This window comes from Pongo pygmaeus, chromosome 1 (assembly GCF_028885625.2).
Source record: "Pongo pygmaeus isolate AG05252 chromosome 1, NHGRI_mPonPyg2-v2.0_pri, whole genome shotgun sequence".
NCBI classification, from domain to species: domain Eukaryota; kingdom Metazoa; phylum Chordata; class Mammalia; order Primates; family Hominidae; genus Pongo; species Pongo pygmaeus.
In genome coordinates, this window is record NC_072373.2 from 84,312,011 (window position 1) to 84,378,057 (window position 66,047).

The 66,047-nt window shown below is 41.0% G+C and overlaps 1 protein-coding gene across 1 annotated transcript; it reads left to right on the plus strand.

The window, feature by feature from the left end:
- Window positions 1–19,246: 19,246 nt before the first annotated feature.
- Window positions 19,247–60,002, plus strand: TMCO1 (transmembrane and coiled-coil domains 1). The gene is made up of 7 exons (XM_054482071.2): window positions 19,247–19,583; window positions 19,993–20,070; window positions 28,472–28,531; window positions 33,777–33,823; window positions 35,845–35,912; window positions 44,632–44,776; window positions 59,412–60,002. Exons 1-7 carry the CDS (start codon window positions 19,514–19,516, stop codon window positions 59,508–59,510), a joined length of 567 nt encoding a protein of 188 aa, XP_054338046.1. The 5' UTR covers window positions 19,247–19,513; the 3' UTR covers window positions 59,511–60,002.
- Window positions 60,003–66,047: the final 6,045 nt, after the last annotated feature.

Here is a 66,047-nt window from a genome sequence, read left to right on the forward strand (position 1 = left end):
CTCCAGCCTGGGCAACAGAGTGAGACACCATCTCAAAAAAATAAAATAAAATAAAATAAATCTGTATCTAAAAATAACTCTCAATTCTTCCCTCCTTCAGCCTAGGAAACCATCATTCTATTTTTTGTCCCGATGGACATGACTACTCTAGATACCTGTTTAAACCACAAATAAAATTATAAGACCAACCCCCCTTCCCCCCACCTCACCCCGCTATCAGAATGGAAGCCTTCTCTCGGCCAAGGGCATTCCAAAGTGAACTTGAAAAACTAGCTCAGGTCATTATGGAAGCAGGGGGCTGGATATGCCTAATTATACCCTCCTCTCTTGGAATTGTTGATAGAACAGACTCTTAAAGTCTGATAAGAAATATTTACAGTCTATTCTCTGTGAAGCCTGCCACTTGGAGGCTTCATACGCTTGATAAAACCTTGGTCCCTACAACGTCTTACTGTAACCCAGACACTCATTGATAACTCTTTCAACCAATTGCTGATCAGAAAATTTTAAAATGGGGAGGAGCCAAGATGGCCAAATAGGAACAGCTCCAGTCTACAGCTCCCAGCATGAGCGATGCAGAAGATGGGTGATTTCTGCATTTCCAACGGAGGTACTGGGTTCATCTCACTGGGGAGTGTCAGACAGTGGGTGCAGGACAGTGGGTGCAGCACACCGAGCGTGAGCCGAAGCAGGGCAAGGCATCACCTCACCCAGGAAGTGCAAGGGGTCAGGGAATTCCCTTTCCTAGTCAAAGAAAGGGGTGATAGACAGCACCTGGAAAATCAGGTCACTCCCACCCTAATACTGTGCTTTTCCAATGGTCTTAGCAAACGGCACACCAGGAGATTACATCCCGTGCCTGGCTCGGAGGGTCCTACGCCCACGGAGCCTTGCTCATTGCTAGCACAGCAGTCTAAGATCAAACTGCAAGGCAGCAGCAAGGCTGGGGGAGGGGCACCCGCCATTGCCCAGGCTTGAGTAGGTAAACAAAGCGGCCAGGAAGCTCGAACTGGGTGGAGCCCACCACAGCTCAAGGAGGCCTGCCTGCCTCTGTAGACTCCACCTCTGGGGTCAGGGCATAGCCAAACAAAAGGCAGCAGAATCCTCTGCAGACTTAAATGTCCCTGTCTGACAGCTTTAAAGAGAGTAGTAGTTCTCCCAGCATGCAGCTGGAGATCTCAGAACAGACAGACTGCCTCCTCAAGTGAGTCCCTGACCCCCGAGTAGCCTAACTGGGAGGCACCCCCCAGTAGGGGCAGACTGACACCTCACACGGCCGGGTACTCCTCTGAGACAAAACTTCCAGAGGAATGATCAGGCAGCAACATTTGCTGTTCACCAATATCCACTGTTCTGCAGCCTCTGCTACTGATACCCAGGCAAACAGGGTCTGGAGTGGACCTCCAGCAAACTCCAACAGACCTGCAGCTGAGGGTCCTGACTTTTAGAAGGCAAACTAACAAACAGAAAGGACATCGAAACCAAAACCCCATCTGTACATCACCATCATCAAAGACCAAAGGTAGATAAAACCACAAAGATGGGGAAAAACCGAGCAGGAAAACTGGAAACTCTAAAAATCAGAGCACTTCTCCTCCTCCAAAGGAACGCAGCTCCTCACCAGCAACGGAACAAAGCTGGACGGAGAATGACTTTGACGAGTTGAGAGAAGAAGGCTTCAGACAATCGAACTACTCCGAGCTAAAGGAGGAAGTTCGAAACCATGGCAAAGAAGTTAAAAACCTTGAAAAAAAATTAGACAAATGGCTAACTAGAATAACTAATGCAGAGAAGTCCTTAAAGGACCTGATGGAGCTGAAAACCATGACACGAGAACTACATGACGAATGCACAAGCCTCAGTAGCCAATTTGATCAACTGGAAGAAAGGGTATCAGTGATGGAAGATCAAATGAATGAAATGAAGCAAGAAGAGAAGTTTAGAGAAAAAAGAATAAAAAGAAACAAACAAAGCCTCCAAGAAATATGGGACTACGTGAAAAGACCAAATCTACGTCTGATGGGTGTACTTGAAAGTGACGGGGAGAATGGAACCAAGATGGAAAACACTCTGAAAGATATTATCCAGGAGAACTTCCCCAGTCTAGCAAGGGAGGCCAACATTCAAATTCAGGAAATACAGAGAATGCCACAAAGATACTCCTCGAGAAGAGCAACTCCCAGACACATAATTGTCAGATTCACCAAAGTTGAAATGAAGGAAAAAATGTTAAGGGCAGCCAGAGAGAAAGGTTGGGTTACCCACAAAGGGAAGCCCATCAGACTAACAGCGGATCTCCTGGCAGAAACTCTACAAGCCAGAAGGGAGTGGGGGCCAATATTCAACATTCTTAAAGAAAAGAATTTTCAACCCAGAATTTCATATCCAGCCAAACTAAGCTTCATAAGTGAAGGAGAAATAAAATCCTTTACAGACAAGCAAATGCTGAGAGATTTTGTCACCACAAGGCCTGCCCTAAAAGAGCTCCTGAAGGAAGCACTAAACATGGAAAGAAACAACCAGTACCAGCCACTGCAAAAACATGCCAAATTGTAAACACCATCGAGGCTAGGAAGAAACTGCATCAACTAACAAGCAAAATAACCAGCTAACATCATCATGACAGGATCAAATTCACACATAACAATATTAACATAAATGTAAATGGGCTAAATGCTCCAATTAAAAGACACAGACTGGCAAATTGGATAAAGAGTCAAGACCCATCAGTGTGCTGTATTCAGGAAACCCATCTCATGTGCAGAGACACACATAGGCTCAAAATAAAGGGATGGAGGAAGATCTACCAAGCAAATGGAAAACACAAAAAGGCAGGGGTTGCAATCCTAGTCTCTGATAAAACAGACTTTAAACCAACAAAGATCAAAAGAGACAAAGAAGGCCATCACATAATACTAAAGGGATCAGTTCAACAAGAAGAGCTAACTATCCTAAATATATATGCACCAAATACAGAAGCACCCAGATTCATAAAGCAAGTCCTTAGAGACCTACAAAGAGACTTAGACTCCCACACAATAATAATGGGAGACATTAACACCCCACTGTCAACATTACACAGATCAACGAGACAGAAAGTTAACAAGGATATCCAGGAATTGAACTCAGCTCTGCACCAAGCGGACCTTATAGACATCTACGGAACTCTCCACCCCAAATCAACAGAATATACATTCTTTTCAGCACGATACCACACCTATTCCAAAATTGACCACATAGTTGGAAGTAAAGCACTCCTCAGCAAATGTAAAAGAACAGAAATTATAACAGTCTCTCAGACCACAGTGCAATCAAACTAGAACTCAGGATCAAGAAACTCACTCAAAACTGCTCAGCTACATGGACACTGAACAACCTGCTCCTGAATGACTACTGGGTACATAACGAAACGAAGGCAGAAATAAAGATGTTCTTTGAAACCAATGAGAACAAAGATACAACATACCAGAATCTCTGGGACACATTTTAAGCAGTGTATAGAGGGAAATTTATAGCACTAAATGCCCACAAGAGAAAGCAGGAAAGATCCAAAATTGACACCCTAACATCACAATTAAAAGAACTAGAGAAGCAAGGGCAAACACATTCAAAAGCTAGCAGAAGGCAAGAAATAACTAAGATCAGAGCAGAACTGAAGGAAATAGAGACACAAAAAACCCTTCAAAAAATCAATGAATCCAGGAGCTGGCTTTTTGAAAAGATCAACAAAATTAATAGACCACTAGCAAGACTAATAAAGAAGAGAGAGAAGAATCAAATAGACACAATAAAAAATGATAAGGGGGATATCACCACCGATCCCACAGAAATACAAACTACCATCACAGAATACTATAAACACCTCTATGCAAATAAACTAGAAAATCTAGAAGAAATGGATAAATTCCTGGACACATACACCCTCTCAAGACTAAACCAGGAAGAAGTTGAATCTCTGAATAGACCAATCACAGGCTCTGAAATTGAGGCAATAATTAATAGCTCACAAACCAAAAAAAGTCCAGGTCCAGACAGATTCACAGCTGAATTCTACCAGAGGTACAAGGAGGAGCTGGTACCATTCCTTCTGAAACTATTCCAATCAACAGAAAAAGAGGGAATCCTCCCTAACTCATTTTATGAGGCCAGCATCATCCTGATACCAAAGCCTGGCAGAGACACAACAAGAAAAGAGAATTTTAGACCAATATCCCTGAGGAACATTGACGCAAAAATCCTCAATAAAATACTGGCAAACCAAATCCAGCAACACATCCAAAAGCTTATCCACCATGATCAAGTGGGCTTCATCCCTGGGATGCAAGGCTGGTTCAACATATGCAAATCAATAAACGTAATCCAGCATATAAACAGAACCAAAGACAAAAACCACATGATTATCTCAATAGATGCAGAAAAGGCCTTTGACAAAATTTAACAGCCCTTCATGCTAAAAACTCTCAATAAATTAGGTATTGATGGAACGTATCTCAAAACAATAAGAGCTATTTATGACAAACCCACAGCCAATATCATACTGAATGGGCAAAAACTGGAAGCATTCCCTTTGAAAACTGGCACAAGACAGGGATGCCCTCTCTCACCATGCCTATTCGACATAGTGTTGGAAGTTCTGGCCAGGGCAATCAGGCAGGAGAAGGAAATCAAGGGTATTCAATTAGGAAAAGAGGAAGTCAAATTGTCCCTGTTTGCAGATGACATGATTGTATATCTAGAAAACCCCATCATCTCAGCCCAAAATCTCCTTAAGCTGATAGGCAACTTCAGCAAAGTCTCAGGATACAAAATCAATGTGCAAAAATCACAAGCATTCTTATACACTAATAACAGACAAACAGAGAGCCAAATCATAAGTGAACTCCCATTCACAATTGCTTCAAGGAGAATAAAATACCTAGGAATCCAACTTACAAGGGATGTGAAGGACCTCTTCAAGGAGAACTACAAACCACTGCTCAACGAAATAAAAGAGGATACAAACAAATGAAGAACATTCCATGCTCATGGGTAGGAAGAATCAATATTGTGAAAATGGCCATACTGCCCAAGGTAATTTATAGATTCAATGCCATCCCCATCAAGCTACCAATGACTTTCTTCACAGAATTGGAAAAAACTACTTTAAAGTTCATATGCAACCAAAAAAGAGCCTGCATTGCCAAGTCAATCCTAAGCCAAAAGAACAAAGCTGGAGGCATCACGCTACCTGACTTCAAACTATACTACAAGGCTACAGTAACCAAAACAGCATGGTACTGGTACCAAAACAGAGATGTAGACCAATGGAACAGAACAGAGCCCTCAGAAATAATGCTGCGTATCTACAACTATCTAATCTTTGACAAACCTGAGAAAAACAAGAAATGGGGAAAGGATTCCCTATTTAATAAATGGTGCTGGGAAAACTGGCTAGCCTTATGTAGAAAGCTGAAACTGGATCCCTTCCTTACACCTTATACAAAAATTAATTCAAGATGGGTTAAAGACTTAAATGTTAGACCTAAAACCATAAAAACCCTAGAAGAAAACCTAGGCAATACCATTCAGGACACAGGCATGGGCAAGGACTTCATGTGTAAAACACCAAAAGCAATGGCAACAAAAGCCAAAGTAGACAAATGGGATCTATTTAAACTAAAGAGCTTCTGCACAGCAAAAGAAACTACCACTGGGGTGAACAGGCAACCTACAGAATGGGAGAAAATTTTTGCAATCTACTCATCTGACAAAGGGCTAATATCCAGAATCTACAATGAACTCCAACAAATGTACAAGAAAAAAACACCCCTATCAACAAGAGGGCAAAGGATATGAACAGACACTTCTCAAAAGAAGACATTTATGCAGCCAAAAGACACATGAAAAAATGCTCATCATCACTGGCCACCAGAGAAATGCAAATCAAAACCACAATGAGATACCATCTCACACCAGTTAGAATGGCGATCATTAAAATACATTTGTTTCCCGTTGTCAGGAAACAACAGGTGCTGGAGAGGATGTGGAGAAATAGGAACACTTTTACACGTTGGTGGGACTGTTAACTAGTTCAACCATTGTGGAAGTCAGTGTGGCGATTCCTCAGGGATCTAGAACTAGAAATACCATTTGACCCAGCCATCCCATTACTGGGTATATACCCAAAGGATTATAAAACATGCTGCTATAAAGACACATGCACACGTATGTTTATTGCAGCACTATTCACAATAGCAAAGACTTGGAACCAACCCAAATGTCCAACAATGATAGACTGGATTAAGAAAATGTGGCACATATACACCATGGAATACTATGCAGCCATAAAAAATGATGAGTTCACGTCCTTTGTAGGGACATGGATGAAACTGGAAGTCATCATTCTCAGTAAACTATCGCAAGAACAAAAAACCAAACACCGCATATTCTCACTCATAGGTGGGAATTGAACAATGAGAACACATGGACACAGGAAGGGGAACATCACACTTCGGGGACTGTTGTGGGGTGGCGGGAGGGGGGAGGGATAGCATTGGGAGATATACCTAATGCTAGATGACAAGTTGGTGGGTGCAGCGCACCAGCATGGCACATGTATACATATGTAACTTACCTGCACATTGCGCACATGTACCATAAAACCTAAAGTATAATAATGATAATAATAATAATAATAATAAAAGAAAAAAAAAAGAAAAAAGAAAAAAAAAAGAAAAAAATAAAAAATAAAAAATAAACTGGAGAAAAAAAAAAAAAAAGAAAATGTGGCACATATACACCATGGAATACTATGCAGCCATAAAAAATGATGAGTTCATGTCCTTTGTAGGGATATGGATGAAGCTGGAAACCATCATTCTCAGTAAACTATGGCAAGGATAAAAAACCAAACACCGCATGTTCTCACTCATAGGTGGGAATTGAACAATGAGAACACATGGACACAGGAAGGGGAACATCACACACTGGGGCCTGTTGTGGGGTGGGGGGAGGGGGAGGGATAGCATTGGGAGATATACCTAATGTTAAATGACGAGTTAGTGGGTGCAGCACACCAACATGGCACATGTATACATATGTAACAAACCTGCACATTGTGCACATGTACCCTAAAACTTAAAGTATAATAAAAAAAACCAGAAAATTTTAAAATATACCTATGACCTGGAAGCCCCAGTTTCAAGTGTTCCTGCCTTTCCAGATTAAACCAATGTACATCTTACATGTATTGATTGATGTCTCATGACTCTCTAAAATGTACAAAAGCAAGCTGTACCCCGACCACCTTGGGACCACTTGAGGCTGCATTACAGGCACATCCTTAACCCTGGCAAAATAAACTTCCTACATGGATTGAGACCTGTCTTGGATACTTTTGGTTTACACTTGGTATTAGAAAAATCATACACTATTTGTTCTTTTGTGGCTAGCTTATCTCACTTAGTGTATCTTCAAAGTTCATCCATGTTATAACACATGTCAGAATTTCTCAAGGCAGAATGATATCCCATTGTATGTATATACCATATTATTTTATCCATTCATCCATTGATGGACACTTGGGATACTTCTACCTTTTGGCTACTGTGAATAATGCTGCCATGAACATGGATATATAAATATCTGTTGAAGTCCCTGCTTTCAATTCTTTTGGTAGATACTAGAAGTGGAATTGCTGGATCCTATGGTAATTCTTTATTTAGTGCAGTGGCATGCTCATGGCTCACTGCAGCCTCAACCTCCTGGACACAGGTGATCCTCCCACCTCAGTCTCCTGAGTAGCTGGAACTACAGGCATGTACTATTACACCTGGCTAATTTTTGTACTTTTTGTAGAGACAGGGTTTTGCCATGTTGCCCAGGATGATCTCAAACTTTTGGGCTCACAAGATCCACCTGCCTCAGCCTCCCAAAGTGCGGGGATTACAAGCGTGAGCCACCGTGCCTGACCTTAAGTTTAATTTTTTGAGGAACAACCATACTGATTTCCCATCCTGACTATCATTTTACATTCATCCCAGCAATGCACAAGGGGTTGACTTTCTTCACTTCCTCACTAATACTTGTTTTGTTGTTGTTTTTTTTTTTGAGATGGAGTCTCGGTCTGTCGCCCAGGCTAAAGTGCAGTGGCGTGATCTCGGCTCACTGCAACCTCCACCTCCTGGGTTCAAGTGATTCTCCTGCCTCAGCTTCCTGAGAAGCTCAGATTACAGGCATACGCCACCACACCTGTCTAATTTTTGTATTTTTAGTACAGACGGGGTTTCACCATGTTGGTCAGGCTAGTCTTGAACTCCCAACCTCGTGATACGCCTGCCTCGGCCTCCCAAAGTGCTGGGATTACAGGCATGAGCCACTGTGCCTGGCCCTGTTTTGTTTTTTTTAAATAACTGTCATCCTAATGAGTGTGAAGTGGTTTGATTTGCAATTCCCTAATTAGTTATGTTGATCATCTTTTCATGGGCTTAACAGCAATTTGTTTATTTTCTTTGGAGAAACCTTTGTTTAAGTCCTTTGCCCATTTTGAATTGGGATTTTATTTGGTGAGTTGAAGGATTTTAAAATTTATTTATAATGGATTTTAATCCCTTACCAGATATATGCTTTGTAAATATTTCTCCAATTCCATGAGTTTCCTTTTCACTCTGTTGTGTCCTTTGATGAATAAACATTTTTAATTTTGATAAAGTCCAATTTATTTTTTGTTGCCTTTGCTTTTGGTGTTATATTCAATAAATAATTGCCAAATCCAATGTCATGAAGGTTTTCCTGTTTTCATCTAAGAGTTTTAGCACTTTCATTTAAGTCTTTGATCCATTTTGAGTTAATTTTGCATGTGGCTATCTTAAAGATAAATCGTGTTGGGAAAACTGGATTATCCACATGCAAAATACACCATTTATTGAAAAGATAAATGCTGTTGGGAAAACTGGATTTTTTTTTTTTTTTTTTTTGAGTCAGAGTCTCACTCTGTCACCCCAACTGGAGTGCAGTGGCACGATCTTGGCTCACTGCAACCTCAGCCTCTCGGGTTCAAGAGATTCTCGAGCCTCTGGCTCTTGAGTAGCTGGCATTACAGGTGCCCGCTACCACACACAGATAATTTTTGCATTTATAGTAGAGATGGGGTTTCACCATGTTGGCCAGGCTAGTCTCAAACTCCTGACCTCGAGTGATCCGCCCACCTCGGCCTCCCAAAGTGTTGGGATTACAGGCGTAAGCCACTGCACCTGACCAAAAAAAACCTGGATATTTTTAGATTATTTATTTTTTAGATATTTAGATTTATCATTTAGGTTATTTATCTTTTCAATACATGGTGTTGGGAAAACTGGATATCCACATGTAAAAATGGAGAAAACTGGATATCCTTTCTCCATTGATTGACTGGTCTCGGCAACTTTGTCAAAAATCAATTGACCATATATGTGAGGGTTTATTTCTGGGTTCTTTATTCTATATGTCTGTCTTTATGCTAGGACTACAGTGTTTTGATTACTGTAGCTTTATAGTTAAATTTTGAAATCGGGAAGCATGAGACCTTCAACTTTGTTCTCTTGCAAAATTGTTTGGCTATTTGGGGTACTCTGAGTTTTCAGATACATTTTAGGATGAATTTTTCTATTTCTGAAAAAAAGTCACTGGGATTTTGACAGGGATTACATAATGAATCTGTAGATCACTTTGAGTAGTATCAACATCTTAACTGTTTCAATCTATGAACACAGTGCGTCATTCCACTTATTTGTGTATTCTTTAATTTCTTTCAGCAATGTTTGTAGTTTTCAGTGTACAAGTCTTTTGCCTCTTTGGTTAAATTTATTCACAAGTATTTTAGTTTTGATGCTATTGTAAATGGAATTTTTAAGATTTCCTTTTTAAATTTTACATCGAAATGCAGCTAAATTTTGTGTGATTTTGCATCCTGCAACTTTGTTTTTTAGTTCTAACAGGGTTTTTTGGGTGGAATCTTTAGGGTTTTGTACATAAAAGATCATGTTTTCTGTAAACAAATCATTTTACCTTTTCCTTTCCGATATGACGGCCTTTTTAATTTGTGCCAACTGAACAGACTGGTCCCAAATATGGTTCCCTGATCACTGATGAGGCTAAATATATTTTTATAAGGAAGCATTAATACCGGTCCCATAATAGTAAAATTTACATATGATGTTCAGATAAATATAAAGTCCTAAGTTTCAGACTTCATCTCTAAATCTTAGGGTCTCATTCCCTCTCTTCTGTTCCTAATGAATGCTATAGTAGAAAACTTTTGAAGACTAATTTGCTACAGCATTAAGCTTAAGCCTTTCTATTAGTCTTTCAAATGCACAACATGATTTTTAACCTTTATTGGTTTATAAACACCTTTGAGAATTGGATGAAAACTATGAAACTTCAACTCAGAAAAAAATGGACGCATGAAGTTTTGCATGTATCATCAGGAGATGTGTGGCTCTCCAACCATGAGGCTGGGTGTGGTGGCTCAACCCTGTAATCCCAGCACTGTAGGAGGCCTAGACGGGTGGATCACTTGAGGCCAGGAGTTTGAGACCAGATTGGGCAAGATGGCGAAACACCATCTCTACAAAAAATACAAACATTAGCCAGGTATGGTGGTGCACACCTGTAGTCCCTGTACTCAGGAGACTGAGGTGAGATGATTCATTGAGCCTGGGAAGTCAAGGCTGCAGTGAGCCATGATTGCACCACTGCACTCCAGCCAAGGAGACAGAACAAGACCCCGTCTCAAAAATAAATACAGGTGGCTGGGTGCAGTGGCTCAGGCCTGTAATCCCAGCACTCTGGAAGGCCGAGGCAGGTGGATCACTTGAAGTCAGGAGTTCGAGACAAGCCTGGCCAACATGGTGAAATCCCATCTGTACTAAAAACACAAAAATTATCCAAGTGTGGTGGTGCAGGCCTGTAATCCCTACATGGGAGGCTGAGGCAGGAGAATCACTTGAACCTGGCAGGCTGAGACTGCAGTGAGCTGAGATTGTGCCACTGCACTCCAGCCTAGATAAGAGTGAGACCCTGTCTCAAAAACAAAACAAAAACAATAAAGTTCAACGATGGACCTCTTACAGATACAATGTGGATTCACTTTAGTCAATCCTATTTCTATTAAACACATAATCTCTTTCTATATTTTAGTTTTTTTCACTGCATACTAACTCCCACATCCTACCACTTTGTTCCCAACTCAATGCTTTTGATCACTGCTTGTGTCCTAATTGAATTTTACCTTTTCTTCAAGGTCCACCTAAAATTTCCAATTCTTCCAAGATATTTCTCCAACCCACTGTCTTCTCTCCCAAAAGTATCATTCATTCATTCGATAAATACATATTGTGCAGCTTCTCTGTCCTAGACAATGTTCCAAAAGCTGAAGATTGCAACAATGAATACAGTCTCTGTCCTAAAAAAACAGTGCTCAGCCAGGAGCAGTGGCTCACACCTACAGTCCCACTGGTTTGAGAGGTCAAGGCAAGAAGACTGCTTGAGGCCAGGAGTTCAAGACTAGCCTGAGCAACATAGCAAGACCCCTAGCTCTACATGCGTGCACACACATGCACACACACACAAGTTAGCTGGGCGTGGTGGCACATATTAGTTAATCAGCTACTCCCAGCTACTCAGGAGGCTGAGGTGGAAGGATTGCTTGAGGACTGTTTTAGCCTGGGAGTTCGAGGTCATAGTGAGTTATGATCGAGTCACTGCATTCCAGCCTGGGTGACACAGCGAGATTCCGTCTCTAAAAGAAAACACAACAGTACAGGATTATCCAACTAGCCGATGAAACATGTATTTAGGGCACACATACACAGACTCAAGAGGGAAAACATTTGGAAAAAATAAGTTTTCAAAAATAATAATTAAAATATATTTCACCTTAGTATTTTATTTTTAATTATATTTGGGAAGAGACCTTATGATCTTCTCAGTGCCCAGGGTTTCTGAAGGTCTTCATCTAGTCCTGCTAGCCCAGTAGGAAAAAAAAAATCTTCTCTTAAAAACCTGATTCCTCTCCTGTTTTCTCTGATATGAATTTATTCAGGTATCTAAGAAAAAAATCTGGGAGCTGCCCCCCAATTCCTTCTTCTTCCCAGTCTTCCACACCCAGTCATCTTTGTATTTGACAAAGATCACTATTGCCTAAATGAGAAGAATGGCCTGAAGGGGACAGAATTGGGTATACAACTGGAGACCAGTTAGAAAGCTGTAATACAACTGGAGATAATGACAAACTGAATTGAAGTGTAGTAGAGGGGACTGAAAGATGTGTAAAAAGATATGAAAAGGGGGAAATCCATGGAACTTGCAAAGTAAACACGAGATAAAGAGGGAGTTACTGAAGATAGTTCCCTTATTTTTGGCTTGAAAACCAGTTAGATGGTGGTGCTACTCATTAAGAGAACAAGGGAATATTGGAGTTTGGGGAAAAGAACACAATGGATTGATTTTGGTATATCCACAGACAGACCATGTACCTTCTAAACACTTTCCTTACATATTTTTTTAAAAATAAAATCCTTTAAATTTACATACTATTATAACATTTTACATTCCAGAAAAACCAAGGCATGGTATGGTGAAGTAATTTGTCTAAAACTGCACGTCTAGTTAAATGGAGAAGCCAGGATTTGAACACAAGTAGTCTGATTCCAGAACTTTGTTCCCAACCCTATACAAACCTCACGGTAATTCCTGAAGGTAGATATTTTTACTTATACTTTACAGATTTAAAACAATGAGGCTCAGATAAATTAAGTAACTTGCTAAAATAAGGTAGCTTACATGTAGTGGGGCTAAAATTGAAACGTAAAGTTCATATTGTTTTAAACCTCAGAGTGTAAGCAGGGATTTATAATTCTCTTATAATCTTTTACAATGCCTAGCTTAGTACTAAATGTGTATTTAAAGAACAGTATTGGGCTGGGCGCGGTGGCTCACGCCTGTAATCCCAGCACTTCGGGAGACCGAGGTGGGTGGATCACTTGAGGTCAGGAGATCAAGACCAGCCTGGCCAAAAAGGTGAAATCCTGTCTCTACTAAAAATACAAAAATTAGCTGGGCATGGTGGTGCATGCCTGTAAACCCAGGTACTCAGGAGGCCAAGGCAGGAGAATCGCTTGAACCCTGGAGGCAGAGGTTGCAGTGAACTAAAATTGCGCCACTGCACTCCAGCGTGGGCGACAGAGTGAGATTCCATCTCAAAAATAAATTAAATAAATAAATAAATAAAAATAAAGCACAATATTGGCTGGGCATGGTGGCTCATGCCTGTAATCCCAACATTTGGGAGGCTGAAGCAGGAGGACTGCTTTGAGCCCCGGAGTTCAAGACCCAGCCTGGGCAACAAAGTGAGACCCTGTCTCTACAAAACAAAACACAACCCCAAAGCAACAACAGTATTATTATTACTAATTCTACTAATAATGTAAGAACAGGCTTAGCTCCCATTCACCTTCCACAGAAAGTTACTTGAAGATGTACCACACCATCAAGTATAAACTAGAAACAAAAATGTGGGTTCAAGAGAATAGTAAAATTAAGTCCCAGGACAAAAGTTTTGCTATTGTATTAGAGATTGGAGGAGGTCAGTGAGCTTTGGGAGAGCAGTCCTCATGGGGAAAGCTTTGAAATCTAAAAATTAGTACAACTAAGAGCTTAGAGAATTTGGGAATATGACAAAGAAAACTAGTAGAATCTAGAAAAGATGTTATCTGAACTTGTCTCTAGCACTGTTCCTTTTTTTTTTTTTGAGACGGAGTCTTGCTCTGTCGCCCAGGCTGGAGTGCAGTGGCGCGATCTCGGCTCACTGCAAGCTCCGCCTCCCAGTTTCCCGCCATTCTCCTGCCTCAGCTTCCTGAGTAGCTGGGACTACAGGTGCCCGCCACCATGACCAGCTAATTTTTTTGTATTTTTAGTAGAGACGGGGTTTCACCGTGTTAACCAGGATGGTCTCGATCTCCTGACCTCGTGATCCGCCCGCCTCGGCCTCCCAAAGTGCTGGGATTACAGGCGTGAGCCACCGCGCCTGACCTCTAGCACTGTTCTTAAACAAGGGGCATAGTGTCATGACATCATTACCCTAGAAAAGGAAGTGTATCCTAGCAGTCCATGGTTGTAAACATTTACACAGGAATAACCTGCTTATTAATATATTTCATATTTTCTTATTTTTTCATATTTTAACATCTCTGAATGGGATTCATCTTTTTTTTTTTTTTCTGAAGTATTTATTGATCATTCTTGGGTGTTTCTCGGAGAGGGGGATATGGCAGGGTCATAGGATAATAGTGGAGAGAAGGTCAGGAGATAAACACATGAACAAAGGTCTCTGGTTTTCCTAGGCAGAGGACCCTGCGGCCTTCTGCAGTGTTTGTGCCCCTGAGTACTTGAGATTAGGGAGTGGTGATGACTCTTAAAGAGCATGCTGCCTTCAAGCATCTGTTTAACAAAGCACATCTTGCACCACCCTTAATCCATTTAACCCTGAGTTGACACAGCACATGTTTCAGAGAGCACGGGGCTGGGGGAAAGGCCATAGATCAACAGCATCCCAAGGCAGAAGAATTTCTCCTAGTCAGAACAAAATGGAGTCTCCTATGCCCACCCCTTTCTACACAGACACAGCAACAATCTGATCTCTCCTTCCTTTCCCCACACTTCCTCCCCTTCTCTTCAACAAAACCGCCATCGTCCTCATGGCCCGCTCCCGATGGTCGCTGTCTCTTCGGAGCTGTTGGGTACACCTCCCAGACAGGGCAGCCGGGCAGAGGCGCTCCTCACCTCCCAGACAGGGCGGCTGGGCAGAGGCGCCCCTCGCTTCCCAGACGGGGCCGCCCGGGCAGAGGCGCTCCTCTCCTCCCAGACGGGGCGGCCGGGCAGAGGCGCTCCTCACTTCCCCGACGGGGCCGCCCGGGCAGAGGCGCTCCTCGCTTCCCAGACGGGGCCGCCCGGGCAGAGGCGCTCCTCACTTCCTCCCAGATGGGGTGGCGGCCAGGCAGAGGCGCTCCTCACCTCCCAGACAGGGCGGCCGGGCAGAGGCGCTCCTCACTTCCCAGACTGGGCGGCCGGGCAGAGGCGCTCCTCACCTCCTAGACGGGGCGACCGGGCAGAGGCGCTCCTCACTTCCCAGACGGTGTGGCGGCTGGGCAGAGGTGCTCCTCCCTTCCCAGATGGGGCAGCCAGGCAGAGGCGCTCCTCACTTCCTCCCAGACGGGGTGGCAGCCAGGCAGAGGCGCTCCTCACTTCCCAGAGGGGGCGGCCGGGCAGAGGTGCTCCTCACTTCCTCCCAGACGGGGTGGCAGCCGGGCAGAGGCACTCCTCACCTCCCAGACAGGGCGGCCGGGCAGAGGTGCTCCTCATCTCCCAGACGGGGCGGCCGGGCAGAGGTGCTCCTCATCTCCCAGACGGGGCGGCCGGGCAGAGGTGCTCCTCATCTCCCAGACGGGGCAGCCGGGCAGAGGTGCTCCTCACTTCCTCCCAGACGGGGTGACGGCCGGGCAGAGGCACTCCTCACCTCCCAGACGGGGCGGCCGGGCAGAGGCGCTCCTCACCTCCCAGACGGAGTGGTCAGGCAGAAGCGCTCCTCACTTCCCATATGGGGTGGCGGCCGGGCAGAGGCGCTCCTCACTTCCCAGATGGGGCAGCCGGGCAGAGGTGCTCCTCACTTCCTCCCAGACGGGGTGGCAGCCGGGCAGATGCGCTCCTCACCTCCCAGACGGGGTGGCCGGGCAGAGGCGCTCCTCCCTTCCCAGACGGAGTGGCCAGGCAGAGGCGCTCCTCACCTCCCAGAGTGGGCGGCCGGGCAGAGGCGCTCCTCACTTCCCAGAGTGGGCGGCCGGGCAGAGGCGCTCCACACTTCCCATAGAGGGTGGCAGCCGGGCAGAGGCGCTCCTCACTTCCCAGATGGGGCAGCTGGGCAGAGGTGCTCCTCACTTCCTCCCAGACGGGGTGGCGGCCAGGCAGAGGCGCTCCTCACCTCCCAGACGGGGCGGCCGGGCAGAGGCACTCCTCACCTCCCAGAGTGGGCGGCCGGGCAGAGGCGCTCCTCACTTCCCAGAGTGGGCGGCCGGGCAGAGGCGCTCCTCACTTCCCAGAGTGGGCGGCCGGGCAGAGGCGCTCCTCACTTCCCATAGGGGGTGGCAGCCGGGCAGAGGCGCTCCTCACTTCCCAGATGGGGCAGCTGGGCAGAGGTGCTCCTCACTTCCTCCCAGACGGGGTGGCGGCCAGGCAGAGGCGCTCCTCACCTCCCAGACGGGGCGGCCGGGCAGAGGCACTCCTCACCTCCCAGACGGGGCGGCTGGGCAGAGGCGCTCCTCACCTCCCAGAAGGGGCGGCTGGGCAGAGGCGCTCCTCACTTCCCATATGGGGTGGCAGCTGGGCAGAGGCACTCCTCACTTCCCAGACGGGGTGGCAGCCAGGCAGAGGCGCTCCTCACTTCCCAGATAGGGCAACCGGGCAGAGGCGCTCCTCACTTCCTCCCAGACGGGGCGGCCGGGCAGAGGTGCTCCTCATCTCCCAGACGGGGCAGCCGGGCAGAGGCGCTCCTCACTTCCTCCCAGACGGGGTGGCAGCCGGGCAGAGGCGCTCCTCACATCCCAGATGATGGGCGGCCGGGCAGAGGCGCTCCTCACTTCCCAGATAGGGCGGCCGGGCAGAGGGGCTCCTCACATCCCAGACGATGGGCGGCCAGGCAGAGACGCTCCTCACTTCCTAGACGGGGTGGCGGTGGGGCAGAGGCTGTAATCTTAGCACTTTAAGAGGCCAAGGCAGGAGGCTGGTAGGTGGAGGTTGCAGCGAGCCGAGATCACACCACTGCACTCCAGCCTGAGCACCATTGAGCATTGAGTTAGCGAGACTCCGTCTGCAATCCCAGCACCTCGGGAGGCCGAGGCAGGCAGATCACTCGAGGCCAGGAGCTGGAGACCAGCCCGGTCAACACGGCGAAACCCCGTCTCCACCAAAAATACAAAAACCATTCAGGCGTGGCGGCGCGCGACTGCAATCCCAGGCACTCGGCAGGCTGAGGCAGGAGAGTCACAGGAGCCCGAGGCAGGGAGGTTGCAGCGAGCCGAGATCCCGGCAGTACAGTCCAGCTTCGGCAACAGAGGAGACCGAAAAAAGAGGGAGAGGGAGACCGAAAAAAGGGAGAAGGAGACCGAAAAAAGAGGGAGAGGGAGACCGAAAAAAGGGAGAGGGAGACCGAAAAGAGGGAGAGGGAGAGGGAGAGGGAGAGGGAGAGGGAGAGCGGATTCATCTTACAATCAATGGTGTGTCATGTTTAATTATTTTTTCCTTTTTAGTAGTAGATAAAATAATGATGCATCTTACAATGAATAGCATGTTGCATTTGATGAATTGTGTGTGCCAAGCACTGCTTGTAATGCTTTATAATATACTTTTCCTCATTCAATCTTCATAGCTGATATTACCACCATTTTGAAGGCTCAAAGATGCTAAACAATAGATTCTAGGACTGCTGTCAAGTAAGTGGCAGAGCAAGAATTTAAAATCAGGTCTGATTTCCAAGATCATGCTCTTATTGTTATCTCAGCACTTACCTTGGGTGATACAAAGGTGAATAAAAACCTATCCTTGTCTCAACTGCTCAAATCAAGGTCTAGCTCAAATATGATCTTTTTGAAACCTTTCCAACTCCCCAGGAAGAATATATCTTGTTTGCATCTGTACCCCCTCAACATTTTAAGAATACCTCTATAATACCTACAATCTTATTATATTATATAATCTCCCTGGGCCCTTGGAAGTCAGGAATATTCTCTTAACCATCCTTTTGACCCTACAGTGCCTACCACTGTTCTTGACATATAGTAGAAGCTCAATAATGTTTCTTAAAAAGGAGACAGGGTCTCTGCTGCTAAGTCTAGGAGACAAGAAATGCACATAAAGCTAAAAAAGGTCAAAAGTAGTGTTTAGGAGAATTATATATTTAAGTGCAGTAGAGTTTAAAAGAACCAATGAGGGCCGGCCACGGTGGCTCACGCCTGTATTCCCAGCACTTTGGGAGGCCGAGGTGGGTGGATCTGAGGTCAGGAGTTCAAGACCAGCCTGGCCAACATGGCAAAACCCCGTCTCTACTAAAAATACAAAAAATTAGCTGGGCCTGGGGGCGGGCACCTGTAGTCCCAGCTACTCGGAAGGCTGAGGCAGCAGAATGGCTTGAACCCAGAGGCAGAGTTTGCAGTGAGCCGAGATTGTGCCATTGCACTCCACCTGGGCAACGAGAGTGAAACTCCATCTCAAACAAACAAACAAAAAAAAAAAACACCAATGATAGGAAGTACAAGAGGATATAGCTCAGCCAGCTTCCAGGTTTTCTCTCACACACACACACACCCCAGTGTGAAAAAGCTGAAACCGTCTACAATGGCTGAAACCACGCTGCTGAGGCATTTTTGAATTTTAATTAGTTACCAACACTTATAAATTAAGTTTCACATAAAACCCAGGATTTCTGGATTTTCCTGATAAATGAAGACATCTCAGAAACTGGGTGCTCATTCTCCTAGAGAAATGGGTTGGATTTGGGTATCAAATCCTTTCAGATAAACTTAATGCTCACTTATCCATCGTAGTACCTTCCACCATTTTTTTAGGCTCAGCTTGCATAAGATAATTTATATTCTCTCGCCAGTCTAGGCATCTGGGTTTAAGACCCCTTCTCTAGATACATTACTCACTGCAATATCACACTACGAATTTTCAGGCATCCGTGCTTTGACTTCCACTTTGCCTAGAAAGTCCTTTGCTTTCTCCAAAAGCACTCCTACTCCCCTAAGACACTGCTTCAATTCCTTTCATTAGCTTCTTCTGACCACCCTCTCAACCGTGTCACGCAGCACTGTGGTAATACCTCTATCAAAACCCTTATCATAGCGTATGCACAAGCTTCTCCTCTTCGCGCTGACATTCGCTCCTTGAGGCCAGCGGCCCACAACTAACTCATTTCGCGGCCCCAGCTTCACGTCCATGCCCTGGCACCTACACCCAGTCGTTCAGTACGTTTGCGGAAGTCAGTCTTCTTACTTCACGGCAAACCCAAGCTAAACTAATATTACGACCACAGAAGTGGGGCTGAGGTAGAAGCCAAGACTATCCCAATAACTGGATTCTGGCCGAGAAAAAAGCGCGCGCCAGCACCCCAATCAGTAAAAACTACCGGGCAAAGTTCGCCGCTGCCACTATCCTGCTCTGGGTCTGAAATAGTTCCAATTCTCGCGAGATTCGGCCTGAATACCAGCCCTTCAGCTCCAGTGACTTGCGAGTTGGTTTCCTCTAGATTCTCGTGGCCACACCTTTCTCCGACACGAGCCTTTCCGGTACTGTGCCCCGGAAGCGGAAGTGCGATCTTCGGGCTGTCAGAGTTGGTCTGTTACTCGGTGGTGGCGGAGTCTACGGAAGCCGTATTCGCTTCACTTTTCCTGGCTCTAGAGTGCATTCCCCCTGGCGAGTGGGAGTGCAGGGACGAAGGTGCGAGATGAGCACTATGTTCGCGGACACTCTCCTCATCGTTTTTATCTCTGTGTGCACGGCTCTGCTTGCAGAGGGTGAGAGCGGGTATTTCTCAGACGTTTGATAAGTCCCCGGGAGGAAGGGCCCCGGGGTCCCTTGTGCCACCAGGGGAAAGATCGTGAGCCTTACTTGCTTGAGAGGCTCATCTACTCTACTCCAGGGAATCTCTGGGCAACTCGTGAACAGGAGCAGGAGGGGAGTGTGCAATCGATTGCCGAGTTTTCTTTGGTCTCAGGTAGATTTCACTTGCGTATTTGTGGAGACACCTTCACATCATGTTACTGTTGTTTTGGCTGAAGAGTCAGTTGTATTAGCCTTTGAAAAAAGTTAACTATGGGTAAATACAAAGCGAAAAGTTGGAATCCCTCCTCCAACAGTAACCACTTTGTTTGTTGTGATCGTTCCAGTCATTTCTCTATTAACATGTTGCTTTTAATGTTTTAGGCATAACCTGGGTCCTGGTTTACAGGACAGACAAGTACAAGAGACTGAAGGCAGAAGTGGAAAAACAGAGTAAAAAATGTGAGTATGGCAACACATTAGAAATAATTTCAACACGTCAAGCTTATTAAGTCCATGTTCACAGTAAATATTTTAAGAGCACCAACTGATACAAAGATGAACCTGACTTGAAGCCTATTTAGAAATACAAGACTTTTATGCAAAATGTGTAATACCAACTAGAGGGAAGTGAGGGGCATAGCAGATACATGTTATCTGCTGTGGTGGTTCTAAAGAAAAGGTTCAGGCTGGCGCAGTGGCTTGGCTTACTCCTGTTAATCCCAGCACTTTGGAAGGCTGAGGCAGGACTGAACTTAGGGGTTTGAGACCAGCCTAGGCAACATAGGGAGACCTCGTCCCTACAGAAAAAATTAGCTGGGTATGGTGGTACACACCTATAGTCCCAGCTATTTGGGAGACTGAGGCATGAGGATCCCTTGAGCCCAGGAGGTTGAGGCTACAGTGGGCCACGATGGTGTCACTACACTGCCTCCTGGGCCATAGAGTGAGACTTGTCTTTAAAAAAAAAGAAGAGGTTTCATTCAGTTGTGAGGAACCATGGTAGCCTTCATAATGCTGATGGCCTTGCAGTTCGTTGTGGATAGTTAGAATTTGGATAGAGAATGAAATGGGGAAAGGAAATTCCAGGTAAAGGAAATAACATATGAGCAAAAATATGGAAATCTTAACATTTAAAGCATGTTTGGAGGATGATATGTCATTATGACTGGTGTCAAGGTAAGTGGTGTCTTCAGAGATAAGCCAAGTTTCAGTTGGGTTAGGAAGTTGAAGAGGTGTTTAAGGAAAAGATTAGAAACAAGAAGGGTTTGTTACCTTTGAAATAAAGCAGGAATTCCACAGGACTCAGCTAAAGATACAGGGTGAATCGTTCCTTATAGGCCTGATTTAGTTTTCTCTGTTCTTTTCTTCCTTATTAAGGATTAAATATAACTTTTGTTTCTTAGAATTCCTACAGCTTTCTGTATTCTGTGACTTTTTCTTATATCTTCATAGGGGTTTGAAGTGTTTTTCTTAAATTACCACATTTGATCTACACAGCAACCATTTGTGGTCACTCGTATAAATATTACCTCCATGTCATAGGAAAGAAAATTGAGCCTCAGGATGATAATGACAACTTACGTCACAGAGCAAACAAAGAATTAGAGACCAGACTTAGGCTTTTAAAATTACGGCTTACTGTTCCTTAATTTACTCAGTGTTGATTATGTACCTCAGCATATCTGGGCCAAACTCGTTATCTTTACCTTCACAAACATGATATTCTTTCAGGATTTCCCTATCTTGGTGACAGGCACCTCCATGCTTCCAGTAGTGTAAGCCAGAAACCTTGATATGCTTTATTAATTTGGCTCCAGGACACCATACTTCCGGTTTTGCTGCTCTCCATCTTACTAGTCATCCTTTTTTTATTTTTTACTTACTTACTTACTTATTTATTTATTTATTTATTTATGTATGTATGTATGTATGTATGTATATATTGAGACAGGGTCTCACTCTGTCACCCCCCAGAGCTCATTGCAGCCTGGACCTCCCAGGCTTAAGCAATCCTCCTGCCTCAGACTTCTGAGTAGCTGGGACTACAGATGCATACCACCATGACTGGCTAATATTTTGGAGAGATGAGGTCTTGCTCTGTTGCCAGGGCTGATCTCAAACTCCTGGGCTCAAGCGATCCTCCCAACTAGGCCTCCCAAAGTGCTGGGATTACAGGCATGAACCACAGTGCCCAGCCCTTACTGATCATTCTTCTGCAGTTTACTTGTTGGTTTCATTTCTTGACCTCCTGTTGTTGGGGGTGACACAAAATTTAGTTTTTTTCTCTACATTCACTTCCTTGGTGAATTTATCTTTTGGCTGTATTGGCCAGTGACTCCCAAATTTATGTCTGTGGCCCTCTCTTCTTAATGCAAGATTCATATATCCACGCATCAATTTGTTATCTCAGCTACAATGTTTGGTGGACAGCTCAATCCCAACACGTCCCAAATTGAATACTTGTTCCTCATGTCTAAGCCCGTGTCATTTGTAGCCTTCTTTATCTTGGTTAATGGCATTTCTGTCCTTCCACTTGCTCAGGCCATAATTCTTGTGTAGTTATCTTTTACTCTTCTTACAACTCACATCTAGTCTGTCTGCAGATACTGTTGGATTTCCTTTTTGAAGAAACACCCCAAAGCAGTAAAGGTTCAGAAAGCTTCCAATATCCAGAATCTGACCACTTTTCATTAGCTCCAGTGTTAACCACTGTGGTCTAAGCACCATGATCTTTTGCATGGAATATTGCAGTAGTCTCCAACAAGTGTTCCTGTCTCCCTGAAGTCTGTTCTCAAGATGACAGCCAGAATAATCTTTTTAAAAGCCTATTTGATCATGTCCCTTTCACTCAGCAGAAAAGCCAGCATCCTACAGATGCTTCCTTTTTACCACTCTGGTATTCTTTCTTCTCACTTACCCTGCTTCACCCACACTGTCCAGCTTGCTGTTCTTTACACATACTAGCCATACTTTTGTGCTGGGACCTTTCTAGTGGTGATTCCTTCTGCTTAGAAATGTTCTTCCCTACAATATGTGCTGGGCTAATCCTATTACCTTCTTGAAATCTTTGTTCCAACATCACCTCGGACTCTTAAGTTGACTATTTAAAACTGCAAGGCGGGGCGCGATGGCTCATGCCTGTAATCCCAGCACTTTGGGAGGCTGAGGTGGGTGGATCACGAGGTCAGGCCTTCGAGACCAGCCTGACCAACATAGTGAAACCCTGTCTCTACTAAAAATACAAAAATTAGCTGGGCATGGTGGCACATGCCTGTAATCCCAGCTACCTGGGAGGCTGAGGCAGGAGAATTGCTTCAACCTGGGAGGCGGAGGTTGCAGTGAGCCAAGATTGCATCACTGCACTCCAGCTTGGCCAACAGTGCAAGACTCTTGTCTCAAAAAAAATTAAAATAAAATAAAATAAAACTGCAACCTGCCCATCTCCCCTACTCCTAATATTCCTTACCCTGTTCTATTTTTTTCTGTTCCTTTTATTACTTTCTAATATACTATATGATTTACTTATTTATCTTGTTATTGTTTATTGTGTATTTCTACCTGCTAGAATGAAAACTCCACTAGGGCACGGTTCTTTGTTGTTGTTTACCTATGTATCCTGTTTACCTAGAACACTGACTGGCACATAGTAAATGTTTAATAAACATTTGTTGACTTGAATGCTTTCTTCTTTTGCCCCATATATGCAGTCCATTACCAAGCCCTATTGTTGTTTTCCTGAATAGTTTTCAGATCATTTCACATCTCTCCATTTCTCCCATCACCACCTAGTCTAAACTTTTATTATATTTCATTTAATCTGCTGCGGTAACCTCCTCTCTGGTCCACCTGCAGCCACTCAAATTTGCCCCCTATAATGCATCCAGGGTAATTTTTTAAAACACAAATCTGATTATGTTACTTGTCTTTCTTAAAACCTTTCAATTTCTTCACATTGCTTTAGGATAAACATGTGGCCTGTAAGGTCCAGCACAGTACAGTACCACCCTCCCTTCTCCTGGCTACATCTTGTATCATATTCTCTCTTGCTCCCTATTCTCTATTCATTCATGCCTTTTTTCTGTCCTCTGGGCTAGTCTTATGGTTTCCTACTACAGGCACTTTGTATCTGTTGTTCCTCCTACCTGGAATCATTTTCCCTTCTCATTTTGTTTAGTAAACTCCTACTCATTCTTCAGATCTCAAAGCCTTATCCAGTCTCCCAGATAGGGCCAAATCTTCCTATCATAGTTTATGATTTATCCACATACCTCTCCTTAGAGTGGTTGTCACAATTGCAGTTTTACCTATATATGATTATGGTCATCAGGGTAATGTCACTGTCCTCAACAAAACTGTAATTTCTATGAGGACAAAGGCCATTGTATCCACAGTACCTAATGCAGTGCCTGGCACATATTAGATATTTGATAAATGAGTATTGAATAAATTATCTGTGTAGCATAACATTACATATATTCTTTGTGAAAAATTGTTCTACTGTGATCCTATGCTAGTTGGCAGCATGCAATGGCATCCCTGTATACATTTCTTCATGTCGTTTATATCATTGAGTAGTTTTATGAAATACAAAACAAATTTAGCTTCAAATTTGTTTGAATATTCTTATACCTTAAATATTTATATAATATGGATTTGCCCTATAGATTTTGAGCTTCACTGGTATCTACAATATTGCCTTGTCTTTAATTATTTACTTTATAGAAATAAATGAAAAGTCTCTTTCACTGTACACTGCAATTCAAAGTAATACAGTTGAGGCCAGGCGCAGTGGCTTACGCCTGTAATCCCAACACTTTGGGAGGCTGAGGCAGGTAGATTGCTTGAGCTCAGGAGTTCAAGACCAGCCTGGGCAACATGGCAAAACCCCATCTCTACAAAACATACAAAAAATTAGCCTGACGTGGTGGCATGCTCGTGTGGTCCCAACTACTTGGGAGGCTGAGGTGGGAGGATTGCTTGAGCTCAGGAGGCGGAGTTTGCAATGAGCAGAGAGGGGAGATTGGGCCACTGCATTCCAGCCTAGGTGACAGAGTGAGACCCAGTCTCTAACAAAAACAAAACAAAGTAATACATTTGCCAGTTTACACATCTATAGTTGCAATTTTACTATAATTTCTTCATATGCTTCCTTTGAAGGTAAGTATGAGGTAGGTTGATGATTGGAATGACTCATGGCATTTCTTGTGGTCTTAGGTCCTCTACTCTGGATAATCTACCAAAACTCAGTGAGCATGTATTATTTTTATTTATATGATCAATCGACATATTTGATTGCTTGCTATGTGTTTAGTTTACCATAGTAAGTACAATATGAAATCAGCAGCCACAAATTCTGTATTCTGGAATGTATAATCAAATGCACAGCTATTATATTTAGCATGAGGAATATTAAAAAGGAAAAATATAAGGTAAATTTCCTCTTTGAACAAATGTCTTAATTGCAATACAGAATTCCTTCTGATACTTTGTATTCAGAACGTAGTATGAATTTAAGCAAGGGAAGTTTGTAGGGTTTTTGAAGAATGTCAAAAATATAAAGAGGTTTGAATCAGAATTTGATATACGTTACTTTGCTTGTGCTGATCTGGTCCTTGGCATTTTTAAAAGAATACTGGTGTCCAAAAAGCAGTCCTACTGAGCTGCTTTTAACAAAAGAAAATGCTTTCTTAAAGGTAGTGAGTTGGTTGACTCAGGTGGTCACTGGGCTTATAGATGTATTCTAAATATCAGTAGGTCTTCTTTTATTGTGTTACTATTATAATATATACTAATGAAAGGATACTTCAATAAATGAGAAAAATTAAAATACAGTATATATAACTTGATTCTTGTAACACAGTTGTTTATTTGAGAGCATTTACTAAGTATAAATTGCTGTGAAGTATGAGGTATTTCTGTTGTTTACGGTAAAATAGGATAAATCTTTTAGAATAATTTATAAACTGTTTGGCAGAACTCTGGAATTTAGAATGCAGGAATACAGATCGTGGACAGAAATGTGTTTCATAGTAGACATCTTTTATTTTTGTCAACTCTGACATTTCTACTTCTTGTTGTCAGGTGAGATTCTGATGAATAAATATCCACACCAAGGTTTCATCACAACCTCATGAAGTTTGAAAAACATTAGATTAATTTATCCCTAAAAACAATTTATCTAGTCTCAATCGGGTCTGCTAGAAGATCAGACTAATGTTTATGGAATTGTCTCATGTTTCTATTCTCTAGCCTTCTGTCTTTTTATTGCCCTGTTTTCTATGCAGTCATGGTTAAATGCCAAGTAGTTGTGTTATAGTCCTTCTGGGGTGGGAAAGAAATATTTTTGTTTCTTTGTTTAATAATAATGGTAAAGAACAAAACATTAAGTGTTTTCTGTCCATTTTGTCTTTTAAAATGTTATCCTTATAACATTTTAATAAAAATATGTATTTTTTATTTATTTATTTTTTTGAGACAGGGTTTCACTCTGTCACCCAGGTTGGAGTGCAGTGGCCCAATCATGGCTCACTGCAGTCTTCACTTCCTGGGCTTCTGTGATCCTCTCATCTCAGTCTCCTGAGTAGCTGGGACCACAGGAGTGCACCACCATGGCCGGCTGATTTTTGTAGCTTTGGTAGAGGCGAGGTTTCGCCATGTTGCCCATGCTGATCTCGAACTCCTGAACTGAAACGATCTTCCCATCTTGGCCTCTCAAAGTGCTGGGCTTACAGACCTGAGCCACTGCACCCGACATAAAATGTTATTTTTATAACATTTTAAAATGTGAAATTTGACATTTTTCTTTTATGATCTCTCATTAGTATGTTCATTCAAAATCTTTCTCTTTCCATGTACATGATGTTTTGTTTTATTTTGTTTTGGCAACAGGGTCTCGCTCTTGCATAGGCTGGAGTGCAGTGAAGTGAACACAGCTCACTGCAGCCTCAAGCTCCTGGGTTCAGGAACTCCTCCTGCCTCAGCCTCCTGAGTAGCTGGGACTACAGGCACGTGCTACCACACTCGGCTAATTTTTAAATTTTTTATAGAGACAGAGTCTTGCCATGTTGCCCAGGCCGATCCCAAACTCCTGGGCTCAAGCAGTCTTCCCGCTTCAGCCTCCCCAAGTGCTGGGATTACAGGTGTGAGCCACCATGCCTGGCCTATATCTTACCTTTCTATTTACCTAGAACAGTATCTGTTACTCAGTCTCCCAGAACATACATATACTACACACACACACACACACACACACACACACACACACACACACACACACACACACACACACGGACGTACACAAAACACATATTTTATTTTGGCCAGCCCTTTAAATTTCATTTGCAATATTGGAGTCAAATTGAATTTTACAATTCTTGGATAAAGCAGTGATACCAATTTTGCTTTTAGAATTCAGGGACAAACTTCATGTACTAAGGGAAAGAGTTCTAATTCTCTTTAATGTAGGTTTTAGAAATAATACCTATACTGTACTGTTTGCTATTAGTATACTAAGATAATATGGGTAACAGATAATATAAATAAACTAAGTAAAGGTAATTTTTGACATATCCCTAGTCCATTTACAGGTGATTAAAGATGGTAAATATAAATACATTACACTATTTCTTTTTCTTTCTTTTTGTTTTTTTGAGATGAGGTCTCGCTCTGTTGCCAGGCTGGAGTACAGTGGCGAGATCTTGGCTCACTGCAACTTCTGCCTCCCGGGTTCAAGCGATTCTCTTGCCACTGCCTCCCAAGTAGCTGGGACTACAGGGGCCCGCCACCACGCCTGGCTAAATTTTGTATTTTTAGTAGAGATGGGTTTTCACCATGTTGGCCAGGATGGTCTCGATCTCTTGACCTCATGATCCGCCTGCCTCGGCCTTCCAAAGTGCTGGAATTACAGGTGTGAGCCACCGCACCCGGCCCACTATTTCTTTTTCAAAAGCTTATTGTTATGTAATCATGATAGTAGTTGAAATGCATCAGAAAAATTGGTCTTTTTTTTTTTTTTTTTTTGAGAGACAGAGTCTCGCTCTGTTGCCCAGACTGGAGTAGAGTGGTGCGATCTAAACTCACTGCAACCTCCACCTCCTGGGTTCAAGTGATTCTCCTGCCTCAGCTTCCCAGGTAGATAGAATTATAGGCATATGCCACCATGCCCAGCTAATTTTTGTATTTTTTTTTTAGTAGACATGGGGTTTCAGTATATGTTGGCCAGGCTGGTCTCAAACTCCTGACCTCAGGTGATCTGCCCGCCTAGGCCTCCCAAAGTGCTGGGGTTATAGGTGTGAGCCACTGCGTCTGGCTGGTCTTAGCTTTTTTGGCTCTCCTGATTTTCCTGCAGTGTGCATATATCTATCTTGTCACATTACTGTAATTGTCATTTGATTATCTCCCCGACTAGATTATTCTTTAGAAGGTAGGGATCATATTTTTTTTCATCTGCTTAGAGTTATTTAGGCAGCCAATAACTGAGTGAATAAATTTCTACCTTCTGTCATAAGAGAATGAAATTACAATTAACCCTAGTTATCTGAGAGAACAGAAATTTGAAAATTGTGCTTTGAAACTAGCTAAGGTAATTATCCTCAGCTGATGGTCTGTTTCGTTATGATTGTATCAATACAATTCTTTGTGGGTATTTGATTAATGATGCTTATAATTGTTTCATTCTTAGAATATTGTATCAACCTTTTACCATCAGTAGCTGTGAGAGCAGACCAGTTAATCATGACCATAATCAGTCAGTGTGTAACTTTCTTGCAAGCTTCTTTCATTGGTTCAGCTGTGCTAAAGCATCCTTTGTTTCTTTAGTATAATCCAGTTAATTCTTACTGTGTTACTATGTTGTTTACAGTGGAAAAGAAGAAGGAAACAATAACAGAGTCAGCTGGTCGACAACAGAAAAAGAAAATAGGTAAGATGAGATATTAGTCAAAATGAAATTTGGATTTTCTTAAAAAAATTAATTCTTAGATAATGAAAATATAAAATTATTAATAGTGATAACACATTTCTATGATTTTATGGTTTATAAAGCACATGCATAGTTTATCTCACTTGATTCTTACCCATTTTGCGAGGTGTACAGGACAAATTTAAGCAGTTCCTCTATATTTGCTCTTAGCTTTGGAATTTGAGTTTTGTAAAATGACAGTTGTGGCTTTTGAACTTGGCTGAGGGTTTTTGGCATGGTTTGTAAAGGCATATTGTTTTTTATATCTGAGATGATTATTTCCACTTAAGTCTTACTTGTATTCATTGTTTCCATGGCTTCCTTACTGAGTATTGACTAGTGATGGAAATCCACCAAGGGGTAGGAAATTTTCTGAGTAATTTTGATATACTTGGAGAAATAATGACCATATCATATGTTTTTAGTTTTTTAGTATAACTTAGAATTTAAGTAATTCTGTTTCCAAAAGACAATTTGTAAAGGATTGTATATGATTTGTTTTTATACATTATGACATTTCTTGATTCTGAAATTAGGAAAAAAATTATTATGAGATTGTGTATTTGTTTTAGAAACTGTGTCTGTATACCTAGGTCACTGCTGTTACAGCCCAGGGGAGAATTCCATGCGATTAGACTATGTCAATTCCCGTTCTGATTAAAGTTTTTCAGTTAGTATAGCGATCCTGGATGTTTTTTAAGTGGTCTCTTCACTTAATTCTATGAGAAAATGCTATTGAACATTTACTCTGTATGTGTCAGTTACTCCTAACGGCATTGGAGAAACAAAGTAGAAAAAGATTCTATTTTTATGAGCTCTGTTTAGAGAGGGAAAATAGACCAGAAAATAAATGATAACTATGCAGGATGATAAGTACTTTTTTGTTTGTTTGCTTGTTTTGTTTTTGTTTTTGTTTTTTTTGAGACGGAGTTTCACTCTTGTTTCCCAGGCTGTAGTGCAGTGGTGTGATCTCAGCTCACCGCAACCTCTGCCTCCCGGGTTCAAGCGATTTTCCTGCCTCAGCCTCACGAGTAGCTGGGACTATAGGCATGCACCACCACACCTGGCTAATTTTTGTATTTTTAGTAGAGACGGGATTTCGCCATGTTAGCCAGGCTGGTCTCGAACTCCTGACCTCAGGTTATCCGCCCGCCTCAACCTCTCCAAATGCTGGCTTGTAGACATGGGCCACTACGCCGGCCAAGAGTCTTGAGGAACAGAAATGTAAGGAACAACAGAAGAAGTAAAGTTCTGAAAAAACTATTGCCAGATAAGTTGGAAAGTAGTAGTGTCACAGAAGTTGAGAGGAGAGTGTCAGGGAGGAGGAAGGGCCTGATGATGATGGTAAATGTCTAAGAAATGGAGGTTATTAGTGCTTTTAGCAAAAATGGTTTCAGTGGCATGATGGGGGACAGAAGCCAGATCGTATAGATGAAGGAGAGAATGCAGACAGTGAGAAAATGAAGATGTTGAACATGGACAACTCTTTCAAGTACCTTTGCTGTAAAGAATAGGAAGGATATAAGAGTGGAAGGCAGATTATCTTCTGTCCTTAAATTGGCAACACAGCGTATCTGAATTCAAATGTTCTTAACATGGAGTGCAACCCTGAATTGTTTGCTCACCCCAAAAAAAATCTCATCAGAAGTTATAAGAAATAATATTTATTGCCAGGCATGGTGGCTCACGCTTGTAATCCCAGCACTTTGGGAGACCAAGACGGGTGGGTCACCTGAGGTCAGGAGTTCAAGACTAGCCTGACCAACATGGCGAAACCCCATCTCTACTAAAAATACAAAAATTAACCAGGCGTGGTGGTGCATGCCTATAATCCCAGCTACTTGGGAGGCTGAGGCAGGAGAATCCACTTGAATTTGGGAGGTGGAGGTTGCAGTGCGCTGAGATCGCGCCATTGTACTCCAGACTGGGCAACAAGAGCAAAACTTTGTCGCAAAAAAGGAAGTAGTATTTATGAAGAGTTGCTTATCAAAATCTTATTAGAAATTATGAGATGTAATATTTATGAGGAATTGCTTGAAAGATGATCTATCCATTCTCTAGATTTGTACATTTTAATCTTAGATTAAGCGAGACTATCAGAAATCTGTAAACCTAAACTGGATTATTTTGGACTCATAAAATGCTTTTACTGTATTTCGCCTTGGCATTTGCATTGTTAGGCTTATTATGAAAAATTCAGCCAGGTATAATACAATTTGTTATAGTACTAATATGGAATATATTCAAAAACATCCACAACATTACACAATTGTCTTTTGATAAGAAATTGTGGAAACTGTTTCTATTAGTTTTCAATATCAGGAAAAGTAGCAGTTCTCGTAAGTAATTGATTTATTTTATCTTATGGACACTGTGCTCGAACTGATTTTTGTTTTCCTTTGAATCGGCTGCTGATAAGCCTAGAATGAGATTTGCTCATTCTCATGCAAGAAAATCATGAGATTTGCTCATTTGCTGTTCATCTCCAGCAACTTTATAGGACCAATTAAATGTATCTTTATGTACTGATCCTATATAGTTTTATTATTATCTAACCCTTACTTTTTCCTTAGCCCAGATTCATCACTTGAGCTTATTTACAAATATATACTATATTTGTATATATTTGTATATATAGTATATATTTGTAAATATATATATATATATATAGTATCTGGGGGAAAAGGGGGTATAAAGAGTAAAGCCACTGCACTGAAAGAAGGGAGTTTTCAGTAAGAGGGAAGCAGCCAGCAATATTCAGTGTTCCAGAGAAGCAAAATGTCATTTGATTTCACTAGGTGAAGCTCTTTGATAACAATCCTTGAGAGAACCATTAATCTGCAGTGGACGTGTCCTTTGCTTTTTAACTGAAGATTTGATGTTCCCGATTCTTAATTTCAGGAGCAAATGTTTTGACTATTTTGCATTTCCCTCTTATAAGAAGAAAAATGAATTTACTTTTGGTATATGAATTTTATATAGTCTGTTTTGTTGCATTCCAAATAAAGAAGTCATAAGGGGTTTATTTGAAGGATATATGTGATGAGAAACTCAGGTAAAGCTGAACTAAGTGGTTACCAGAAGGCAGGAACCGTGGTAAAGCAAGTCCTGCAAGCAGAGCAAGTCTTGAGAAAAAGCCAGACAGGGATCTTCACTGTAAGACTTCACTAGTTTTTTTGGCATTCAGCTATTGCCTTCACCTAACCTTCCCTGCGTCCTTCCCCACCCCCAGACCCTTAGGAATATCTGCTCCAGATGCTTGTGTCCTGGGGTTCTATTTCAGTATTTTCATAGTGTGATCTATATAGACTACCTCCATCAATATTGCTTGAGATACTTGTGAAAAATGAAGGGTTCCAAGTATTACTCCCAGACTTTACTGAATCAGGATCTCTGGATGTGGGACCCAGGAGTCTACTTTTTTTTCTTTTTTCTTTTTTAACAAGCTGCCCATATAATTCTTAGGCAAATTAAAGTTTCAGAGCCAGTACCATATTATAACTTTTCTATTTCTGTTCCCATAGTTAATTGATTTATTTTCCCAAAATTTTCTGGCATAAATTCCTAAGAGAGGAATCTAATTGGCCCAGCTGATCTTTTTATGTCATAGGTCATGGGAGAGCCTATGGTTTGGCTGCCTCTTGGGTCAGCAGTAGTAGGACAGAGGGTGTTATAAATCTTCATGAGACTAACCCTTCAACAAGGTATGGTGCCAGGCAGATGTCCCCAGAAGGTGGATGGGAAAGGGAGAGCAGACATTCTGAAGCTTGTCTGAGTGGGATAAGTATCTTTTCTTTTTTTGTTTTGTTTTGTTTTTGTTTTTGTTTTTGAGGTAAGGTTACCCTCTGTCAGCCCAGGCTGAAGTACAGTGGCATGTTCATGGCTCACCACAACCCCAACTCCTCTTGCCTCAGCCTCCTTGAATAGCTCAGACTACAGGCATATACCACCATGCCTGGCTAATTTTAAGTTTTTTGTAGAGATGGGGTCTCTCTGTGTTGCCCTTGAACTCCTGGACTCAAGCAATCCTCCTACCTCAGCCTCCCAAAGAGCTGGGATTACAGGTGTGGGCTACCACACCTGGCCTCTTTTCTTCATGACTTGGATTTAAATATGAGAGGAAATTTTTGAAATTTAATATATTTGGGGCCCTGAATTTATACACTCATTCTAAGCCTTTTTCTATGTTATTTGGATTGGCTGAAGGTCTACTGACTCTGTGGTCAGAATGGATGTCATCATTGCTACTAGTTTATTCCAATAGCCACAAGAAATGTAGCCTCCATTTTTGGAGTATTCCTTTTCTGAATTTTAATTTTCCCTTTTGCTAGTCACCTTGGAAAAGAAATCATTCTAAATATAAATGTGTCTTCTGCATATTTCCAGATTATTCTCTCCATGAAATTTTGTCAAATTTCATAGATGTTGTATTCTAAAAGTTCACTACTTAGAGAATGCGTAGTTTTTTGTTTTTGTTTTTGTTTTCAGACAGAGTCTCACCCTGTCGCCCAGGCTGGAGCACAGTGACGCATTCATGGCCCACTGCAGCCTCAAACTCCTGGGCTCAAGTAATCCTCCCACTGTAGCCTCCCAAGTAGCTGGGACTACAGGGGCACACCATCATGGTTGGCTAATTTGTAAATTTTTTGTAGAGACAGGGTCTTGCTATATTGCCCAGGGTGGTCTTAAACTCCTGGCCTCAAGTGATCTTCTCACCTCAGCCTCCCAAAGTGCTGGGATTGCCCAGCTAGAACCTGAATTTTAAGTTCATCCTATCAACTGGTTTATAATTTTAGACTATATGCCATTTTAGAGAAATTGAAAAAAGGGAGAAAATTTAAGAGAAGGATAACTAATTTGAGACATCTAAGTATAATCATTATGTTATACTTACAAATTAACTGATTGGCAATTCCCTTTGGTGTAACATAAGCATATATATTAATGTACAGAGTTAAGACATTTAATACCAGAGGTAATTTCAAAAAAACGCTAAAGATTTATTTATTTAAATTGAAATATTTTGGTGCTCTGCTGCATTTGAATCTTCTGAGTACAAAATGTATACTATCCCAGGTGTTTTCATCATCTTATTAAATGATATTGAGATAGAGTGCTTTTGTAGTCACCAATCAGTGACAGTTTATTTAACAGCTGCTTTGTGCTCAGCATTATATGTATTAACCATCTCATTAATTCTTTGCAGAGAGACAAGAAGAGAAACTGAAGAATAACAACAGAGATCTATCAATGGTAAGAGACCTAACTATAACTTCATGGTTAACCACATAACGTTTTTAGCAAACGACTGATTTGCATCAAGTGCATTGCACTCACCTTTTCAGAAATTTATCACCTGTGAAGGCTATAAATAATATCATGGGTGTTCCTGGACCAAATGGAAGTGAAAATATGCTCCTGCTCTTAAACTTCATTTTAATACTATAAATAGCTTTTTTAGACTGTCTCAGAGGTCATAATTTGTCCTCTTCACACAGTTCTTAGTTCCCTCTTATGTTTTCAAATGAAGTAGTTTATTTTCTTTTTCTTCCTTATGTTAATGCTGAATCTTTGGTTTTATGGTGATGTGTGTAATCCCAATATAGGAGTTGGAACTTTATAAATGGCTTTTATTACTGTCTTGTGTTCTTTTTTCTTTTTTCTTTTTTAGAGAAGGATCTTGCTTTGTCACCCAGGCTGGAATGCAGTAGCACGATCAGAGCTCACTACCACTGTGAATTCTTGGGCTCTAGGGACCCTCCTGTCTCAGCCTCCCAAGTAGCTGGGACTACAGGAGTACACCACGCCCGGCTAATTTTTAATTTTTTTTTGTAGAGATGAGGTCTTGCTATCTTGCCCACACTGATCTTGAATTCCTGGGCTCAAGTGATGGATCCTCCAGCCCCAGCCACCCAGAGTGTTGGGATTATAGGAGTGAGCCACTGCATCCTGCCGAGTCTTTTTTTTTTTTTTTTGAGACAGAGTCTTGCTCTATTACCAAGGTTGGAGTGCAGTGGCTCTATCTCGACTGACTGCAACCTCTGCCACCTGGGCTTATGTGCTCCTCCTACCTCAGCCTCCCAAGTAGCTGGGGTTACAGGTGTGTGCCACCATGCCTGGCTTATTTTTGTATTTTTTGTGGAGACGGAGTCTTGCTATGTTGCCCAGGCTGGTCCTGAACTCCTGAGCTCAAGCCATCTACCTGCCTTGGCCTCCCAAAGTGCTGGGATTACAGGTGTGAGCTACCATGCCTGGCTCTTTTGTTCTTTAAGAGACCTTTTGCTCTCAGTATCTGGCATACCATGAAGTATAAGGAAAAGTGATTTCACTACCAGTTTCCTTATTATTTATTAAGAGTAGGCTTTATTTGGGCATATCTTCCTAAAGCATAGATAGGCTAATTATATAGCTTAATTTTTCACTTAACTTCTATATATTTAACATAGGACACCTGAACTGTGTAATAGTTCTCTTTTACTTACTGAGAGACCTTTTGCCAGTACTTACTAACTCATTGGCCAGAATTGGGCCACAAAGTCACCCCAATATTCTTCCTCACCAGGTGGCAAGAAGAGGAATTGGAGGTGAAGGGTGGGTTACCCAACATACAGCTATAGCTTTTTGCTAAGGAGTACTTTTTTTTTTTTTTTTTTTTTGAGACGGAGTCTCACTTTTTCGTCTGGGGCAGGAGTGCAGTGGCACAATCTCGGCTCACTGCAACCTCTGCCTCTCAGGTTCAAGTGATTCTCCTGCCTCAGCCTCCTGAGTAGCTGGGATTACAGGCACCTGCCAGTACGCCTGGCTAATTTTTGGTATTTTTAGTAGAGATGGGGTTTCACCATGTTGGCCAGGCTGGTCTTGAACTGCTAAGGAGATTTTTTTAAAAAATGACATGAGGCTGGGCACGGTGGCTCACGCCTGTAATCCCAGCACTTTGGGAGGCCAAGGTGGGCAGATCACAAGGTCAGGGGATTGAGACCATCCTGGCTAACACGGTGAAACCCCGTCTCTACTAAAAATACAAAAAATCAGCCAGGCGTGGTGGTGGACCCCTGTAGTCCCAGCTACTCAGGAGGCTGAGGCAAGGGAATGGCGTGAACCCGGGGGACGGAGCTTGCAGTGAGCCGAGATTGCGCCACCGCACTCCAGCCTGGGAGACAGAGCAAGACTCCGCCCTCAAAAAAAAAAAAAAAAGACATGAAACCAAAACTTTTGAGATATGCTTTAGATGTGTTTTTTTAGTGTAAAATGACAATTTGTTCGTCTCATTACAGGTTCGAATGAAATCCATGTTTGCTATTGGCTTTTGTTTTACTGCCCTAATGGGAATGTTCAATTCCATGTGAGTGTCCTTTTATATGCTTTTGACTAATAACTATTACTCTATGTTTGTATGTATGTTAGCATGAACTTTTTGGGTAATATTTTAATTTCGACGTAATTTCAAACTTAAAGAAAAGTTGCAAGAATAGTATATCCATTACCTACATTCACAATTGTTAATGTTTTGCTTCGCTTCTTTTTTTCTTTTTCTCTCTTTTCTTTCTCTGTTATTATGTGTGCTCATCCATACATTATTTATGTATTTTTCTTAATCATTTGAGAGTATGTTGTAGGCTGTATGCCCCGTTTCCCATAGCTACTTCTCTATATATTTCCTAAGGACATTTTCTTATATAACTTCAAAACAGTTATCAAAATCAAGGGAAATTTTGTTTTTTGGGTCTTTTTTTTTTGAGACGGAGTCTTGCTCTGTCACCCAGGCTGGAGTGCAGTGGCGCAATCTTGGCTTACTGCAACCTCTGTCTTCCTGCGTTCAAGCGATTCTCCTATCTCAGCCTCCCGAGTAGCTGGTACTACAGGCATGCACCACCATGCCCAGCTAATTTTTGTATTTTTAGTAGAGACGGGGTTTTGCCATGTTGGTCAGGCTGATCTCAAACTCCTAACCTCAGGTGATTCACCTGCCTCGGCCTCCCAAAGTGCTGGGATTACAGGCGTGAGCCACCACGCCCAGCCAGAATTTAATTTTTATAAAATACAATTACACAATAACTTTTTTACCCTTTTAATATTGAGGGTGTTTTATGTATAAGACATAAGGCTTAGGCATTATGGGTTCTCTATAGAGAATTTAATATGTTCCCTCTGTTTTTCAGTTGCTTACTAACATGCTGCTTCAAAATGAAGGTAGTCATAAAAAGATCTTTTGCCTCTTAAAATAGAGTCTTAATAACTATAATCTTGTTTAATGATAAGGTAAATTACTGTTGTCTAAACCAGCGTATAGCAGACCAGAGTAATTATGGAACTGAGTTTGACAGAAAATATCCAACAATGATAGTCATTTATTATCTTTTTGTTGTTGTTGTTCGGGACAGAGTCTTGCTCTGTCACCAGGCTGGAGTGCAGCGGCGCGATCTCAGCTCACTGAAACCTCTGCCTCCTGGGTTCAAGCGATTCTCCTGCCTCAGCCTCCCGAGTAGCTGGGACTACAGGTGTGCGCCACCATGCCTGGCTACTTTTTTGTATTTTTGGTAGAGACTGGGTTTCACCATGTTGGCCAGGCTGGTCTCAAATTCCTGACCTCAAGTGATCCTCCCACCCAGGCCTCCCAAAGTGCTGGGATTATAGGCGTGAGCCACCACGCCTGGCACAGGCTAATTTTTAAAAAGTTTTTTGTAGAGACGAGGTCTCACTATGTTGCCCAGGCTGAATATAAACTTTAATACAGAAGAATGGTTGTTTTGTAACCTGCTATGATTTTTGTCCACACAAAAATCTGTGGGCAATTTTTAAAACATGATATATGTATTAATTGATGTAACTTACTCTTTTTTGAAATGTCTTTATAATGTTCCATTGGATGGATGTACTTGTTTTTTTGTTTTTTTTTTTTTGAGATGGAGTTTTGCTCTTTTTGCCCAGGCTGGAGTGCAATGGCCTGGTCTCAACACACTGCTGTCTCCGCCTCCTGGGTTGAAGCCATTCTCCTGCCTCAGCCTCCCGAGTAGCTGGGATTACAGGTGCGCACCACCACGCCCAGCTAATTTTTTGTATTTTTAGTAGAGACGGGGTTTCACCATGTTGGCCAGGCTGGTCTCGAACTCATGACCTCAGGTGATTTGCCCACCTCGGCCTCCCCAAGTGCTGGGATTACAGGTGTGAGCCATTGTGCCTGGCCAGGATGTACTCTGTTTAACTAATTTTTAATTAATCATCATATAGAATTTTTAGATAGTATGTATACCAATGTATACTTATTATTCCCTTAGGGTATATCCTAGTATTTCTTGAGTTAAACTTTGGTATATATTGTTCCTTAGAAAGATTTTATTAATTTATATCTTTAGATTATTGCCATCAGTACTTGTGAATGGATCTTTCTCCTTATCATCACTGGAAATTATGATATATCTGCTTAATATTTGCCAATTAAATAGTTGAAAAATAATATTTCTTTCAAATTTTTTCAGTTTTGATAACTTGTGTGAGATTTAACATCTTTTTCCAGTTTTAAGTTCCTAGTTCATTCCCTCCACTTGCTCCCTGCCTTCTTTTTTTTGCCGTTTATTTTTCATGTTTTTATTTACAAGAGTTTTTTACATATAGAGGCTATTAAACTCTTTTTTTGGAAAATATTTTTTGTTGTTAAAGCTGTTATGCTTTTCCATTATGTAAGTAATGCATTCCTCGTATCAGATTATAGAAAAAATTTTTTCCTGTTTTTTTCTATTTTCTTATTTATTTATTTAGAGACAGGTTTTCACTCCGTTACCCAGGCCAGAGTGCAGTGGTGCAGTCATTGCCCACTGCAGCCTTGAACTCCTGGGCCCCAGTGATCCCCACCTCTGGCCTCCCAGAGTGTTGGGGTTATAGGCATGAGCCACTGCACCTAGCCTACTTGTTATATTTAAATATTTGTTTCGTCTACAATTTATTTTGGTATTTTGTTTCCAACTTTACTAAGTTTTTAACCATTGTCAATATCACGTAGTTGAATAAATCATCTTTTCCCTGATGATTTAAATGACTTGTTTATTATGTATCAGTAGCTTCCTAAAACTCAGGCAGTGGATCTTAACCAGGAGTGTGCATCAGAATCATATATGGGGGAAAAAATCATATATGGAGTTTTACAAAATAATTTTCTTATATAAGTAATATATAAAACTTATTTCTAAAAAATTCAAACACTTATATAGAATAAAAAGTGAGAGGGAACCCAAATAGATTGAAAACTTAGGTCCACACAAAAACCTGTGCACAGATGTTTGTAGCAGTTTTATTCATAATTGCCAGAAGTTGGAAGGAATCAAGATGTCTTTTGGTAGGTGAAAGGATAAACAAACTGTGGTACAACTAGACAATGAAATATTATTCAGTGCTAAAAAGAAGTGAGCTAGTAAGCCATGAAAAGACATGGAGAAATCTTAAATGCATAATTTTAAGTGAATAAGCTCTTCCAAAAAGGCTATACACTGTACGATTCCTGCTGTATGAAAAAGGCAAAACTATAGAGACGTAAAAAGATCAATGGTTGCCAGGAGTTAGGAAGAAGGGAAGGATGACTAGGCAGACCACAGAGGATTCTTTAGGGCAATGAGATTATTCTTTATGATACTATAATGGTGGATAACATGTTATTATATATTTGTCCAAACCCATAGAATGTACAACACCAAGAATGAACCCTAATGTCAACCATGGACTTTGAAACTCACTTGGAACCAATCGTGTTCCCTGTGAAAGCAGCACTCTCATCCATATGTTTTAGTTGTACTCAATTCTAATCACCAGGAATTGAAACCTTTTTTGTTTCCCTTCCTCTCCCTCTTCTTTTCACTAGACATTACTCCATATCTGTCCTGTCCCAAATTTGATGATATGTACTGGATTAAATCTGACCCTTTCAACCTTCTCTTCCTCTCAGTTAACAGCCCCTGTTTTCTGTCTGTGTAGTCATCCATTCATCCCTCCCTCCTCTCTTCTCATTCATCCTAGCACCAGCTCCCATCCTAGTTTCAATGATTATTTCCTTTTTTCTCCTTTGCTATTACTTTTTGCTTGGTATCACAATAGCCTGCTTTCGCTCCCTCAGGTGTCTCCTCTCTATCCAACATTGTTAAGTTAGCCATCCTCAGAAGCCTGTTACTCATTGCCTAATAACATTATCTGCTACTGATTAAATAGTAACCTATGTTGGGGACTGTACTGAACTCTTTATATATGTTACCCTTTTACTGTTTTTTTTTTTTTTGAAATGGAGTCTTGCTGTGTCACCCAGGCTGAAGTGCAGTGGCGTGATCTGGGCTCACTGTAACCTCCACCTCCTGGGTTCAAGCGATTCTCCTGCCTCAGCTTCCCGAGTAGCTGAGATTACAGGGACTTGCCCCCACACCGAGCTAATTTTTGTATTTTTAGTAGACATGGGGTTTCACCATGTTGGCAAGGCTGGTCTTGAATTCCTGACCTCAGGTGATCCGCCTGCCTGGGTCTCCCAAAGTGCTGGTATTACAGGTGTGAGCCACCGTGCCCTGCCTTCCCTTTTACTTTTAACAGTCTTCTAAGATAAGAATTCTAATCTTTATTTTACAGATGAGGACATGAGACTCTAAGTTACTTAACTTGCTCAAGGTCTCCAAGCTAGTAAATGTTGAGCTGGGGTTTAACCCTGTCTCTCAGACTCTAAAGTCCACACTTATCACCATGCAACCTTGACTACTGATTTTAGTCAGACTCCTTACCCTGGCTCTCATGACATTCCATGCTTTGGCCCCAGCCTGTTTTTCAAACTATTTTCTTATCATTGCCTACTACCTACTCTGTTTTAACTGTACTGTTCACTGTTCCTGGGGCACTTATTCTTTCAAATGAATTTTAGAATCAATCAAGTGTCAGCTTCCTCTAAAATAATCCCTTTTGAGTTTTGTCTGAAATTTTATTAAATTTGTACATTAATTTTGAGGTATTAAATACCTTTATAATTTTTAGTATTCCCATCCAGAAACATGGTATTTCTGCCAAGTCTATTTTATATACTTTCTGTAGTTTCTTTCCAAATAAGTATATTTCATATTTTCCAGTTTGCTACTACTGTATATAAGTAGGTTATCAATTTTTTTTTTTTTTTTTGAGACTGAGTCTCACTCTGTTCTCTGTTGCCCAGGCTAGAGTGCAGTGGCACGATGTTGGTTCATTGCAGCCTCTACCTCCTGGGTTCAAGTGATTCTCCTGCCTCATCCTCCCGAGTAGTTGGGATTACAGGCATGCGTCACTACGCCTGGCTTATTTTTGTATTTTTAGTAGAGATGGAGTTTCACCATGTTGGCCAGGCTAGTCTTGAGCTCCTGACCTCAAGTGATCCACCTGCCTCAGCCTCCCAAAGTGCTGGGATTACAGGCGTGAGCCACCATGCCCAGCAGGTTATCAATTTTTGTGATTTTATTTTCTAACTGGACATCTTCCTGAACTCTCATAGCTTTTAATTTGATTCTCTAGTTTTCTAGATAGATAATCATATGATCAGACAAATAATATTGTCATCTTTTCCAAATTCTCTTTTCCTTCCCTCCCTTCCTTTCTCTCTGTCACTGTTCTCTAGTTCTATTGTGCAATGAATTAGAACAACCAGAAGAGAGTTAAATACTTGAAGGTAAAATACCAATGATACTGCAGTAAAGATGGGAACAAGATGAAGAGAATGCCCGTATCACTGCTATGATATTTATGAAATTTTTAAAGAATGGAGGTTTTCAAAGCTATATGCAAGCATATGTGATACATTATCCTTAATAGAGTTAATAATAAGCACTTGTCAAATATTTGGTGATTAAGTTATTAGACCTTAGACCAGTATTGAAATGCCAGATTATTTTTGCAGTTCATCAATATAAAATACTAGATGCTGTGTGTGTGTGTGTGTGTGTGCGCGCGTGTGTGTGTGTGTGTGTTATAGGTCTTCCAAGCTATAGAAGTCAAAGAAGTCAAGTAGAGTATCTTCAAGGAGGAAAATTATATGAAAGCTTCATTATAATCAGGTTTCTTATAAAAGGATATGTTGGCAGGAAAGAAGGCTTTTTTTTGAGATGGACTAGCTGTGTCGCCCAGGCTGGAGTGCAGTGGCACAATCTTGGCTCACTGCAACCTCCGCCTCCCGCGTTGAAGCAATTCTTCTGCTTCAGCCTCCCAAGTAACTGGGACTACAGGCACGCACCACCATGCCTGGCTAATTTTCTTATCATTGCCTACTACCTACTCTGTTTTGTATTTTTAGTACAGAGGGGTTCCACCATATTGGCCAGGCTGGTCTCGAACTCCTGACCTCGTGACCCACCTGCCTCAGCCTCTCAAAGTGCTGGGATTACAGGCGTGAGCCACTGCACCCACCCTTATTTTTTTGTTTTTGTGTATATTATTTTCAGCAACTATCTTATTCAGAACACTGGCAAACAATAGCTTTTTATTTGCTTGTTTTGTTTTCCCAAACTAGTGGAGGTTTGCATAATATATTTTACCAATATTAGTGCTGTATTCATGTTTTTGTTCTGGTCTTTGTACCCTGTACATTTAAAAAAATATTGTGTCTTAGATTATCAGCACCTAGAGTTAAAGGCTGTATATCTATTTTTATAAACTGGCATATGAAATTGAAAGTCTAATACATGTTTTGATTATATTGAGCAAAAGTTATTCAGTCTTTAACGTAATTTCTCAGAGTTTAAGTTTGATCATCTGTTTTTGAGACTGGATCTTGCTCTGTCACCCAGGCTGGAGTGCAGTGGTGTGATCACTATTCACTGCAGCCTCAACCTGCTGGGCTCAAGTGATCCCCCCACCTCAGCCTCCTGAGTAGCTGAGACTACAGACATGCACCACGACACCTGGCTTTTTTTTTTTTTTTTTGGTAGAGATAGGGTTTCGCCATGTTGCCCAGGCTGGTCTCGAACTCATGGCTTCAAGTGATCCTCCCACCTCAGCCTCTCAAAGTGCTGGGATTATGAGACATGAGCCACCACGCCTGGCCAAGACTATATGGGATACTAAAAGATTGTGTAAGCCAGGAGTGGTGGCTCATTCCTATAATCCCAGCAATTTGGGAGGCTGAGGCAGGAGGATCATTTGAAGCCAGGAGTTTGAGACCAGCCTGGGCAACATAGGAAGACCACAGCTCTACAAAAACAAAACACAAGAAAACATTAGCCAGGCATGGTGATATACCTCTGTAATCTCACCCTCCTGGGAGGCTGAGGCAGGAGGATTCTTTGAGCCCAGGAGGTCAAGGCTGCAGTGAGCCATGATTGCACCACTGCATTCCAGCCTGAATGACAGAGCGAGACCCTGTGTGAAACAAACAAAAATAATATACCTTACACTCTTAAAATTTGTTAATAGCTGGCGGATGCTTTAAGGAAAAAAATCTAAGGTTAGACCAAGAAGGGAAGGACTTGAACTCCCAGATTGCCAGAAAAAGGACTAGATATAGCTACTTATTTCTCTTTGTTCTTTTTGGCGTCTCTTCCTGAATCATTTACATAAAGTTGAAATAACAGGATTTTAGAATTGAAAGAGATCTTTTTTTTTTTTTTTTTTGAGATAGAGTTTTGCTCTTGTTGCCCGGGATAGAGTACAATGGCACGATCTCGGCTCAGCACAACCTCCGCCTCCCGGGTTCAAGTGATTCTCCTGCCTCAGCCTCCCAAGTAGCTGGGATTACAGGCATGTGCCACCATGCCCGACTAATTTTGTATTTTTAGTAGAGACAGGGTTTCTCTATGTTGGTCAGCTGGTCTTGAACTCCTGACCTCAGGTGATCCACCTGCCTCGGCCTCCCAAAGTTATGGAATTACAGGTGTGAGCCACCACGCCCAGCCTGAAAGAGATCTTAAAAGTCATTTAACACATAGCTTCTCTCCTAATACAGAAAGCTCATCAGTAATGTCTCCAGCAGATAATTTGTCATCCTTTATTTCCAACAATGAGGAGTTTAGTGGTTTCTGAGATAACTAGTACTTTTATTGAGTAGTTTTTAGAGTTTGAAAATAATTGCTTTTACTGGGCCAAAATATGCCTCCCTATATCTGTACTCGTGAGCAGTGGTCCTGCCCTCTGGAGTCACAGAGTAAGTGCACTTAAAGAAATAATCCACCGATTGTAAATCATCTCTCTCTTTGTACCTTCCTTCTTCTCTTCCCAAGTTTTTTGTTTATTATGCTAGACACCAATTTCTGTTCCTTATGCTTCTATTCCTGTAGCACTTTGGGAGGCTCATGCGGGCAGATCACGAGGTCCAGAGATCGAGACTATCAAGGCCAACATCGTGAAACCCTGTCTCTACTAAAAATACAAAAATTAGCTGGGTGTGGTGGTGCACACCTGTAATCCCAGCTACTCAGGAGGCTGAGGCAGGATAATTGCTTGAACCAGGAGGTGGAGGTTGCAGGGAGCTGAGATGGCGCCACTGCACTCTGGCCTGGGTGACAGAGCGAGACTCCATCTCAAAAAAAAAAAAAGAATTATCAGAAGTTTTTTCAGATGTATTGCTGGTTTAAGGTCTCATGCATGTTCAACCTCATATAATTAAATAACATATATAAAGATATAAAAGATTTTATATCGCTTGAACCCGGGAGGCGAAGGTTGCAATGAGCTGAGATTGTGCCACTGCACTCCAGCCTGGGTGACACAGCAAGACTCCGTTTCAAAAAAAATAAATATTAAACATTTCTCATTTTTAATTTCTAATATAGTAAATATTAACTATAAGCTACATAAACACAAAGTTTTTAGGGTCCTAAATAATTTGTCAGTATATAAAGGGGTCTTGATACCAAAAGAATTGAGAACCACTAATTTAGGAAAAGATTGATGAGAATAATCTAGGCTATTCCTTACATCGCGGTACATCAGGTTCATGTGTATTTTTAGCATGTCACCCTCTCTTTGTTTTTCAGAGATCAGAGACTTAAAGCTCTATTTCTGTCCCAGATTCTTCTTTGGAAGTAAGAAAGTTGTCAGTCTTCCAAAGATAACAATTCTTTGTTGTTTTTTTTTTCTTTTAGATTTGATGGTAGAGTGGTGGCAAAGCTTCCTTTTACCCCTCTTTCTTACATCCAAGGACTGTCTCATCGAAATCTGCTGGGAGATGACACCACGGACTGTTCCTTCATTTTCCTGTATATTCTCTGTACTATGTCAATTCGACAGGTGAGTGATCACATCTACCATTTAATATGTATATTTTTCCTTGCTGTCATACCAATTAGCTTTTACTTTTATAATAGTAGAAATGTTTACCCATTGTTCCTGAGTTCTTTCAGTTGCTCATTTTAGAATTTCAGTGTATCTTCCAAAAGCCATTTTAAATGGCTGTAGGTCTAGATGACTGATCCTTAGGCATGAGAAGTAGTGATAAAACCAAACATGGATTCCACATCCCATTCTTAGAGCTCTCAGGCTCCTTCTTTATTACAACTACCTAAAGCTACAAAAGTAGAGAGTGGGTTTGGTCTTCCCAGTACCATTTCATTATATACCAGCACCATTTAGCAGCTCAGGAGCACAAGTAAGTTTAACAATGTGGTGATTTTAGGTTATTCACAGTTGAGATAAAGTTTAGGTTATAGAATTTACATTTGGCCAACTTGGTGATTTGACATTCATAGTGAAAAAGAGTGAGAACTAAGGAGTAAAAGGGTTATGAAGGCCCGGAAGAGAGCTATAACATTCGATTAGTGGGGAAAGTTTCAGGCAGAAAGGTTTAGAGAATGAAGTGGCTTTCGAGATGGGACCATGAAAGTGAAAAGGTGGCTGGGTGCTGTGGCTCATGTCTGTAATTCCAGCAATTTGGTAGGCTGAGTCATGAGGATCACCTGAGCTTGGGAATTTGAGACCAGCCTAGGCAACATTGTGAGATTCCATCTCTACAAAAAATTTAAAAATTAGCTGGGCATGGTGGCATGTGCCTGTAGTCCCAGCTACCCTAGAGGCCAAGGTGGGAAGGTCACAAAAGCCTGGGAATTTGAGCTTGCAGTGAGACTTGATTACATCACTAGACTTTAGCCTGGGCAGCAGAGCGAGACCCTGTCTCAAAAAAAAAAAGGGGCGGGGGGATAATTAAGGTCTCTGGCTGAACAATTTTTATTTTAGGGCATTATTCAGTTTCTGAACATACTGCCGTTTGGCAGGCTTTGTAGTGGAAAGGTTTGCACATGCAGTAAATAGGAACATAAAATTTTCAGTATTTGATACACAAGTGATTCTCTTTTTCTCCCTTCCTTCTGAATACTGTCTGTGGCAGAAGATTTTTGGTTGCCCTGTGTATTAGTTTGTTCTTGCATTGCTATAAAGAAATACCTGAGACTGGGTAATTTATAAAGAAGAGAGGTTTAATTGGTTTATGGCTCTGTAGGTTGTACAGGAAGCATGATGCTAGCCTCTGCTGAACTCCTGGGGAGTCCTCAGGAAACTTAGAATCATGGTGGAATGCAGAAGGGGAGCAGGCATGTCACATGGCCAGAGTAGGAACAAGAGAGAGAGGTGGGAGGTATTACACACTTTTAAACAACCAGATCTCGTGAGAACTCACTGACTAGCACAAGAACAGTACCAAGGGGGATGGTGCTAAACCACACAATTTGACATGAGATTTGGACGGGGACACAGATTCAAACCATTATCACCCTGGAATGTGAGAATCAATGGGAAATCAAATTATAGTTCATGGCTCACCAAGACCTTTGTCATTGTATTGCTTAATATTTTTTCCCAATTCATATCCTATCACATCCCCACATTCTGGCTTGCTTAATAGTTTTCATGTTACACTCACTCAGATGTACTTTTTGCTTCTGTTTTTCCTTATTTCTGAATGCCTCCCTCTTCTTCCTTTTAAACGCAATCAAGTTTCAAGGCTTCCTTTTCTGGCACATATTTTCTGGCACTTACTGCGTTGTGAAGATTAGCTATAAGAGGAGCATGACTAAAATTCAGACATATCAAAAGACTATTATAATAGTCTAGCAAAAAATCATTATGTTATAAACTATAACAGTGAAAAGAGGGATGAAAAGAATGGGACAAGATTGAGAAATAAATAGAAGGGGAAACCAGGTGAACTTAGTTATTGATTTAATGTGAAGGAGAAAGGAAAAACTAAGATGACTTTCAGGTTTTTGATTTTGGTGACCAAATGGGGACTAGTTTCACTAAGAGCTGGGAATAGAAGAAAGAAGAGTATGTTGGTTAGAAGACACGCTGAGTTTGAGGTGTTTGTTGAATAGCTAAATGATTATGTCCACCAATAGGTTGTACTCTTGCTTAGCTGAGGCATATACTTAAATTTTTGAAATGGTCTCTGTAATAGGGCTACCTTAGCCCATTTTCTGTTGCTGTAACAGTATACCATAGCCTGGCTAATTTATAAAGACAATTTAGCTCACAGTTCTTCAGGAAGGCCAAGAGCATGGTGCTGGCATCTACTGAGGGCCTTCCTGCTACATTGTAACATGGTGGAGGACATCACATGGTGAGAGGGCAAGAGCGAGAACCAGAGAGAACTCACTTTTATAGCAAAGCCACTCGTGATAAGGAACCCACTCCCGTGATAATGACATTAATCTATTCATGAGGGCAGAGGGATTACATTTCCACCACATGAACTTTTCGGGGACACATTCAAACCATAGCAGGAGTTTATCCTAGTGAAAGCCAAGGTAATGACAACACAGATCTCTTTTGGTTTAGCACAGATCCTTTGATCTCTGTGGGATATTGGTCTTTAATTTGTCAAGTCTGAAATTTTAAAATTGTGGCTTGGGTTGACATCTTAATAAAAGACGATATAACGGGCCAGGCGCGGTGGCTCATGCCTGTAATCCCAGCACTTTGGGAGGCCGAGGCGGGCGGATCATGAGGTCAGGAGATCGAGACCATCCTGGCTAACACAGTGAAACTCCGTCTCTACTAAAAAAGTACAAAAAAAAATTAGCTGGGCGTGGTGGTGGGCACCTGTAGTCCCAGCTACTCGGGAGACTGAGGCAGGAGAATGGCGTGAACCTGGAGGCGGAGATTGCAGGGAGCCAAGATCACGCCACTGCACTCCAGCCTGGGCAACAGAGCGAGACTCTGTCTCAAAAAAATAAATAAGTAAAAAAAAAAAAAACCACGATGTATATATTTCAGTTTAAGCAACAAAGAGCAATTCTGAGTTTGTTGTTGTTGTTGTTATTTTGCGACAGAATCTCACTCTGTCACCCAGGCTGGAGTGCAATAGCTCGATCTCGGCTCACTGCAACCTCCGCCTCCTGGGTTCAAGTGATTCTCCTGCCTCAGCCTCCCAAGAAGCTGGGATTACAGGCACCCACCACCACGCCTGGCTAACCTTTTATATTTTTAATAGAGACAGGGTTTCGCCATGTTGGCCAGGCTGGTCTCGAATTCCTGACCTTAGGTGATCCACCCATCTGGGCCTCCCAAATTTCTGGAATTACAGGCGTGAGCCACCATGCCCGGCCCCATTCTGTTTTAATTTCAGGCAGATTTTGTTACTTTACTTTTGATGGATCAATAGTAATTTTAGATGCACCAAAAAGTCACCATCTAAAACTGTAGAGTTTTCAAAATGAAATAAATGTTGTTAAGAATTATCATTTAGAGCCAGGGACAGTGGCTCACACCTGTAATCCCAGCACTTTGGGAGGCCAAGGCGAGCAGATAGCTTGAGCCCAGGAGTTCAAGACCAGCCTGGGAAACATGGTGAAACCCCATCTCTACAAAAAATGCAAAAATTTAACTGGGTATAGTGGTGCATGCCTGTAGTCCCAGCTACTTGGGAGTCTGAGGTGGGAAGATTGCTTGAGCCCGGGAGGTGGAGGTTGCAGTGAGCCGAGATTGCATCACTGCACTCCAGCCTGAGCAACAGAGCCAGACCCTGTCTCAAAAAAAAAAAAAAAAAAAATTATTTAGGAAGTTCAACTCAAGCTGGTCTTTACACTCCTTTTAATTATTTCTAAAAATGTGATGAGTTGTGTATCAGTTGATTTTATCAGGAATGCAAAGCTCATTTTCAGTGCGGATCAGCAAACTGTTTCTGTAAAGGTCTAGATAGCAAATATTTTAGACTTTGTGGAGAACCGAAGTGTACGGTATATGCTATTAAGTTAAAATAAGAAAATCTGCAGATCCTAGACTGGTACAGCCTACTGAAAAATGCTTGTTGAATACAAAAAAGAGGGGGAGGTGGGCAGCAAAAAACACAAAAAATTTTCATATGTTTGTTTTCAGTTAAGGAGGATATATACTAACACTTTTTATTTCCACTTGTCCAGGTCTGTGCAAATTCAGTGTCTAGTGAGGGCCTGTTTCCTGCCTGGTTCATAGAGTGTGCCTTCTCTCTGCATGAGCATGATACACATGAGAAAAAAAGTCTATAAGGACTATAGTATTGCATAGCTAATGTAAAACTGTTGTATTTGAAGGATCTGTTCTTTTGGTATATAGTTGTCTTCCCCAAGATCCCAGTTGAATTCTAACTACTTATTGCAGCATCCTGAGTGATAGTCATCTTGGAAAGATAATTTTATTACTTAAATTCTAAAAACAAAAATAGTCTGAAATACTTAAAGCTTAGAAAAATCACAGAAGTCACCTACCTTTATACTTTTTGTTTTATTAATTGTAAATTGTTTCTCTACCTATTACTCACTGTTAGCTTATGCACAAGAGAATTATGAACATATTAATATATCCAGTCTGAAATGCCTTAACAGCATTTGAAGTGTTACCATGGAATATATACTTCTTCCTTTGAACTAAAATCCGTATTAGCCTGCTATTTCAACATGTTGTTTTATTTGCTTTTTAAGATCTTAGGTTACATGTTGTTGTTTTATTTGCTTTTTTAAGATCTTAGGTTACATAAGAATTGACTCTATGCTTGCCTGTGAAATGAATAGTCAGAATATGAGGCTTTCAGAAACTCATGTACCATGATTTTCTCATGAATGCCATTGGCAAAGAAATAGGCCTGGTTTTTCGGTTGTTTTGTTGTTGTTTGTTTGTTTGTTTTGGAGACAGAGTCTCGTTCTGTTGCTCCGGCTGGAGTGCAGTGACGCAATCATGGCTCACTGCAACCTTCACCTCCCAGGTTCAAGCAATTCTCCCACCTGAGTTTCCTGAGTAACTGGCATTACAGGTGCATGCCACCACACTCAGCTAATTTTTGTATTTTTGGTAGAGACAGGGTTTCACCATGTTGGCCAGGCTTGTCTCAAACTCCTGGCCTCAAGTGATCTGCCCGCCGTGGCCTCCCAAAGTGCTGAACCCCTGGCAGCTTTCCAATCTTAAGTGTTCTTGGCATAGGAAACATGGAGGCACGAACGTTTGTAATGGATATAGGGACTACTGAATCTAGAGCTGTTGGTGGGCTGTAACAGGAAGTGAAGCTTGTCACTGAGAAGGATTGCCTGAATCTTTACCTCACGGTATAGCATTAAGGAATTTCATTTTTCTTTCTTGTGCTTCTTATAGTGCAAGTCTGCTGGTGACAAATTCTCTTAATCTTCATTTATCTGAAAATATCTTTATTTTATCTTCATTCTTGAAGGATATTTTCATTGGACATAGAATTCTGGTTTGGCTTTTTTGTTTATTTTAATCTTTAAGCATTTTAAATGCCTTTCCACTATTTTCTGGCCTCCATTATTTCTGAAACGTGCTTCATGTCTTTGTGTCCTCGTAAGCAATGTCACTTTGCTCTAGCTACTTTCAGATTTTCTCTTTGAGATTGGTTCTCAGAAATTTGGCTATGATGTGCCTAGAGTATTTTTTTTTAAAGTTTTTCCTGCTAGAACTTATGGTTTTCATTAAATGTAGGGAAATTTCAATCATTATTTCTTTAACTGTTTTCTGCCTCATTCTCTCTCTCTTCTTCTGGAACACCAGTTGCTTATACATTAGTCGTTTTGGGTATTGTCCAACAGGACACTGAAGCTATGTTGAATTTTTTTAAATCTTTTTTTTTTTTCTGTTCTTCAGATGGGATAATTTCTGTTGATCTGTCTTCAAGTTCACAGACTCCTCTAATCTGTGTTAACCCTAAGCCTACCCAATGATTTTTGAATTTTAGGTATTATATTTTTCAGTTTCAGAATTTTTGCTTTATTTGGCATCCTTCCTGAGATTTCTTGTTTGTTAATATATTATGAGCCGTATTTTATGTCTATAATTATTTAGCTGCTTTAAAAACTTTGTCTGCTGGGCTGGTGTGGTGGCTCATGCCTGTTCAGCATTTAGGAAGCTAAGGCAGGAGTTCAAGACCAAGAACCTAAGAGTTCAAGACCAGCCTGGATAACAGGGCAAAATCTTGTCTCTACAAAAAATACAAAAATTAGCCGGGCACAGTGGCATGTACCTGTAGTCCCAGCTGCTGGGTTATGGGGGCTTAAGTGGGAGGATTGCTTGAGCCCTGGAGGTCGGGTTTGAGGTAAGCTGTGATTGCGCCTTTGCATTCATGCCTGGGCGGCAGAGTGAGACTCTGTCTCAAAAACAAAACAAAAAAACCTTGTGTGCTAATTCCAACATTTGGAATTTGGACTGCAATTGCCTGTTCTCTTTTTTTGTTTTTTGTTTTTTGTTTTTGAGATGGAGTCTTGCTCTTATCGCCCAGGCTGTAGTGCAGTGTCATGATCTTGGTTCACTGCAACCTCTACCTCCCAGTTCAAGTGATTCTCCTGTCTCGGCCTCCTGAGTAGCTGAGATTACAGGTGCCCGCTACTATGCCTGGATAATTTTATATTTTTAGTAGAGACCGAGTTTCACCATGTTGGTCAGGCTGGCTGGTCTCAAACACCTGATCTCAGGTGATCCACCTGCCTCGGCCTCCCAGTGTTGGGATTACTGGCGTGAGCCCCTGCACCCGGCCTGTTCTCTTAAGTAACAGTATATTTTCCAGTTTCTTGATATATCTAGTAATTTTGGATCATATCCTGGATAATGTAAATGATAGGTTGAAGATATTCTGGATTCTTTTATTCTTTGGAAGAAGTGTTGATATTTTTGTTTAGGCAGGCAGTTAACCTGGCATTTGTCTTAGTCCATTAGGGCTACTACAACAAAATACCATATACAATAGAAATTTATTTCTTACTTTTCCAGAGGCTGAGAAGTCCAAAATCAAGGCAAATTCAGTGTCTGGTGAGGTCCTGTTTCATGCCTGGTTCATAGAGAGTGCCTTCTGTCTGCATCCTCACACGGTGGAAGGCACAGGGCAGCTCTTTGGGACCTTTTTTTTAAAAGGACAATCCCATTAAAGAGAGCAGAGCCCTCATGACCCAATCACCTCCCAAAGTTCCCACCTTCTAACACCTTGGTAGTTTGGATTCAACATATGAATTTGTAAGGGACACAAACATTCAGACCATAGCAGCACTCAAACTCCAAGCTCTCCTTTGTGGTAGATGGCAGCTGAAGTCTCAGGTCAGTTATTTTAGTCTTAACTGGGCTGCTTATAGGCTGCCTTGCACATAGTTTAAGAATTAAGCAGACCCAGGCACAGTAGCTCATGCATGTAATCCCAGCATTTTGGGAGGCCAAGGCGGGTAGATCACTTGAGGTCAGGAGCTCAAGACTAACCTTGCCAGCATGGTGAAACCCTGTCTCTACTAAAAATACAAAAATTAGCCAGGCATGGTGGTGCACATCTGTAATCCCCGCTACTCAGGAGGCTGAGGCATGAGAATCACTTGAACCTGGGAGGTGGAGGTTGCAGTGAGCTGAGACTGCACCACCGCACTCCAGCCTGGGTGACAGGGCAAGATTCTGTCTCAAAAAAAAAAAAAAAAAAAAAAAAATTAAGCAGAGATTTGGGGGCAGAGTTTATATGCAAAATTTGAGGCTCCTTTTTTGTTGTCTCTCTGTTTTCCAGGATTCTTTTTCTATTTTCAGTAGCTGTGGTTTTCCTGAACCTTGCTTTTTGGTTCTTCAAACCAGTAAGATTGTAGTTTATTCTGAGTTTTAGACACTCTTCACAGTGCCGCCTGGGGTTATGCCCTCCATTATGAGATTTTCAAAAAATAAAACATTTTGTCTTTCTGCACTAAGCTAAAATTCAGAATATTCTCCTTGACTGATCCTCAAAGAAGGAGCTAAAAGAGATCTAGGGACATTTTCATTGGAAAGATACGGGAGAAAGAGGAAAGGAAGGAGGAAGTGAGAGGGAGAGAAAGAGATTGTCACTTAACTCCTGACCCCAGCAGAAAAGACCTTTATTACAAAGAGGGCCTTTGATCAACCTAAGACAGAAAATATTCATTCATCATTACAAAGGTAGTGACATTACTCTAGTGCAGATTTGATGTGCTTATCTTTCAGAATTTTTATTTCCACTTCATAAGATATGTGTTAAGAAGGACCCAGAAGGGAGCTTCAGTTTTCTACCCTATTTTATTTGTTTTCTGTATTGGGCTTTTATACATCACATTTTATTTTTCAAAAGGCTTCTGTTAATCTCTGTGAATTGTGTGCAAAAAAAAAAAAAAAAAAAATGATGGGCCGAGCACGGTGGCTCACACCTGTAATCCCAGCACTTTGGGAGGCCAAGGCAGGTGGATCACGAGGTCAGAAGTTCAAGACCAGCCTGGCCAGGATGGTGAAACCCTGTCTCTACTAAAAATACAAAATTAGCTGGGCATGGTGGCAGGCGCCTGTAATCCCAGCTACTTGGGAGGCTAAGGAAGAGAATTGCTTGAACTCGGGAGTGGTGGAGGTTGCAGTGAGCTGAGATCACACCACTGCACTCCAGCCTGGACGACAGAGTAAGACTCCGTCTCAAAAAAAAAAGAATAGAAATTTATTTTAAAAATTAAAAATAAGAGTTATTAAAGGCTTTAAGGGTCTGAAAATGATTGATCTAGTCAACCCTCTTTTTCTAACAGTAAGGAAATTGAGATTTGGTAAAATGAAAAGATACTCCTATTGTTTTATTGTCTAGTTTGTCAGCACTGTAACCCAAGTTTTCTGATTGCTAACCCAATAATATTTCAGCGATACCAAGCTTGTACCGTCAGGTTTTTTTAGTAAATATTTAATCTCTACATTATTTTTCCCAAATAGTCTAGTCAGATATAATGTGAGAGCCTTGGTAATATTGGAAAGGGTCGTTTTGAAGTGATTAGATTTTATATACAGCTTTGTTGATAGAGTAAAGATTACATTGTGGGAATTAATGAGATATTGCAATTAATTGGAAGTGAAGACTGGTTGCCAGATGTCAGAGAAACTAACAGAGTGAACTGAGGATTGCCATAGGTGTGTTATTTTAGCTAAATGACTAAGGAATAAAATTCAGCAGACTGTGTTTATCGCCATTGACCTGGGTCTTCCGAAAATATCCAGTTAGCAACCAACAACTTCCTTTTCTTGATCACCGGTTCTTAATCATGGTAAAGAGGAAAGAACACAAATCCTGTGTTTGTATTTTTCTGGTTTTCCTGCCAATAGAAGACACAATTATGGGAAAATGTTTTTCCTTTTTCTCTTCTGGGTATACACTCTTCATTTGTTACCCTGTTACACAGGACTGGACAGGAATTCAAAATAATTGTTTTACATTTTTCCAAAACTTGATTGCATCTTACTATATTTTGCATTTGTATTTTCTTTCATAGCATCTTTATTATATATTAAAACTCCTATCTTTTAGCTAAATGCATATTTCTTTTTTGTTTGTTTGTTTTTTTGAGATGGAGTCTTGCTCTGTCACCCAGGTTGGAGTGCAGCTGCGCAATCTCCTACAACCTCTGCCTCCCGGGTTTCAAATGATTCTCCTGCCTCAGCCTCCCAAGTAGCTAGGATTACAGGCACGTGTAGAGACGGGTTTCACCATGTTGGCCAGGCTGGTCTCGAACTCCTGACCTCAGATGATCCACCCACCTTGGCCTCCCAAAGTGCTGGGATTACAGGTGTGAGCCACCACTCCTGGCCTAAATGCATATTTCTAAACTAAATCTTGCTAATTAACAAGGCCTGAAAACTTGACCTCAAGAAAGAAAGAAAAATTGAGAGATTATAGGAAAGCAGTCAGGTTAAGTTTAATGGATGAGATTGTTGAAAGATGTAATGAGATAATATATACAAAAGTGCCTGCTGTACAGTGTGGTATTCAGTGAGTATTTATTGAATTACAGCCTGACCATTGGTATCTTATTTTTCTTATCTACATGCAAGGATAATAATGTCCATTTTATTAAGTTGTGAGGATTTAAATGAGGACATACATATAAAGTTCTTAGAACAATGCCTTGCAGAGTGTAAGTACTCAGTAACTGTTAACCATTATTATTGTTGTTATTCTTTTTTTTAGCTTCATACTATGACCTTCACTTTAAAATAGCACCCACAGGAATATTTTTCTTTATTTTAAAAGTATTCCATTTAGCAGTATTTCAAAAAGTTGGGGAAGGCAAGATATGAGAAAAAGTATACAACTATTATTAATACAACTGTTATCTTACTATATATCCTTAAATATTTTATATTCCCTTTTATAGACCTTATTTTTTAGAACAGTTTTAGGTTCACAGCAAAATTGAGTGGAAGGTACAGAGATTTCATATATATGCCTTGCCCCCACATATGCATAGCACACCCCTCTGTCAATTTTCTCCACCAGAGTGGTACATTTGTTACAATTGATTAATCTACACTGACATATAATTATTACCCCCAAATCCATAGTTTATGTTAGGGTCCATTCTTTGCATTGTACATTCTATGGGTTTTTTGCATAGCAACTATATTTTATATGTGTATGTTTATATATATATATAGAGAGAGAGAGAGAGAGAGAAACCATTTGCTCATTTAACAGCATAATTGTGATTTTTTTTAAAAATAGGCCTGTTACACAATTTTTTATTCCTTTTTTTTTTTTTTTACTTCTTTATGTGATTTTTTTATTCCTAAGATAACAGTCTGTTACAGAGAGGTGGCGAGGTGGCTTAATAAAGGAAAACTGCACTTTGAGTTATATCAGTTCACTTTCTGACTTGTAACCTCTCCCTACATCAACTTTCTCATCTCAACAGCAGGGATAACTAAGGACTACTATCTAGTCCTTAGAACTAACTGTTTGCAAACTTTAAAGTGTGTAGAAATGTAGGATGTTACTACTGTAGAGATATTAGTGATGTCTGGTCCTTTTACCTGTGGCTCTTGCATCTTGAGACCATCACTTAGTTCCTACATGGGTTTTAGGGGAAAAGATTTCACTGATGGAAAAGCAGGGGAAATCTGTCTGAGAAAAATAGAATACCTAGATTTCACCTGTGAGACTATAGGAATTTAAACAGATTAGTTTAGAATTTCACTAAAGGATAAAATTACATGCAGTAAATGCAGAGTGTTTGTGTTAAAATACAAATACTTGTGTAATGTAACACCGATACATTTAATTTAGTGTTCCCAAAACGGGTCTGTGGCAAGAGCCACAAGGAAAGGAAAGTATAGAGTAAAGGAAAGTATAGAGTTGCCTGGATTTCCATGTACTTTGGCTGTGGCTACTGAAGCGTCTCATTTTTAACACTTTTTTGTTGCTGCTATTGCTATTTGAGATATTCCCGTCTAGAGCAGTGGCTTACCCTCAGTAGTCATTTAAATATTTTGAGTTAGTAAATGAAATTCAACAGACTACAAGTTCAGTTTCTCGTTTCTTCAAAATATTATTTTTTATTTTTTCAATCATGTTCTTTAAATCACGGTAAACCTATAAAGGGCATCCAACATTTTTACATTGGTTTTTAATCTCTAAAATGATAAGGACTCATCTATTTGACCCTTCAGAATAACTGAGCAAGAATCCCTTGTGTATTTTGTCTAGGCTATATTACTGTATTTGTTAACTAGACAAATATGTTTATCAGCAGCTAATTCTGTATGTCTTACTGTTTCAAATTTTATCTTTAAAGCAATTTCCCTTAATGCCTAGCTTAGTGCTAAATACATTGTAGGTGCTCAGGAAATATTAATTAAATAAAGAAATTGCAAACTAGTGACATCATTTGGTCTTTTTACTGCTTTGTGTAATGGGTTTTTTAGAGGCGAGCTTTAAGGAGCTATTTTTATTATAAAAGTAATGCAGGCCGGGTACGGTGGCTCACGCCTGTAATCCCAGCACTTTGGGAGGCCGAGACAGGCGGATCACGAAGTCAAGAGATCGAGACCATCCTGGCCAACATGGTGAAACCCCGTCTCTACAAAAAATACAAAAAATTAGCTGGGCATGATGATGTGCCCCTGTATTCCCTGCTGCTCGGGAGGCTGAGGCAGGAGGATCGCTTGAACCCGGGAGGCGGAGGTTGCAGTGAGCCAAGATCGCACCACTGCATTCCAGCCTGGCGACAGAGCAAGACTCTGTCTCAAAAAAAAAAAAAAAAAGGTATTGCAAAGTAGGCTGGGCATAGTGGCTCACCCCTATAATCCCAGCACTTTGGGAGGCTGAGGTGAGCGGATCACTGGAACCCAAGAGTTTGAGACCAGCGTGGCCAACATGGCAAAACCCCAACTCTATTAAAAATACAAAAATTAGCTGGGCATGGTGGCATGCCTGTAGTCCCAGCTCCTCGGGAGGCTGAGGTGGGAAGAATGCTTGAGCCTGGGAAGTGGAGGTTGCAGTGAGCTGTGATCACACCACTGCACTCCAGCCTCGGTGACAGAGCAAGACCATGTCTCAGAAAAAGAAATACAAAGTCCGATCATTCTCCATCTTTACTAAGGATAAGTATCCTAATGTACTAACAATTGATTTTTTCTTCACTTGTTTCAGATGTCTTCTTAATGAGCTATAGTGTTGTGGAATGTATGTACTGAAATATTTTATGGTAAATATAATTTAGATGAGTCCTTAAAGTTATGTCCTCCATATTTAAACATTCTGTTGTATTCTAACAGTGTTACCTCAATACACACTCTTATCCATAGTAGTCATCATTCTTCATGATGAAGGATTGAGGGTGTGTATGCTTGTAGAGAAGCCTGGTTATGGATATTCTCACAGTATCTTATATCCAGTAGGTACTCAGTAACTACTGGATGAATAGTTTAATGCATGCAAACCTGCCTGCCACAGAATGGAGTTTGTTCTGAAGAGCAGAATTTTAATATAGAAACTACTGTGTAAGAGAATCCATTAGATTAAGGGTCAAAACACAACAGGTTTAAATTCTAACTGTGCTCTTAATTTAGCTTTGTAATTCTGGATAAGCCATCCATCATACCTTTCTGAGTTTTAGTTTCTTCAAATATAAAATGAAGGAATTGGGCAAGAATAATCAGGATCTCTAAGGTTTTTTTCCTCTTATAAAATGCTACATTGGCTGGGTGCAGTGGCTCATGCCTGTAATCCCAGCACTTTGGGAGGCTGAGGTGGGCGGATCACCTGAGGTCAGGAGTTCAAGACCAGCCTGGCCAACATGGTGAAACCCCTTCTCTACTAAAAAAAATACAAAAATTAGCTGGTTGTGGTAGCAGGCACCTGTAATCTCAGCTACTCAGGAGGCTGAGGCAGGGAGAATCGCTTGACCCAGGAGGCGGAGGTTACTGTGAGCCGACATTGTGCCACTGTCATCTAGCTTGGATGACAGAGTGAGACTCCATCTCAAAAAAAAAAAAAGAATTATGAGAACAAAATACATTTTTAAAAACTGAATGAAAGTATAAAAGTGAGTTTCTTAAAAAATTGCATTAGATGTAGGTGAAACAATGGAAAAAGATGACAGGGTGCTGAACATTTAGGAGAATTCTGAACTCAGAGTGGTTTGCAGGTTTCTAAGTACTTTCAACACTGTAAAGAAATTGAAACTGATTTTTTTTTTTTTTTTTTAGACAATCTCACTCTGTTGCTCAGGCTGGAATGCAGTGGTGCAGTCTTGGCTCTTGCAGCCTCTGCCTCCTAGGTTCAAGGGACTCTCATGCCTCACCCTCCCGAGTAGCTGGGACTACAGGCGTATGCCACAATGCCCAGCTAATTTTTGTATTTTTAGTAGAGATGGGGTTTTACCATGTTGTCCAAGCTCGTCTTGAACTCCTAGCCTCAAGTGATCTACCCACCTCAGCCTCCCAAAGTGCTGGGATTACAGGCGTGAGCCACCACACCCGGCCAAAACTGAAAATTATGGACAGTGCAGTAATGACAAATCCAGCCTGCAGACCCGTACTCAAAGAAAACACCCATAAGAAATAGCTAATGAATATTCTTCATATGCTTCTTGTTAAAAAAATTATCTCCTTTTATGTTTCTCTACTCGAAAAAAATCAACCACTTTCATTAGTAGACCAAGGTCTCATCAGGTAAGGAAGGCTTTTACTGTTCTATGATTTTCATTACATTGTAGGCCTTTTTAAAAATAACATAGTGATTGCCGGGCGTGGTAACTCACTCCTGTAATCCCAGCACTTTGGGAGGCCGAGGTGGGCAGATCACGAGGTCAGGAGATCGAGACCATCCTGGCTAACACGGTGAAACCCCGTCTCTACTAAATATACAAAAAATTAGCCGGGTGTGGTGGCGGGCGCCTGTAGTCCCAGCTACTCGGGAGGCTGAGGCAGGAGAATGGCATGAACCCGGGAGGCAGAGCTTGCAGTGAGCCAAGATTGCTCCACTGCACTCCAGCCTGGGTGACAGAGCGAGACTCCATCTCAAAAAAAAAAAAAAAAGTAATAATCATCCTATTGCAGGTCATAATGGTTCCTTTAATCTATATGAGTTCCCTTTGCCTGAGAGCTACATAAAACACATCTTCTGTATATTTGATATTAAAACCCAATCCTTACTATGCTTTCTTCACAGAACATTCAGAAGATTCTTGGCCTTGCCCCTTCACGAGCCGCCACCAAGCAGGCAGGTGGATTTCTTGGCCCACCACCTCCTTCTGGGAAGTTCTCTTGAACTCAAGCAGAACTCTTTATTTTCTATCATTCTTTCTAGACACACACACATCAGACTGGCAACTGTTTTGCAGCAAGAGCCATAGGTAGCCTTACTACTTGGGCCTCTTTCTAGTTTTGAATTATTTCTAGGCCTTTTGGGTATGATTAGAGTGAAAATGGCAGCCAGCAAACTTGATAGTGCTTTTGGTCCTAGATGATTTTTATCAAATAAGTGGATTGATTAGTTAAGTTCAGGTGATGTTTATGTAATGAAAAACAAATAGCATCCTTCTTGTTTCATTTACATAAGTATTTTCTGTGGGACCGACTCTCAAGGCCCTGTGTATGCCCTGCAAGTTGGCTCTCTGTGAGCATTTAGAGATTTAGAAGAAAAATTTAGTTTGTATAACCCTTGTAACTGTTTGTTTTGTTGTTGTTGTTTTTTTTTCCAAGCCAAATATATGACATAAGATCAATAAAGAGGCCAAATTTTTAGCTGTTTTATGTACAAGGAGAGATCTGTTTCATTTTGTTTTGCCGTATTTCTAGATATAAGTTTTAGCATGGGCCAGGAAGGACTAAAATAAAAGTTTTTAAGGTACTGTACTTTTTGCCATACTTGACGCATATACTCAAAATACAGAGTTGTCCTTGTGTAGGAATTGGAAAGCAAGAGTGGAAAGGAACGTAATAACTCGTTAGAGTTTAAAAATGAGGGTCTTGGCAAGTAACACTGATGTCTGAAAAAAAATTAAATATAAATAAATAAATAAATAAAAATGAGGGTCCTCAGCTGTTCTCTTCATATCCTATTACAGTCTCTCAGATTCTTGTGGGGGCACTCTTAGATCTCCCTTGGAGACAAGGTTATAGTTATATTTTGTTAATCTTGCAGAGCTTCCTTTTAGTCACAATAGCCTTCATTTTCTGCCATGCCCCTTCATAAGGGAGAAGGATGTTTGTACCATGATCCTCCCCACATAATCTATGGAATTAGGAGTCCTGTGTGGAGTCTTATCAATAAATATGCACATTCATCAAATGTCTACTTAAATGTGAGCATTCTACCAGTGAGAAAAAACACATAATTTTCAAAGTAATCATTGTTAAACCAACAGCAAACTTCTTTCTTATCAGCACCATAAAGTCCAGAAGACAGTGGAAAAATATCTTCAGTGCTGAGGAAAATAAGTATCAACTTAGAATTTTATGTACAATATTGGAGGCAAAATAAAGACATGTTTACACGTATAAAACTAAGAGAATTGAATTATTAAAGGTTATATTCCAAGGACAAAAAAGAAGATCTGCCCAAGGTGAAGGTATGGCATACAGGAAACAATGGTCAACAGAGAAATAAAATATATGGATGAATATATGGATAAATTTGAGTGTTTTATGGATTATCTAATTTAAGGATTATCCCAAGACAACCCTGCAAGGTAATTACTGTTCTTACCTTCATTTAACAGATGAGGAAACTGGGGCAGGGGAGGTTAGTAACTTGCTCCACATCACAGAGCTATTGAGTGGCAGTCAGGATTTGAATTCAACCAGTGTAAAGCCTAATAGTCCAGGCTGTCAAGCTCTATATTACAGCCTCCTCATGGGTATGTGGTGATTCTCTTCTCATCACATCTCCTCAACTAGAGTGTGTGAGCTCTCTAAAGTTGGACTTTGTCTTTTTTTTGTTCTCTTTATTACAAAGTAGTCAACGTGGGTGGAAACACAGCAGGAGCTCAATAAAAGCAGATGAAAGGGAACAGAAGTCCCTATTTTGAGACTTCTTTTATCAGAAGGATGTCTGATAATGGATGGTAATAACTTTTAATGGTCTTTTCTCCATATCATTGACCACTCTAAGCAAAATAATAATTTGAATGATAATGAAGAAAATGATGCTCATAATAACAATAATGACAAATATGAAATGGCTAAAATAAAACATGAAACCATCCTCAAAATTCTGCCATCACCTTTTTAAAGTGAGAATGTATAGCACACTCTATCGCTCATACCCTGAGGCTTTGAAGTTGGTGCTTTCTAATCAGACTTCTTATGGACCAGGTTTTCATATACAAATTATGTCTCCATGGTAAGTAATAAATAAGAGGGAGAAGTTAAAAAGGAGAGATTACATCTATTCACCCTATTCATTAAAATTTTTTTAAATTTTTTTCCGAACATGTTCTGCTTATGTATATTCACTCTGTTCTTAAAAGCACAATAATAAAGATATATTACAGAGGAAATAAAACTATCACAAGAATTAAATTCAAGGAGTTATTAAGGGCTACTGCAGCCTCACAATTAGTTTTTTAAAATTTCTTGTCCTGAAGAAATTTCAAGACTAGTTATTTGGATGACACTCTAGGTCCACAGCATCACCAGATCATTGGAGATGACATTTCAAGACAGGCCTCTGAACATCTCTCATAACACGTAATTTGGTTATTTTCCCTATGTAAGATGGATTGTCTCCTGTCTAGGGAAGAAAAACAGCCATTACTAATATCTGCATTAGTCTACTCAGGTTGCAATCATAATATGCTAAAGTAGTAAACTTTTAAAAATGACAGTAAACCTGAGTTTATTAACAGGTTACATTCTAAAAGCTAAGCTAGTTTGGAAATTGGAAAGCAAATGTGTGTAGGTATTCATATGCCCTTGACTAGACTGGGCCTCTCTCTTCCCAAGTAAGTCGTTCTCTCCAATGGGGCCAGTTACTTAAAATGACATCAGACAATTGATAGAGCTTCTAGATCCCCCTTCTAAAACAAAAGCATTTTGCCACAAACTGGGATGGAGTAGGTTTTTTTCAGACTATTTATACTTATTTTATGTATTTCAATACTGCCCTTTAAGTAAAAGTACTATATACTTTCTCTTTTTTTAGATTAATTCTGCTTAAGTCACAGTCTTTTGTTTTAATTTATTCTAGTTTGATTTTTAAAAAAATTTTAGAATGAAAAAAATCTCAAAAATATACTATTATGTATATACACTATTTTATATATATATATAGAGAGAGAGAGAGAGAGAGAGAGAGAAAGAGAGAGAATGAATAAAGAACACCTAGGTAACCCATCCTCCACCTTTGACAATTATCAGCTCCTAGCTAATTTGTGTCATCTGTAACCCCACCTGCTTCTGCCCTTTCTGTATTATTTTGAAGCAAATCTTATCATTTATCTGTAAATATTTCAGGGCTTTAAAAAATATGTATAATCTGAATACCATTTTTACACCTAAGAAAATGGACAATTCCTTAATATAACGTGTTGTCTACAGATGTCAAAAATTTTTGCAGTTTTTTGGAATCAGGAACCGAATAAGGTACTGAATATTGCAGTTAGCTGATACACATCCTAAATTTCTTCAATTGTTGTGGTCCTCAAACTAGAGTGTATCAGAATCACTAGAGCCTTGTTAAAACACAAACTGCTGGGCCCCACCCCAGAGTTGGTGATCTGTAAGTCTGCTGCGGAGTCTGGGAATTTGCATCTTTTAACAAATTCCCAGATGATGCTGAAGCTGCAGGTTTGGGGTTCACTCGCCTATTGGTTCATCAGCATCCCTCTGCCCTCTTACAATATATTTGTTGAAGAAGTTGTGTTGTTTACCTTGTAGAGTTTTTCTTAGTTTGGATTTTGGTGATAGCATGCTGGTTTTTTCATACTATTGGTTGTCTCTGTAATGTGAGCAGCTTTTGATCTATTAATTAATGAGATATTAAAAGTGATGGTATTCTAATTCTAGTATTCCTTCATTTATGATCTAAAATACCTCTAAATAGGAACTTCCTCTCATCTACTTTTTGGGGGAAAGTTAAGAATAAATGCCTAACTCCTTGGTCTTTGAAATGAGCTGTTTATTAACATCCTCCAATAGTGAATAATTAATGTGTATGTCATTAGCAATTCATGCATTTAAACACATTTGATGTACTTCAGTCCACTGAAGCTATTTCTCTTATGAATGCTCAAATTGTCCCATTTTTGGCCAGTGTGAGCCTCTTTCATTTGGCTCCTGAGTCTACTTGCATGACCCTCATTGTCATTGGTAGCATCCTTGCTAAGTGATATAACAAGATGTTCTAAGGCTCATCTTGTGTATTTCCTGCATGACTTGAAAACAACAATTTCTCCAAAGAGGCTTGTTTCCTCTTTACTGGAAAATGGCATTTGGAGATTGTGATCAGAGCACTAGGAATGGTGAGACCGGGTTTTTGGGTTTCTAGGCGTTTCTGTGGACTAACATTGGTATTATTTGTTGTTGTTTTAATATAAAATACAGCATGAAGTTATACTGATACTCAGGGCTACAGAATTTTTACTTAATTTCTTTGGTCTGTGTCTCGTTTATCAAACCATACTAAGAATTCCAATTTGCAGCAGCCGGCTGATATAATTAGAATATTACATAATTATTCATTAGTATAAGCTAAGAATAAACACTCAGAAGCCTCAGATATTAACATAAACATTACCAACGATATAGTTAATGAAAATAGTGTAAGTTTTGTTTTTTTGTGGAGTAAAGGACAGGGAGGATTGTGTAAGGTATATCACACTATGAGTTCACAGTCCAAATACTGAGATTTCAAGTTATCTGGAATTATTTCTTCAAGGTTATTGCCAACAGAATATAATTTACATTTGTTTGATTTTGTTTCCAACTTTTAGAGATTTCTCTTTACTTTATATAGTGTTTTGATGGGTTTGCACAAAAAAGCATATTTAAGCTACATAGAGATGGGTACCCATTATCACACTTCTCTTATGGGTTTAAGCCCACTCATAAGCCCCATAATGTGTGAAAACATGGGCAGGTAAAATTCTTACCAGAAACAATTTAATTTTTACCTAATAGTGGGGCTGGCAGGGACACTCTTTGCAGTGACATTGCCCCCTTAACACTTCACACTTGTTGACTAAAGGGAGGAGACCTGTTGTGAAGAGAATACTATGTGGGGATGTCACCAACACTGACTCAGATCCTTATCACTGTCCCCTTAATTTTTCTGCAATAGCCTACCAGGTAGTCTCCTTTATTCTAGTTTCCGTAACTCCAGTTCACCCTCCATCTTGCTGTGGGATGATTTTTTTTTTTTCGAGACGGAGTCTTACCCTGTCGCCCAGGCTGGAGTGCAGTGGCGTTATCTCGACTCAGTGCAACCTCTGCCTCCCAGGTTCAAGTGATTCTCCTGCCTCAGCCTCCCAAGTAGCTGGGATTACAGGCGTGCACCACCACGCCTGGCTAATTTTTGTGTTTTTAGTACATACAGGGTTTCACCATGTTGGCCAGGCTGGTCTCAAACTCCTGACCACAGGTGATCCACCTGCCTCGGCCTTCCAAATTGCTGGGATTACAGGCGTGAGCCACTGTGCCCAGCCTGGCAATGATCTTTATAAAATATAATATAAATCTGAAGCCAGGCGCAGTGGCTCACGCCTGTAATCCCAGCACTTTGGGAGGCTGAGGCGGGTGGATCACCGGAGGTCAGGGGTTCAAGACAAGCCTGGCCAACATAGTGAAACCCCATCTCTACCAAAAATACAAAAAATAAGCTCGGCGTGGTGGCACATGCCTGTAATCCCAGCTACTAGAGAGGCTGAGGCAGGAGAATCACCTGAACCCGGGCGGCGGAGGTTGCAGTGAGCCGAAATCATGCCATTACACTCCAGCCTGGGCAACAAGAGCGAAACTCCATCTCAAAAATTAAAAAAATAATAATAATAAATCTGATTTTGTTGCTCCTCAAAGGAAAGTTGTTCGATGGCTCCCAGTAGCTTTTAAGTAAATTTAAACTGTTAGCACACAAAACCATCCCAACCTGGATCTCCAGCCTTTTCTTATCTCTATATCCCACCATATCTTTTTTTTTTTTTTTTGAGACAGAGTCTTGCTCTGTCGCCCAGGCTGGAGTACAGTGGTGCGATTTCAGGTCACTGCAACCTCCGCCTCCTTGATTCAAGTGATTCTCCTGCCTCAGCCTCCCAAGTAGCTGAGACTACAGGTGCCCACCACCATGCGCAGCTAATTTTTGTATTTTTAGTAGAGACGGGGTTTCATCATGATGGCCAGGATGGTCTCGATCTCCTGACCTCATGATCTGCCTGCCTCAGTCTCCCAAAGTTCTCGGATTACAGGTGTAAGCCACCACGCCCACCTACCCCACTATATCTTGTCCTCTAGCTAAGCAGATTTCTTAAACAAATTCTGCATTTTTCATGTTCTTTTTTATTTTTATTAAGCTAGAGATGAGGTCTCACTATGTTGCCCAGGCTGGTCTTGAACTCCTGGGCTCAAGTGATCCTCCCACCTCAGCCTCCCAAAGTGCTAGGATTACAGGCATGAGCCACAGTGCTCAGCCTTTCATGTTGTTTTTGGACTTTACTACCTTTGTTTTCTCAGCCTAGAATGTTCTTTGTCTTATTTGCCTGATTTTTCTTCTCTTACTTTTCCTACTTAGCATCACCTTTTACATGGTTGAGTTAGATTTCTCTTTCCTGTATTTCTGTTAGAGCCTTTCATATATGAGTCATTCATTTAA

Bases quoted from the DNA above. Each gene is read 5' to 3' on its own strand.
- TMCO1 (XM_054482071.2), top strand. From the start codon at position 19,514: ATGAGCACTATGTTCGCGGACACTCTCCTCATCGTTTTTATCTCTGTG. The intron at 20,071-28,471 runs GTGAGTATGGCA...TGTTGTTTACAG, and splicing joins GGAAAAACAGAGTAAAAAAT to TGGAAAAGAAGAAGGAAACA. The intron at 28,532-33,776 runs GTAAGATGAGAT...AATTCTTTGCAG, and splicing joins ACAACAGAAAAAGAAAATAG to AGAGACAAGAAGAGAAACTG.